Source organism: Brachyistius frenatus, unplaced genomic scaffold, assembly GCF_029030835.1.
Source record: "Brachyistius frenatus isolate BFR_SWC_R1_liver_20210118 unplaced genomic scaffold, ASM2903083v1 Contig_20, whole genome shotgun sequence".
NCBI lineage: Eukaryota > Metazoa > Chordata > Actinopteri > Embiotocidae > Brachyistius > Brachyistius frenatus.
This window is the reverse complement of record NW_027210619.1, coordinates 3,929,685-3,993,458: the sequence shown is the minus strand read 5'-3', so window position 1 is coordinate 3,993,458 and position 63,774 is coordinate 3,929,685. Positions and strand designations below refer to the sequence as shown.

General features: G+C 39.7%; 6 protein-coding genes across 8 annotated transcripts in view; all 6 read right to left on the bottom strand.

Annotated features, from left to right (window-relative positions):
- Nucleotides 1–1,454, bottom strand: part of nacad (NAC alpha domain containing) — a 12,490-nt gene extending 11,036 nt beyond the window's left edge. Inside the window, exon 1 of the mRNA XM_069696077.1 lies at nt 1,115–1,454. Coding sequence (XP_069552178.1) covers nt 1,115–1,199 — 85 coding nt within the window. The 5' untranslated portion in view covers nt 1,200–1,454. The remainder of the gene's footprint in view (nt 1–1,114) is intronic.
- A 3,694-nt stretch (nt 1,455–5,148) lies between these two features.
- On the bottom strand, nt 5,149–10,950 carry tbrg4 (transforming growth factor beta regulator 4). Its single transcript, XM_069696086.1, is given in 11 exon segments — nt 5,149–5,637; nt 6,129–6,243; nt 6,389–6,500; nt 6,640–6,873; nt 7,643–7,787; nt 7,884–7,994; nt 8,222–8,379; nt 8,566–8,740; nt 10,094–10,414; nt 10,520–10,854; nt 10,857–10,950. Coding segments are annotated over 11 exon segments (1,902 nt in total). The 3' UTR covers nt 5,149–5,535.
- Nucleotides 10,951–13,820: 2,870 nt separating this feature from the next.
- On the bottom strand, nt 13,821–29,710 carry LOC138619242 (DENN domain-containing protein 3-like). The gene is made up of 27 exons (XM_069695530.1): nt 29,614–29,710; nt 28,280–28,484; nt 28,104–28,196; nt 27,505–27,620; nt 27,158–27,282; nt 26,797–26,908; nt 26,493–26,612; nt 26,299–26,397; nt 24,532–24,651; nt 24,260–24,375; nt 23,922–24,077; nt 23,734–23,830; nt 23,505–23,608; nt 22,286–22,470; nt 21,990–22,149; nt 21,669–21,864; nt 21,384–21,552; nt 20,088–20,347; nt 19,835–20,005; nt 19,141–19,270; nt 18,482–18,589; nt 17,158–17,297; nt 16,163–16,323; nt 15,891–16,027; nt 15,532–15,650; nt 15,043–15,180; nt 13,821–14,556 (listed from the first exon to the last, which is right to left on the bottom strand). The coding sequence occupies exons 1-27, from the start codon at nt 29,695–29,697 to the stop codon at nt 14,338–14,340; spliced, it is 3,840 nt and encodes a 1,279-aa protein (XP_069551631.1). The 5' UTR covers nt 29,698–29,710; the 3' UTR covers nt 13,821–14,337.
- Nucleotides 29,711–34,386: 4,676 nt separating this feature from the next.
- Nucleotides 34,387–48,219, bottom strand: LOC138619529 (solute carrier family 45 member 4-like). Of its 3 annotated transcripts, none has more exons than XM_069696084.1 (14): nt 48,080–48,219; nt 46,560–47,059; nt 46,163–46,472; nt 42,019–42,207; nt 41,746–41,925; nt 40,191–40,864; nt 39,826–39,954; nt 39,469–39,717; nt 38,678–38,797; nt 38,302–38,401; nt 38,113–38,193; nt 37,830–37,960; nt 37,382–37,450; nt 34,387–37,184 (listed from the first exon to the last, which is right to left on the bottom strand). In XM_069696084.1, the coding sequence occupies exons 3-14, from the start codon at nt 46,419–46,421 to the stop codon at nt 36,972–36,974; spliced, it is 2,394 nt and encodes a 797-aa protein (XP_069552185.1). In that variant the 5' UTR covers nt 46,422–46,472; nt 46,560–47,059; nt 48,080–48,219; the 3' UTR covers nt 34,387–36,971. The 3 variants fall into 3 exon arrangements, with proteins under 3 accessions (XP_069552185.1, XP_069552186.1, XP_069552184.1); XM_069696085.1 differs by having other exon boundaries at nt 46,924–47,059; XM_069696083.1 differs by having other exon boundaries at nt 46,163–47,059.
- A 1,395-nt stretch (nt 48,220–49,614) lies between these two features.
- On the bottom strand, nt 49,615–52,219 carry LOC138619532 (G-protein coupled receptor 20-like). Its single transcript, XM_069696088.1, has 6 exons — nt 51,975–52,219; nt 51,587–51,853; nt 51,205–51,449; nt 50,907–50,991; nt 50,159–50,284; nt 49,615–49,975 (listed from the first exon to the last, which is right to left on the bottom strand). Exons 1-6 carry the CDS (start codon nt 52,170–52,172, stop codon nt 49,823–49,825), a joined length of 1,074 nt encoding a protein of 357 aa, XP_069552189.1. The 5' UTR covers nt 52,173–52,219; the 3' UTR covers nt 49,615–49,822.
- Nucleotides 52,220–60,532: 8,313 nt separating this feature from the next.
- The window catches only part of dgat1b (diacylglycerol O-acyltransferase 1b), a 16,700-nt gene continuing 13,458 nt past the window's right edge, over nt 60,533–63,774 (bottom strand). The window contains exons 11-17 of the mRNA XM_069696069.1: nt 63,766–63,774; nt 63,608–63,652; nt 63,088–63,200; nt 62,621–62,686; nt 62,333–62,420; nt 62,149–62,211; nt 60,533–61,545 (exon numbers count right to left, since the gene is read on the bottom strand). The exon at nt 63,766–63,774 is cut by the window's right edge and continues 33 nt beyond it. Of these exons, the coding sequence (XP_069552170.1) occupies nt 61,396–61,545; nt 62,149–62,211; nt 62,333–62,420; nt 62,621–62,686; nt 63,088–63,200; nt 63,608–63,652; nt 63,766–63,774 (534 nt within the window). The 3' untranslated portion in view covers nt 60,533–61,395. The remainder of the gene's footprint in view (nt 61,546–62,148; nt 62,212–62,332; nt 62,421–62,620; nt 62,687–63,087; nt 63,201–63,607; nt 63,653–63,765) is intronic.

The window sequence follows — 63,774 nt, the reverse complement described above, 5'->3', positions numbered from 1 at the left end:
GCAGACTGGAGCTGCGTCACAGAGGCTGCAGCACTGGACTGCCACCCCCAAGGGGAGCCTCTGTTTCAGCTATTGCTCAGGTTAAGCTATGAACAAGTGAAACCAAACCGGTTTCATATGCTTTTTTGTCGTTCTCCACACTCCCCACCACACAAACACACACATACATTCACTCATTAGTCACATACATACACTATTCTTATATAGCTTTTCATCAACTACATGCACAAACACAAGTTGGAACCACAGTATTTGTCAATTCTATTCTCCTCATCTGACAGATCCATGCCAGGAGAGGCAAAAATAGTTTCAAGACCAAGAACTAAAGCAGGAATAAATACAATATAGCTAACCACTGTAAAATATGTCCAGTGAGGAGAGAGGGAACTTTATAGCCTCTCCCTTTCATCATTTCTGCTCACTTGTTTCATGATTTATCCAGATCAGATACTCAGCAGAACAATGAGCAATAATCTACTAGCTTTTAAAACAGTTGGCAACATGAACACAAGCTCTTGTTCTTGTGAGGTTGTGTTACAGAGTGCTCTGCCATGCTGCTGTGTCATGCTCCTGTTGAGGATGGGGGGAAGGGAGGAGCCACTCCACGCTGCTCGGCTCTTACATCTCACAAAGCTGATGTAGAGGATGCTGTGGATGTGGATGCGGATGTGGCATGAAGATGGGCCAGGCCCGGTTTAGGGTGGGGGAGAGAGATTGTTATTTTGTGATGAGGATTAAAAAGAAGTGAGCCGGTGAGGCTGCTAATAGTTGGGAGCTGGAAGGGGAGCAAACATGCAGTTTAGTGAAAAGGCAAACATGCAGCTGAATCACAGCTTACTCAGACTGTATGTCAACAGATAAAACAGATAAAAATGAACCAGCTCTAAACTGAATATTTTCCATATGGCATTTTTCAGTAGCCCAATATTTCTAAATATCAGTCATGCTTTCTGTCCTGCTAACTCTACCCAATCTCCTGCCTTGCTCCATTTGTTTAACACTACACAATCCTCAACCTCTCTTTTCCATTACGCCCTGGTCTCTGTCTTCGATCGTATCTTTTGGCTTTGCTGCCCCACTCTCTTTTCTCCATCCCCAACCGCAGAGGTCCTACCTGATCCAGGGAGCATCGTTTCCTCAGCTCCCTGCTCTGGATGCTTGTCGGTGGGGACAGATCTGTGAGTGCTCTCCCCTGGCATGATTCTCGCTGGCTCTCTTTGGCTCTGACGCAACAATAAACCATGCAGCCGGAACAGACAAGGTGAACAGGGAGAGGGAGTGAGAGTGAGAGTGAGAGTGAGAGTGAGAGTGCAAGTGAGAGGGAGAAAAAAGGAGGGGAGGGGGATTTTAATGCTCAGCGACCCAGCACTCAGATCTTCCCCTGCAGCACGTGTCTGTCTGTATGTGTGTGAGTTTGACAGAATGAGGCAGACAATGAGCGAAAGAGGGAGGCAGAGATGGGAGTGTAGGCTGGTCTTTCTGTGGTGCAGTACAGTGATGCTGCTGTTGTGGGCGTGTGTTTCAGAGCCTCATGATCCAGTTCATCTGAATATGTGTGTGTGTGTGTGTGTGTGTGTGTGTGTGTGTGTGTGTGTGTGTGTGTGTGTGTGTGTGTGTGTGTGTGTGTGTGTGTGTGTGTGTGTGTGTGTGTGTGTGTGTGTGTGTGTGGAATCTGAGAGGGAGCTGCAGTATTCTCTCTTTATGCCCAGTTCCTGCTTTCCTCCCTCCTCCTCCTCCCTTCATCCCATCCCAACCCCCAACAGCTCAACCCCACCCCACCCCCTTTGCTTCCAGCCAAGCTATGACTGGATCTTAAGAGATGATGTCAGCAGATTTATGCTGCTCTCTCAGTGCTGCCCCCAACCTTGAAGGAAACAGCCAGTACTGCAAAAACAACAGAAAGATGGAGAATTCCAGCAAAGGATGGGGATTCAAGGAAAACAAAACAGTTAGGGGAAAGAGAAACCTGAAACACTGAGAATCAAAAGAGCAGAAATGAAACCTAAAAGTGTACTGCTAATTATACCCTCTGCCTCCTGCTCTAATTACATCCCAAAGGAGTCAGCAGAGACATTTCTCCTGAGGGTAACTAGAGCATCTGTCTTTGCCCTCTGCAGCTCATCTCAAACAGAAAGGCAGTGTTAAGTACTTTACATTTACAAAGAAAAAGCATTAAAATAACATTTAAAAACATAAAAAAGAGTAAATTAAATACATACAAATAAAATAGGGATGAGTTATCATGCCATTGCAGCCTAATGAGTTGCAAAAGAAATGAGGACAAGAAACCAATTAATCAAAGCATAGGAGAACAGCAAAGTTTTTTATTTAGATTTGAAACACTTTCTAGATAAAGTGGCAAAAGTGACCCTGTTTGGTTCGGTCTCAAGGCATAACTATTGACTACTTCCTAAAGATCCAAGAACCCCAGCAATGTATATTCTTTTATTTTTCACTGAGATCAGAAATGCATTTTGTAAATCTGTTAAGATTCATGAACTGCAGTAATGTGCTCAGTTCTCTTGTCACCCTCTTTCTGGGAAGACTAGACAAGATACTGTTACAATAGTCCCAAAAGAATGAATGAGTTTCTCTAAGACTTGTCTGGATATAACACCTTTAAGTCTAGCTATTTGCTTGAGATGATAGATTTCTAACTTGTTTTTTCTGAACTTAGAATTTCTGTTTTGTCTTTATTTAATTAAAGGAAATTTAATAGCATCCAGCTGTACACTGGCTCCAGAGAATTGGCAGGGGGATTCTGAAGGACAATAGTGACCGAATGAAAGACATAGATCTGAGTGTTAGCTGCATAGGTGTAGATAGTATTTGTTCTATAGTTAGTTATGATTTTACTGGGAGGGAGAATGAACAGCTTCAATAATAGTGGCCTTCAATCGAACCCTGGGGGACTCCAGGCGTTGTAGTGACCTTCTCAGATTTCAGGACTGTACCAAATAATCTCATCCACTTTTCCAGTTTACCAAGAAGTATTTTATGCTCCATAGTATAAGGACAAACTAAAAACAAGCAGAACCAAAACTGATGTTTTATATGGATCAGTGTTCAGACAAATGTGAATTAATGCTTTTATCAGTGTAGTCTCAGCACTGTTTTTGTTTGAAGCCAAAAGTTTATTTACATTTAGTTAAATTGATCAAAAAAATAACTATTTGACCATTCAATTCATTGAAAAAGTTTAAAATAACACTGTTAGCATCAAACACACAATCTGCCCTAATTGTTTCCACAGAGTCAGAGTAGTGGTTTGGTTTCATTGTTTGACATTGTTGAGGAATTCATGGCCAGTGTGGTATTTTAGATTTTTCCCTTAAAAACTTAATCTCATTACTCTTACTCAGACATACAAAGTCAGGTAGTAAAACGATGTTGCAGGATTAGTCAGTTTAGTGGTAAGCGAGGCACAATAATTTATTCCCATCTATGTCAGAGTATTGCCTTATTTATGTCACAATTGTAAATACAAAACCTCTCTTTAAAAACAAATAACTAATACACATATTTATATTCCTTTTTGACATAAACTAATATGGTTTAAAGAAAAGGAGAGATTGACATATTACATAGAAAAACTCAAAAGAGGACTACGGCCCTGACAACAGTGCAAGGATTATCAACAGCCTTGCTCTAACCATATCCAGTGTGTGGCCCCTTTTGCATACGGCTTGCAACAGATCAAATGATCACAGAATTGCTTAGCAGTTTTGACTTTTATAGGCACTGCAAATGTTTAAACAGTTAAAGTAAGATACTCAAAATCTGCTGAGATGAGAGAAATCAGATCAGTGAAGTTGTTAAGAAAATTAGGAGGTCTGTAAATCATAATCAGCATCTCAGCCTGTTTTCTTTTACTTTACAGACAACAAGTGAATGAGGGAAAAATAGAAAGAAAGAGAAAGAAGGGGTAGCAGAACCGAGTCACATTATCAGCAATGATAGTTTCCGTGGCAATCTAAAACTTCCCATGAAAGAGTGCCTGCTCAGCAGAAGTGATTGCTGCTTTACTGGATATTAACCTCCGTGCAAGACAGTTGACCTCAACAAATATAGCAGCTGATGAGTTCAAAGCTTAAAAAGAAGAAAACTGTGTTTGTGAGTTTTCAGCTCACTTTATTCTCTCAGGTTGTGAGTTCCATGTGCAGAGTAGCACTTCTCACACTAAAGTACTTTTAATTTGATGTATTGGGTAACAACAGAGCATTATTGTTACTTTATTAAGAACTCGCCATTATCCACATCATCCATCCATGTGCCCGAACGAACACACCACTGACCCCTGCGCACTGCTAACCCATCACAGGAGATACTATGAACAAGGAATTCAATACTGGAAGTTCCAGCTTGGCTCTTTGTCAACAGTCCATCAATCGATCCATTAATCTGACTGGCAATTGAGAAGAATTAGGTAGGCACTGTGCCTGTGAATCACGTGATGGTTTGTCAGAGTAAAACAAAGTTTCCAGTTACATCACTTGGGTTCATGTGGCTTTGTATGACCCTTTGCCCACCTCTTAGTTCAAGTCATTTTCTCTGCTCTGCCCTGGCTTGCGTTTGTCAGTATTCTTCCTTCTGCCTTCGGATGTCCGAGTGCTGCGCCTGCTGCCAATGATGTTGTGTAAGCAGTTTCAGGTCAGCGAAGCATTCACCTCAGACTCTTATCCCAGTTGTTTCTTCTTATCAGTGCTGTTGGTCTTAAAAGTCCACATCAAGAAACATGAATAGATACAATTCAAAAAATATACACGTAGATTTAACAGCGTATTTTAAGAAATTAAACATGAACAACTGTATCAATCACCCTAACTGCCTATAGTGATTTTAATGTCTCATAGTGGATGGAAAGGAATACATTACTTATGTTATTCTTGTTGTTCAAGCTGTGAAAAGAACAGCTCATCAACCCTGCTCTATGTTGATCCAATTATTGTTTTCTAATAATACTAACACTCACACATGTGTATGTGTGAGCTAGCTGTTAGACGTGAAATTAAGCATGTTGTGTCTGAATATCTCACAGGACACAACAGGCCTCCTGACGGTACACACCCACAGAAAAATGTGCACATCATACACGACCCCAGTCCTATGAAGTCTATCTTACTAAAATGATGAACCAAGAGGTAAAAATGGCAATAAAACATTTTATTCCATTAAAAGATGATACACATTCACAGATATAATCAAGTTATTTCCACCTATTCACATGCTGATACGCCTCTGTTTTGACATGTCACTCGCAAATGCTGAAACTACAGAAGGACTCACTGTTGGGTTTATTTCTGTCTCTCTGGCAAAACTCGTACTCGTAATCACCATGGAAACAGGGAAAGCCCCACACGTTGCCAAGGCAACCAGAGTGAAAATATGTTTGTTTTTTTCCTCTGAAAAAGTATGAGAGCTCCTCTGCAGTACTGCTCTGCTCTGAGTGTGAACGTGGGCGTATATGTGCATTCCCTGTGGTCCCATTTGATTGGGAAAGCTCTGATTTAGCTGAGCATGCAAATGTTGCCCAGTTCACTTGGCCATGTCTTCAGCCACAGCTTTCCCCATTTTATCCTTCAGGTAGGCCAATTTCTGCCAGTCTGTCTTCAGTTCCAGCCACTCATAATACGGCACCTGAAAGAGAACAGAAGGAATGGATTTCAAAAGCTCTCTTTGTATATTTGATATGCTATCTCAGGTAGACATATTTGCCCCTGAAACAGTGCAAACCTGGAAGGCAAGTGATGCTACGACTGGCAGAGAAGACTGTCCTAGATGAGAGAGAAACAGAGCTTGGACTGGCCTAGATGAGCTGCTGCTGGAGCTCTATTTATACCACAGACTGCAGCAGGTCCCACCTGACTCTCAGCTCTACCAAAGTATCAGGTCCATTGTTTGCGTGCCCTTAGCCTGTCAGATACAGCAGCAGCATCAGCAACACTGCTTCTCTGTCTCTGTTCATTGAAATACTGCTCAATATCACAGCAAAGCAGAACATGCCTTGATTTTTAGTGTTTAATGAAAAACTGATGCGAACTCATAAAAAAAAAAAAAAATGTTAAACTAAGCCACCATCACAAACGCTGCTACAATGCTGGCTCCTCCCATCTCCAGCCTCTCCCTACCTCCACTGTGATGAAGCCAGCCAACTGAAGATGTCTCTTCATCATGGTAAAACGTCCCAGAAGGTCTTTACTCTTTGAACTAAAGTTGGGAAACTCCCAAGCCAAGAAAGCTAGCCTAAAAAAAAAAAGATGAAGAAGAGTGGAACAGAGGACAAATGAACTTTAGGCACAGAGAGCAACATAAAAACTGCTGCATCATTCAAAAGGCAGAAAAGCAAATTCAAACTTTAACACCCCAAACCTCCCACCCTATGACTTACCGCCGTGCCCCTTTAGGTAAATCCTGATCTCCTCCTCCACTTGGTAGATGAGGGGCTTTTAGCACTGACATGTCAACTGGTTTGTTGTCACAATCCACTATCAGCTCACCAGCTTAATGAGAAGGGCATGTCAGTTGTAAAAAAAATCTGTCAGAGTAAAGTCCTGTAAAACCACAGTAATAAAACTAAATGACAGCGTGACTGTGTTTGTGATCAGGGTGTGTATTTATGGGCTACCTTGGCCCCCTTACCAATAGTCCATCCATACACGGTGTCCACACCAGTGCGAAGGGCCTCTGTCTTCCCACCCACCAAACTCTGTAAAGCTTCTTTTAGACTAGTCTGCAGGAGGGACTGCTGGGAGGCGTTTGCCGGGACACTCAGTGAGGATAAACTATCTGAGGATCCTGGATGCTCTAAGTGGAGAGTAGCAGCAACGTGCAACAGCTTCAGCTTGTAGTTTTCTACTCGAGTTGGACTGCCCGCTGTTGACAGAAAAAACAGGAGAAAAGGGAACAAGTGTTGGCAGCTTACCGGCAGGTGTACTTTTCAAAACTTTTCCAAGAATGTTTTGAATTGTAGCAATTAAAGCAATGTTTCAAATCAGTGAGAAAATGGGATTCATGTGCTTGTCTGACCAGGAATTTATCTGTGCTTTACTGCCATCTACTGAGCCAGAAGGCTATTTTGTCAGTTAGCACACAAAGTCCTGAGAGACACCACAGTTGTTCTGAATGTTAAAAAAAAAATACACCCATTAGCTGCAACATTAAAATCACTGTTGGGTGAAGCATGAAGTATAATACTACACACAAAAACGTTGAGCTGTTATTGAATCTGATCGAGAGAGCTGTTCATTTATTTTAACGGTCATTTTGGAGATTAATGTGTGGTGCTGTTGAACTGTACTGGGTTACACTGGGAGGTGTTGAATTTTCTGGTTGATGTGAACTGATATTGTGTCTCTGGCCTGACTGGGTACACTGGTGTGTGTTTTCGGTCTCAGTGGGCAGAGCATCCTTAACAGGTGCCTGAATCATTTTCACCAGCCTCTCCCAGTTTAGAGGAGCAGCTGCTTCACTCCCTGAACTGCTGACACTTCAAAGAGAACTTGCCATGTATGAAGTAATACAGCACGTATTATTGCTTAGCTGTGCTGATCCAAAGTCTGTATCTGCACATGTATAATTTCACTATTTATCAAAAACAGGAAAGCACAGAAGTAGAATGAATGCAGACAGCTGTGTGTCTTACCGGACAGCTTGGTAATATGAGTTTGTTGTAAAAGCGGGGTGAGATAGTGCTGCTTGGCCTGCTGTAGCACACACAGAGACCAACCCACATCTGTCTGCAGAAAAGGTTCCAGGCCCGAGTAAGACTTCTCCAGAGCAAGGTGAACCTGGATGCAAAAGTGGCACAAAGGGAGAATATATTTAAGGTAGGAAGTAGACCTCCTCATGTAAAGTCAACAGTTAACCTTGATTGTCATTAGTACCTTGCAGTAGAAATCCTCTACTTTGCTGGGCTGGAAGCCCAGTCTGGCAAAAGTCATGAGCAGATTACAGAGCTGCAGAGTGCTATATTTGTGATGGTTTGCTGTGTAGTGCTGGCAAAGAAATGGAAAGAGAGTTACACAGTGACTGACAAACAATTGAAATTATTAGTTAATTAGAGATTTTGTTAGTTCATTGAAAGTGTATTGGACATGTGAAAAAAATAAAGATATAAACAGTAAAGAGAACAGTTATGGATTCATTTATGAATACATTATAGATTATATAGATGACGTGCTTTTCTCAAAATTAATTGAATCAGACAGTGTTTTGTACTGACCTCAGCAAAGGCCTCAAAGAGAAGGATGTGGAGCCACTTGAGGAAGCCCAGTGACTTAGCACAACGTGTGACATCAGCAGAAATAAGGTCGGGGACCCTGGGTAACAACTCTGAGGCCATTCGCTGAAATATCTGAGAATGGTGGAAATTCAACTTTCCTACGGAGGGGCAAAGACAAAGCTGTTACCGTTAGCATTATGCAGCGTGTTACTGAGCATGCAGTTATCTCATTTCATCTGATCCGTCCTCAACATTCAGCTTTACCCATTCTGTTGTAACTAGCCTCATCCATTACTCCATTATTTTAAAAATGTACATAAAAACATATAAAATCATCTTATTACCGTATGCAAAGGCCATGTCCAGTATCAGTGAAGTGGTGAACTCTGACGACGGCTTCTGGAGCAGGTGGTAGGACAGAGCCCGGAGCAGTGGGATAGATCTGCGACTCTGAGCGGCCAAAGACACACAGGCTTTGCGAATCTCTTCAGCTGAAAAGGCATCTGCCAGCTCCAAAGCCTAAAACAGAGATAGACAGAGAGTTATCATTGTGGTTTGGGATTATGGACTGATTGGACCGACATTGACTGAGTTTAGGGTTTGATATATACTCTAATTCCAATACATTCTAGCCTAAACATGGGTGATTACTCTTCTTAGTCTGCCCCTCTGACCTGTGAGATAACTCAAGGGTCCACTTTGGGTCCAATTCTTTTTTTCATTATAGACCACCTTTTTGGTCTATTTATGAACACAGTATTGTCACCTTTATGCCAATGATACCCAGATATACCTACCGCTGAAATTCTTTAATACGTTGCTTTACCAATGTTAAAACTTGGTTGAAGATTCAACAGTTTGCTGCTCATCCCTCTCATCCAACAGCAGTGTCACTTGATAATATATCATCTTATCTCACCCTAGTGTAAACTTAACAGACAAAACCTGGGAATTATTTTTGTTTCTTCCTTTAAATCAAACTTTTAGCTAAACTCAAGCCCTCCCTTTCTTTTAAAGATCACATGTATTTATCGCCTTTCAATTCTTTGTATGTTGGAATGGGCCAGACATTAATATCCCAGTCGCTGCCGCAAGACTCCTGACTGGCACATGTAAGTGTAAGCACAAACATTTCACCTGTTCTGGCATCCTTACATTGGTTACCTACTCATTACAGGACTAATTTCAAAATGTTATTGTTTATCTAGAAGTGCTTAAATGAAGCAACACCAGCGTGTCTGCCTTACCTGCTACACCCTCAAACCCCCTCATCTCCTGATTAGGTCACTGAACAAGCAGTTTTTAGTGGTTCATAGATTCAGACGGGTTCATAGCCGCCGCTCTTAAACCTGAAGAATCCCCCCCCCTCCCAGATTAGGCCGTCAACTCCACTACCAGTATTCAAATTTAGACTAAAAATGATTATAGCTGGTAATCCCTGATTAGGCACAATTTTGAATAAAATAATTTCAGCATTCATTACTGCTCATGTATATCATGTATATCCTCACATGTTTGTTACGTCTTTAATATTTGATTACGTTGTCAATTTATTTTTTATTTCTTTATATAATCGCTTTTAACTGTTTAAGTTTGTTTGTTGTTTAAGTTTTTCCACTTTTGTTGTTTATATATGTGCTATATAAATAAACTTGACCACACAATTGCAAAAATATTGACTTTTTCTACTGTATGCTCAGTTTTTACGACTACACATACGACCTCTCCTTTCACCAATTTAATTGTAGAAAGTGTCAACCTTTCAAAGAAAGCAATTGCCAATCAGTTTGCAACCTACCTGGTCTGGTATACACAGAAATACTGACGTAAAACTAACACGGACTATATGTTAAACAGTGATTGCTGTTTTACCTTGTCTTCAAGTCTGTCCATCAAGGTAGGCGACATGTGTGCTCCTTTGGCTATCAGTGCACTGACAGTTTTAGCATCAGCGATTTCAGTCCAGCGCAGTTCCAGGTGTTTTAACACAGTGTTCACTAGTGCCACGTCCTGTTGTGCTTTCCTGGTTGCTCCCCAGTCTGCCAGGTAGGCCAGCTGCTTGTACGTGAGCCTGCGGACTCGCCACAGGACCTCTGTCTGGACAGAGCTGAGCACCGAATCAGTGGCGGGAACACCCATAACCCAGAGACTCCGCAAGACAGACACGAGAGTGCCGTTCCACACTGAAGACACCTGGAACAAAAACACGCGGAGAAATGACTCAGTCTTCACCGATAAGCAGAAAGGCCTGACGTGATGATAATAATTGTCCACCTCGATCTCATCCGGTTTCCTTACCTGCCGAGACACAGTGTTCATCATGTCCAGCAGCCTTGAATCCGTCGTCAGCTCAGGTTGCTGTTCTCTAAACTTCCCCTTCATCTTCAGCACCAACTGAGTCCACTTCATCAGGGCGTTGGCAGCTTGATTACCATTTCCTCCGTACTCTGACCAAGCTGACAGGATGTCCTCCGGTGCTGCTGCCTTTTCCACCAACTCGTCCAGCGGGGTGCGCGTGGGCACCTCTGGAGGGGTGTGTTCCTTGGTAATAGCTGTTGTTTCACACATTGACCTTTCTGTGACCCATGGCCAACCCTTGGCCCTGCGCACCTCTACGTTCCCAGGTGGAGGTGAGGTGGAGGTAGGCGGGCAGCGGCAGCAGCAGGAGAAGCCTGAGAGGAGGTCCTGCAGAGCAGACGGGCATATCTGCACAAGAGGCGGCTGGCCATTGGGTCTGAGAGACGGGACGATGGCCACAGGTAGGAAAGGAGAGGGCACGTTTCTCACAGTTCAGCAGCCGGTGTCACCCATCCCCCATCAAACCTAAAGTACCAGCAGAGAAATCAGCGTCAAGTGTGGGGAAAAGAAAAGAAAAAAAAAAAAAAAAAAAGGTTGATCGGTTTAAAGAAACGTTTAAACTGTAACCTGGACCTTCAGTTCCACAGTAACAATTTGACGCAGTGAAATGTTTCGTGAAGGGAAGCAGCCACCGGAGAGGTGTCGCTCCTGTCATGTAACGTTAAATCCTGACCTTGTCGTAGAGAAGAAGAGACGCCGACTAGCACCGCTCTGCTCCGTTTCCTCTAATACGACGGAGCTTAATTGGTAAAAGTCTGAACGCAAACAAAAATGCGCACTAACATCGGCTATTATAAGAGCAAACCACGTACCTTTCATTTAGGATAACTTTGACGAAAGCTGTTCACATGGGAGATGTCTGTCAGAGCTGGTCGCAGGAAAATGACGTAGTGTGACGCCGTCACGTGATTCACGGACGTAGCTGTAATTGGCTAAAACTGTTCCAACGCAGCAGGCCTGCGTTCAGTGCGTGTCGTCTCTGGTACAAATCGGTTGTGAGATACTTAATAACTGCCCGAGATTTTTCAGCGAGTGTCTTATTTGCGAGACAACAAACTGTGCGATTCTGTGCTAGGTTATGTTTACAATAATACAACATATATGTATGCCATGTCATATTAATTATATATAGGTCGTATTATCAACTATTAATCCTAAGGGGTAGACGAAAGGCCGTGTCTGTGAATGAATGTGTAGACAAAAGGCTGTGTTTGGGAATGAGAGTGAAAGTACTGTGCCAAACCAAAAGGTCACAGGAGGGGGTCGGCAACCTGTGGGGTCACATACTGTTGTTCTTTGAGGCATAAACAGGAACACAGGACTCCAGGGTGTGAAGGAAGACAACCACCACCTCGACCAACCAACAAAGGACACATCAACACACATGACTTTTTGGTGTCTGTACTATAAGAAGACTGGGTGAGGGAAAGTCAGGAACTCAGACTTCGTGAACTGACACATACTCTGTTGCGGTCAGTGAAACAAAGTCTGGACCCAGAGCTCTGTAAACTGATTATTCTGTTGCTGTTAAATAAATATCTTGAAGCCTGACATCTTCCCCTATTGCCTCATTAAAGAACACGCAGGACTGGGGGCTGACACATATTGGCTTTGAACTAGCAGGAGCCCAAGTCCAACAAAACTCAGTTTACCCGTGACAGCTGGAGTTAAAACCATGATATAATCTCATACATTATAGCGGTCAAATCTAGCGGTGGGTTTTGGGATTGTTTTGAGATAATCTGTCTGGTTTATCCAATTGGTCCAAAAGTTGCCACTGAGTGCTTATTTCGGTGGAATTTACTGTGCCGTAACACATTTGCCTATTTTATTCATAATGTACCAAACTAAAATAAAAGGTTTTAGCACAGGGCTGCTCTCCAAGACCACAAAATAAAACATTAACACAGTACTCAACTATTTAAAAATGACCAAAGAAATTCTGCACTCAACGGAATAGGATTATGATAACAACAATAACAATATCATCACATATGAAAAACCAGGAAGAGTGTCTTTATCCACATGGCATGGAGTTGTCCAGGTATGTGAGGCCCCTATAGTCTGTCACTCCTCCTAGCCCATCTATCTTCGCTTCCTTGCTACAGCCGGCTGGTGAGCTGCATGGGAGCAGCAGCAGGTGTGACAGCTGATGAACTCCAGTAGCATACAGTTTTCTCTCTGAAGTCGTATCCCTTTGTGCTTGGCTTTGTGGCACTGCAGGGCATCACTGGCTGGCTGGTCTGATGGCACAGCTGCGGATTGTGGTCTGACTGTTTTGATGTTCTGTCTTTTGGATGCATTTAACCGTCAGCTCACAATTTCCCCTTGACATGTACAGTTTATGCTGCTATATGTTGTTTAGATTGAATAATAAACTAAACTGAATAATAAACAATATTTCTGTTAAGCATATTAAACTGTGTCTGTGGGCCATCTCATCGTTAACAGCCTAAAGAAATCTGTCACCTTAATGCTAACAAAGATCATTCCAGCTTCCTGCTGATGCAAATTACTTAATTATGGTCATTACACTTGCAATTTGTTATCATAACAGGTGATAGTTGTGTCTAATAATTACTTGCAGGTGATCTGGTGATATAAATAGTATTATTAGCTCCATTATGATTCTCCTCACTCCCATATCTACTTGACAGTGATGTGTTGTTTGTTTATTCCTGTCTCTACTGTCATATTTTTGGCTCATGAGGTAGCAGAAAATGACATCATGCACCTGAAGGCCAGCATACCTCATCAGGATCTCCTGGTAAACTTTTAGCCAGGTGCGATTTTATGTATGTCAACAAAAACATGCATAAATTACGAAAATCTCTCATTTGGAAAACCTGAATTGGGGGACCAGGTTTACCATTTTGTAAATTTGAGTGGCAGAAAATTCTCCAAATGGCCCTCACTGGCATTTGGGTCTACCGGGTTGCCCATTCAAAACAAATGTTAAGAGCCTCGTGTCTCAGACTATTTAGAGTGATCTGATTTGATTTGTATTATTTAAGAAGAAGAGTATTGGTAAACTGATATCCGCACGACATATGTACATGTCAATCTGATACACAAAGGATGGGAAGCTGAAAATGTTCAGTTTTCCACAAATTTCCACAGAAAGCCAACAATAAACTGTTCTTGTATTTCAAGCCTGAACTGAATTGTTTTTTTACTGAACAGTGACCAGAGTCATTACTTTCAAAGAGGTGAAAATAGATGTAAAATACAAAGCTCACACACAAAACGGCACATGACTATGACTTTACTATTAGTGCTTGACAAAAAAAATCATGATAACATATTATTGCATTTAAATATTGTGGATGTCACATCTACATCACGTTTTTAAAGTATATAGACACAGAGAAGGCACAGACTTGACCTTTTTTTTTAATCTTGTGCGAAGGTAGCAGGTCTCTTCCAAATAAATCGCAAAACATTTTTCAAGGCTGCCTTCACCAGTTTGTGTCCTTAGCCGACTTTAGTTTTTGACAGAAGATCTCAATTACCATTGAAATATCACTACAAATGTGGAAAGAACAACTTCTTTATGCACCTCCATTCATTTAAAAATTTTACTCTACCATTTTGTCCTCAAGTTGTCATCATTCGCTCTATTACTGCCAACTCTGGTGCGAAGGGGAAACACTGATCATGTCTTGTGTATGTATTCACAAGTGCTGTTTTTCTTCATGTTCCACTCTTGCTTCACTTGTACCCTCTTTTTATTCTATTAATTTGTCTGTCTCAGTTCCCTACTCTACCTTCCAGATGGCGATCTTGCCATCAAGGCGTGCAGAGCCACTCAGGATGTAGCGATCCTCCGCAGAGCAGAGCGCCTGGATGCTGTCTGAGTGGGCATGCAGCTCCTTTGCCACTGTGTGGTTTTCTGGGTCCACTACCAATAGCTGGCTTCTCAGCTGACCGTCACACTGACCCCCAACACCGGCCCGTCCACAGCAGCCCAACCAGATCTGAGAGGATAAGAGGGCATCAAGGAAAGGTAGCAATTGATAAGACACGATGTGGAAATAAAAGACTAAAAGGTTGTCCACGAGCAACATCGATTCAAAGCGGAAAAACACATTTTGATACACGGTACTTCTTGTTCTTTCCAGGCTCCTCTTTATAACAACAGCATATTACGGCTGCAAATAACGAGTCATTTAATTGTTGATTAATCTGTAGATTAAAAACAGACTAAAATCAACAGACATCAGACAATGAGGGAAATATTGGTTAAACATTCACAATTTCATTATCAAAGAAGTTTGGTGCAATAGTGTTGATTATTTTTCTGTCAAAGTAATTTAATTGATAATCTAATTAAACTATATTTTACACACTATTCGTAAGACATGCCAATTACAACAACAGCAATCATCAATAATAGTACCAATAGATATTCATTGAAATGGTGACAAGATAAATGTGTGACCTGACATATTAAAATAGCCCACCTGGTCTTTGACTCGAATCATACAGGTGACTCCTGAAGTGCCTGGCAGCAAGATTCTTTTGGATGGATGGCTGGGGTTGTTTGTGTGCCAGAGACACAACTCCGCAGAGTCTGCACAGCCTGTCCACAGCTGCTCTCGCTGGAACACACACACAAAACTGTGAAGTCACATGTATACTTTTAGATCATATAAACATTATGATAACGTCAAACGCTGACAAAATGCATTTTATCTTGAGTAAGCAAGTCTTTATGGCAGCCATAATAATTACACTGCATCTCTATCTCTCTATTTAAGGAAATGTCAGTAAATACTTGAGTTCCTCAGTTTCGGTGGTTCCAACTTGTTCCAGCTACAATGTAAATGCCAAACTTGTCTCATTCACTGACTGACAGGTGTGAATTGAACCACAAACTGACTTATTAAACCACTGAATGACTATTGATTTCCGTAATTGATTGACTTATTAGTCGATGATTGCAAAGTCACCTCTGGTATGACGACGAAGCTGCTGAAGCTACTGGGCATGCTCCGTAGGTCATCAGTAAGTGTGATCCTTCTTTGTGGTGTCCCAGTCTTTTTCAGTTCCACAATGCTGTCACCACAACCTGCACAGACATACACACTTCTATTACACAAATCAGTGTCTTTTTTTGTTGGCCAAATGCATTTAGAAGTAATGTGTAGGCACTATTAAAGGAGACAAACTCATTGAAGAAGTGGAGTGCGTACACTTACCTCACTGAGGGTGCAGTAATTATACCAATAAACATACACATGAATGAATGAATTAAATGAGCTCAAACTATTTTAAGATTAGAAATCAAACAAGGAAATTGTGTACTTACAGCACCACAGGATGCCATCATGGATCTGTATAGAGGAGAGATGGTCACAGCTGAGGTGGAACTGTCGCTTCACTTTAAGGCTGGACGAGTCCCACTGCAGGATCATCCCATCACAGCTGCAGGAGTATGTCAACTGACTGGGAAAGAGAGAAACCCCAGATTAAAACACACTTACAGTGCAGCAACGTGTTCATCGAGTATCACCTTCATATAAAATATCTTTACTGTTCATTCAGTTGTTTAATGTCAACTACAAATAATCATGTCTCTACCTGTTGTGTTGATCTCTGGTGTCCACTGAGAGGCTGGTCACCTCATGTCTGTGCTCAGTCAGTTGTTTGTTGCAGGACATGCTGTGAGTGTCGATGATGTAGATCACAGAGTCCTGCGAGCCGATCCACACCTGCTCCTGGACCAGTCCCATCATGCAGTTCTACAAAGAGGATGACATGCCAGGGGATCTCAGTTTCACTGCCCTCAGAAAATTGTAACCTTGCAGACTCCAAAACAGTATAACTGTATATATAGTACATTTGTAAGTAGACAGTTTAAATGTACAGTATGCACAATTATTTATGGGGGTCTCAGGAAATTCAAAAAATATGACAAATATCAGCAGAGATGCAAAACATTTTATGAATGAGAGGAAATTTGGAAATGTACATACATTACTGTATACGTTACTAAGTTTTATCAAAACAGTGTGAACTTGACATATGAGAGTATTAAAGTATAGAATTTAAACATAACTTTGCATCAAAAAACACAAAGTGGCAGATTTCACCTGATGATCTGTAAGATTTGTCATTTGTCCCTCCTTTTCTTTCACAATAATATTAAATATCCTGCATTCACATACCCATTATGCATGTAGTGGCTTGATGTTGTAGTTTGTTAAATATATATCATTTGTTAAATATATGAATTTCATTATGGAGTACTTCACCGAACGAGCATTGCACTCTTAAAATTGACTCACAATGGGCAGTTTATAAGCAAAAGTATCCGTTTTTAATTACACACATCATTGTTCTTTGTAAAAACCTGTGCTGTATACCCACAATGCAACATAACCAACAGTTATACAACTCTTTCCACACACACACACACACACACACACACACACACACACACACACACACACACACACACACACACACACACACACACACACACACACACACACACACACACACACACACACACACACACACACACACACAGATAAATAACTCCTAACAGTTGAGTACAGCTTGTCTGCTCTCACCAGCTGCGACTCTCCAACCTGGATGCAGTCCTCCAGCATGGACCAGCTAGCTGCGTCAAATACGACCACTTTGCCCCCACTGAGAGCCACCCACAGCTTTGGGTTCATCTCGTCCTTGGAGTCATCGCAAGTCAATTGACCTGAGATGAAATGGAAGCAAAGGAAAGGTAAGAGAGCATAGGCTCTAGAGTTAAGCAGGTGGAGATCCACTCTCTTCTCTGTTTTAGACAGACTGGACCAATAGCAATAAATACATATAAAGGAGTCATTTACATTTCTTATTTTTCCAAACAGACTTTTGACATGGTGTTTGATAGAAATAAGTTACACCTTAACACACCTCTGGTGTCATAGCATACTTCAGTTACTGTTTTGGTGTGTTACTCTCAACCTAACCACTTCTTACAATGTTGTTTATCTGCATTACTACTGCTATTACATTTTTCCAACTCTGTTATATTTTCAAACCTGATCGGTAGCTTTTGTTCAATATCCCACTGTAAACAAATAAGAGTAACAAAATATACCGCCGGTTAGTACTCAGACTAATCAGGTTATGTGGATAGGTTTCACTTGAGAAACATTAACAAAGTATACATGTGCACAGAGGCTCACAGTTGCATTTAAATATTAGGTTCTAATGCTGACACATGTAAAACTATAAAATGTAACCAGCTGAGCTGGAAAACAACAGACCAGAGTCTAATTTACAATTCAATGCAGATTTATGCACAGAACGAGACCAATCCCCCACACAGTTACTGAAAACTTTCCCCCTTTTTCCTCTTGCTTTCCTCTTGTCCTTTCTCTGACAGGAATGCTCATTAGGACAACTTGACATATTTTGACAGATGGTGGCTTGTGACTGAAACAATCTGTGCACAGCAGACATACAGCTATGCAGTTTCTTAAAAAGAGAGGATAAAGCGTACAGAAAATGTGAGGCACATGACCATCTCTCCCCTCAGACAACAATTGAGCTTGCCAACACTAATTAACACTAAGCACAGAAACTGATTCTCTCTACATCTGTGCTGCTTTGAACTGTGAAAGACAATTATTATCAATGACAAGACAACTGGAAAATATCCAGCCTGAAACTCTTGGTTTTAAAGATGATATGCCCTTGACAACAACACATAGGGGATGTCTACTTGTTCTCTAGTTTTGTTTCTTTACTGTCATGTATAATCTTTAACACACTGGTCCAGTATTAACAGATTACATACATTTGAATATTTTCAGGATAAATAAAAATCATTCAAGAAATAAAAACTGATATTCATCAGAAAAATAATCAATTACAAAATGCTACAACTGATACCTGGCGTGTATAGCAGCACATGTACAGTCTGAGGTTCAGCAAGGTCCTGGGAGGGGTTGATCTTGTGTTTTAGAGTTTCTGAGGTAGTTTTAGACACCATCATAGGCACTGGTCACAGACAAACACATACGATTACTAAAAACGTACAATGTGGAAGGGTACAGCGAGAAACACAATAGGTAGAGAAGGAGAGGGAAAGAACTTGAGCTGAAACAATTAGTTGATTAATCAAGTTGTTGTTGTTATTAAGCAAGAAGGCAAAATATTCTTAAATTCCAGCTTCTCGACAGCAAGGATTTGATGCTTTTCTTTGTATGACGACAAAGTAAACTGCATATCTTTAGGCTTTGGACTTTTGTTTGCGCAACATCAACTTTGCATTCTCATGAACATTTTCTGCACTGTTTTCTGCCTTTTTGAAGACCAGATTACCATTATCACGTTATAGTGATATTCATAATAGAAACAATCATGAGCCAAATGGTTAGTCCTAGTGAACTGTTAGATTAGTTGCAACTATACAAGGGATAATGACAACTGAGATGTTTAAAATCACAAAGTCTATAAATAAAGGGATATTTATGTTTTCTAAACTGTGTAAAAATCACACTATTTATGAATGAAAATACAGAAGAAGCAGTGCAAGAGTGAGCCCAGACCTTCATTTTTGATTTTGTCAAAGTAAGCCAGCTTTGAAGCAGCAGTGATAGACCTCTGAGTCTGCAGGCAGCCCATGACAGCATCCATTAACAGGACGTTCGTCAGAGCCTGAATCATATACTGAGGGTCCTGGAGAGACGTAAAGTGAGATAGATGTAAATAAAATCTGAGTACATTGATGCTAAGCACAATAACAATCAGTAACTTAATCACTAAGATATATAGACTGTATAGTATAAACAACATACATACATTATACTGTAAGAAGCAGCTGAGCCAGGGAGAGAAGGCACAACGCCCTCTTAATATTCAATGTACCTGTGACAGGTATGACTGACAAATTTAAGACTGATAACAGGACACAGTTTACAATTGTTCAGCTCTGATAGATAAATTTACCAAGTGGGCCAATAGAGTATGGGATACAGTTTGGGTATATAAATGGAGAGGATATGGACGTGGTTGAACACAACCAACAACCCCAGTGAGTCTGTGTACATTACAAGATGACTGCTGCATCACTCGATTCTGCACATTCTACTGTATAGCTGTGCAGTTTGTGAAAGCAGTGCTGAATTTTTTTAGTTTTTTTCGTCAAATCCTTTTGTTATTATACATAATAATATGTATTCCAGTATTACTGAACCTACAAGGGTCAGGACTGTTCACATTTTTTTAGATCCTTTGTTGTACCTTGTGCTGGTCGGCTATCTTGCGTCCAGCACACATCTCTTTGACCACAAGGTTCCAGAGTTCAGTCTCTGTCTTCAGGTTGGCCTCAAAAACCCCAGGCCTGCCGGAGGTCTGAATACGAAGGGAAGGAATACGAAGAAGTAGAAAAGGAGCCGAGGTAATCTTCACTTCCTGCAGAGAGACGAGGGGAATTATTCATTTAAATAAGAGTGCAGAAAGCAACTTGTGAAAAAACGGATTAAAGCCACTTGACCTGTATGTCTCTGAACTTTGTGATATCCAGGAAGCCGGGTTGTCCCTCGGTAAGCAAAAACAGACGTTTCTGCGTCATGGCGATTTTACCAACGCCACGTGAGGTCTTGACACAAGACGATAACTTGTAGACACATTCACTATTGTCAAGGTGGTCGATGACCTCAGAGGGCAGGTTGACGTCTTGGGCTTCATCCTCCATGTCCTTCCAGAAGGTGTAGAAGACTCTAAAGAGTTCAGGGTTCACCAGCTTTGGTTTCCCTGGAACAAAAAAATTAAAGGTGTGTCAGTATATCACTCGGTGCAAACAGTCAAATATAAAAAAGACAAAGACACAAGTTGACACATTAAGGGGAAAAACCATGGAAAAAAGGAACATAAACACACTCACAGGGCCAGATTTAGTTCCACATTCAACCCCAGATATCTCAGAATAGTGTTTATTGTTCTTCATGTGTTTCTAAGTGACCATCTGAGTTCACAAGGATCCACAAAATGTTGTGATAAAAAAACAACAACTAGTAAACAATAAAAAGGCATTCACTTCAGTGTTCAGTACCCTTCCAGTTCCTTGCATGATTGCCTTTAACATCAGACAAAAACCTAAACAAAGGTAAACAGAATGATCAGCATTTAGTGATCAGTGATGTTTCTGGCTTCATAGTAGATGTAAGTCCAATATTTATTCACCTTTCACCTCTGTTTTTATTCACCAGTTAGACATAAACTTGGCCTTTTGGTACCGGGCAAGAAAAGAGAAATACGAATGAACCAAAACAGTAAAAGTACTGGCTGTAAAACCAAAACTATGGGCCTGAAAGATTCAATAATGAAATGCCAATAAAGCCGAGGTGGATAGCAGGTTCTTTGATTTGTTTGTTTGGAAAAGGGAACATGATCTACAGAGTGTAATCTCCTTCTACAGAGTGTTTAAGGAGTGTAACCGATCATCTGACAGCTCCTCCAGTCGACCATGATGGCAGCCACTGTAATCGATTAAGAATTCTTTCCAGTAATGCTGCTGGACAGAATAATTACTGTTAAGTCACTTCTGTGTCCAGCATGTCAGCTCAGAGCTCATCTTACAGAAGGACCTTGAAAAAAGTCTTGAACATTTATCAATCATTGATTTTCATTTGGAACTTGAATCAGTACCACATTTTAGTTCAGCTTATATTGCAGGTTACAGTGCTCAGAAGTTTTAAATTGGAGGGGACTGTGTTACAGGGTTATATACAATTATAAACTCATACAAAATCACTATCCTAAATACATGAGCCTTCCTGTCCTCACTTACCATCAGTGAGAGCATCAAACAAACGGTGTATGGTTGCTACATCCTTAACAATCCCACACTCTTGAACGCAACGCACAAACTCATCCTGATGCAGAGGCTTCCGGGGGAGTTCAAACTTCTTGACGTGGTCATCAGGCTGCACCATCGACTTCTCATTATCTTTCTTTATCTAATGAAGAACGATAAGACAAAATCACACCTTAATCACCAACAGAGACATCAAACATACCTACTGATTTCTAACCACCACTTGTGAAGGAACAATGGATGTGTGAGCTGACTGACTTTGAGGATGAGTCTCTTGAGTTCAGGTCGTCTGTGGGCTTGCTGCCTCTCGTCCTGGTGCAGCGAGTCCACGAGCCATGTAACTAAGTGTGTGGGGAAGATGGCAGTGTCGGTCTTATAGAGGTTCTGGAAATCACTTAGAGCGTCCAGCCGTCGTGAACACAGTGTGTTGATGAAACCGCGCAAGTAGTAGAATCTGCAGAGGGAAAACTATTTCAGTTGTCACTGGAGTTTTGTAGTTGAATACACAACTTAGAACAATGCATAAGACAGAGTTGTTTCTAACAAGTGGAAGATGAGCGTAAAATAAAAACAGAATACCTGGCCAGCTGAGCAGAGCTCTCATTCTGGACAGAGAAAATAGCTTTTCCAAGCTGCTGGATGAGCTCGCTGTAATAACTTTGGACTGAATGAAAAGACAGAGATGCTGGGAAGTCTGGGAGTTTAAACACCTTCACAGCCTTAGGAGATGTTCTCAGTGCTGTGGGAGAGAAAAAGGGAAAGCACAGTGAGAAAGATGAAAGGAGAGTGAGGTCTATATCTTGACAATGTGTCCTTCTATAAATAAATCAGTAAGTTGTCTTTTTAACTAGTTTCATTCTTTTCTTGAGTCTCACCAGGGTCAGACATGACGATCCTATTGAGCAGTGTGTTTCTTTGAAAGCTGATTGTCTGGTCATCTCCCAAGTTGGGGAGGCTCATCCCCAGTCTCTTACTGAGCCGGTTCTCTGTGTCGGAGCTCCTCCGGGCTTGAATCTCCTGCATGGTGGGTCTGCGAGGGACTTCAACCATAGCCTTCATCCTAGAGGACACATTATAAAAGCAATGCAGTGCCGTAGACTGCAGACTTCCAAATGCTGTCCAATGTTATGAAATAAAAATAATTTAAAGTGATCTGGTATGCATCTGCGTTCACTCTACACCAGTGGTTCTCAACTGGTGGGTCGGGACACAAGAGTGGGTTGCAGATGTCTGCATGAAAAAAGGGGGCAACACTGTAATTACAGAACTTTTACTGCTGTGCTTTTATTTTGAAGGGCATGTGTTTCCCAATGATGAGCGTGTGCAGTAGCTGTTTGCTGTCAAGTGTTGTCCTGACAGTAATGAGAAAAACTAATGTTGTCACTTCAGTATATGCTCTAATCTGAGCCTTTGTAAATCTGCCTTTATATTTCATAATTCACAATTAAAATTAGACTTCAAACTTGGTGAGCATCACAAATCTCAACTTGTTTGAAAAGCATACATATGCCTGTAATTCAGGATAACATTTTCCTTTTTTTCATTGGGTTTTCAGTCTAAGTTTTTTTTTTTACTGCACTATTTGTGAAATAAATTTGAGTGACTCAAACATTTCAGTTGCAATCTATTAAGAAACGAACAATGTGGATCCTGTGGCTAGAACAGTTGAGAACCACTACTATAAACATGTGCCTCACTACTTCTGAATCTGAATATATTTGAGCAAACACCTAGTTTTACAGTTTAATAGATACAAGAAGAAAAGACTATTCATCCATTATCTATACCCGCTTTGTCCTGTACAGGGTGATGGAGGAGTTGGAGCCTATCCCAGCTGACTTCGGGAGAAGTGAAGGATACAGCCTGGAGAGGTCACCAGTCGATCGCAGGGCTAGATAATACTAATACGGTCTAATAAAACAGCCCTGCAATAAATCCTACCTTTATGAAGGTTAAAATGTTTAGTTTTCAAATCTACAGGCTGTGGTGGTTCTGCATTGTACTAAATTATACCAAGAGGTGTTTCTAATATTGTGTGGTCAATGTTATGGATATTATCAGTTACTGGCCAATCAGATAGATTTGATTTCATACCTCTGCGTCTCAGAACGAGTGCTGAGTTCCATTCTAGCAAAGTTGTCCATTTTCTTGTTGAGCCGATCCTTGAGGAAGGAATGGAAGATGTGTGTCTCCAACACCTGCAACACAGACATGTTAATTCTTTTCAGATAACCACTCATTCCCGTGCCTTGCAATGCATGTCAGCTAATTTGTTATCCATTCAGGTAAAACATCACTTGTTGTTCCAAGTTAAAGTGCTTACCGTCTTGTAGAAAAGTTGCTCGGCTGGTTCTCTGGTTTTCAGGAACTCTTCACTGTGAAACACTCGATGTTCATAGTTCAGATGAATGCTAACATCCCTGTTTAATACACACACATACTGTATATATTAACAAAATGTCAATATATATTTATGAGAGCCATCCTACTTAATATTAGTCCACACAGCACCTGAATATGTTGACAATCAGCTCCAGCATAATCCTCTGGATGTCGTGGTTGAGGTTTTGTTGCCACGCTCTCCTCTGTGCCCGCTGCTCATTGACATCTGTGCAGCTTACATGATGGCACTGATCCAAGTCAAAATGTATCTGCAATAACTGACACCTGCAAAACATGTTCACATTGTACAAAGCAATACGTCTTCAAACCTCTAGGCTAGTTTAAGAGAATAACCATCAATAAAAATATACAGCTCAGGTCTCCAGTATATTGTATGTATCTGATGGTGGTTTTACATATTAAAGTTTAGTACTTGCTGGGAGAATTCTTGTCATTACAGTAAGTACCTTTGTGTGAAGCAGTCTGCAGCAGCTGGGGGAATGTCAGGTAGGTCAAGAGTATCAGAGGAGGACGTGGAGACGCTCCCGTTATCAAGATTAATTAAGATCAGATCGTCTGTTTCCTGCATAAAAGAGTAAAAAGATTCAAATTAATTTCTCATTTGTTTCTCTGTTCATTTCTTCGGTCTGTAAAAAAAATAAAAATCTGTCAGTGTGTATTAACATGAGCAGATAGATTCCTGTGCTGGACATTTAAATTTGGAAGGTTATGTACTTACAGCAGCAACCTCTGCAAAGTGGTTGAGATTGCAGCCCATAAGAAAGGCAGTGGGAGCCATTAGAAAGTCCAGCATGCTTCTGGCCAGGACAGGAACATATGGATGCTGCCATGAAAGAGGCTGGAAGGAAGACCAGGTTGGCATTGAAACACAAATGTATGGATCAAAAGATGAAGGATTAATAGTTGATGAATAATTATGGAGCATTCAACACCTTCAATGTTGCCTCCATTCAGATGTATTTTTTTTCTATACAAGACTTTTGTTAAAAATGAATCAGGAAAGTAAAAGAAAAATATGTTGAGAATAAAATCAATAATTCATTCATTTATTTTTGTTGTCCTTGTTATATCGTGCTATAACATAGAGAAGGCTTTTATTTTCTTAAAAGTGAATAGAGCGTCCCTATTCTCAGGGGTCCAACTGAAGTCTGCCTTCATCTCACTTCTATGTGACAATGATTGAGTATTATTACCCATTACACAGGAAAGCTGCCTCGGTCCTTCACTGTTCTCACTCTACATGCTGCCACTTGGGAACATCATTAGAGAGCAAAAAGTCTGTTTTCATAGTTATGCAGATGATACACAACTGTACATCACCGCGGACCCAAACGATGATGCAGCTATGCGATCCATCACCGAATGTCTTTTAACAATAAATAAATGGATGAGCAATAATTTCCTAAAATTAAACGAGGATAAAACAGAAATTCTGCTCGTCGCTCCCAAAAACAAAAGTGAAATCGTAGAAAACGATCTGGGGCAACTAACTCCGTGGGTACGATCAGAGGTATCTAGTCTGGGTGTAATCTTAGACTCAGATCTAAGTTTCAAGGCCCACATTAACAAGGTGACCAAAACTTATTTTTTCCACCTGAGAAACATCGCCATGGTGCAACCGTTTATAAATCAGACAGATGCTGAAAAGTTGATTCATGCCTTTATTTCTAGCCGACTGTTATGCACTTTTTACTGGCCTACCAAAGAAAACAACAGAGAGACTTCAGCTCATCCAAAACTCTGCAGCTCGAGTATTAACCAGAACCAAGAGGAGAGAGCACATCAGTCCAGTTCTGGCTGTTCTGCACCAGCTGCCTGTAACACACACGATTGACTTTAAGGTCCTCCTCCTTACATACAAAGCTCTTAATGGGCTCGGACCGAGTTACATCTCTAGCTCTCTAACTGAACTATGAGATTATCTGCTGCTGGTTTATTGGAAGGTTCCCAGCAACAGCCGAAAGAAAATTTGGAATTCAGCTCGTCAGCTACGCTCCAAAGCTGTGGAACGAACTACCTGTAGATATCAGGGAAGCTAGCTCATTTAATACTTTCAAAAGAAAGCTCAAAACATATCTCTTTACATCAGCTTTTAACTAGCTACTCTTGAAGCTCTCTTACACGTGCCATGCACTTGAACTACCGCGCCTTTCAATGCATAATTGCTCAATTTTATATTTTCCACTTGTATTCCCTTATATGCGTTTTATCTGTTTCTTATGCATTTTACCTGTTTTATCTAATTTATTTTCTATATTTTTAATTGTTCCTTTACATCTTTTTGTATGTGAAACACTGTATGTAATTATTTTGCTGTGAAGCACTTTGAGCTGCATTTCTTGTATGAAAGGTCCTATACAAATAATGTTTATTTGTATTATTATTATTATTATTATTATTTTCTGATTCCATTCAATAAAAATAAAGATACAATCTACCACAACTATGCACTTAACCGATCTGCCGATAGCAATTTAGAGCTGACCTGCAGAAAAAGCAACAAGCTCTCTGCCACCAGTGTGAGACGGGCCCAATCAGCAGAAAATAACACCACCTGCTGCTCCTGCAGGAGACAAGACAGCACCTGCAGAGATGGGAACAGATAGAGAAAAAGACATGAGCCTGAATGTGAATCTCTCCTTGTCTGACTAACACAAACACAAAATGTTCATCTGATACCTGCAGAAGCTGCTGAGGCCTCAAGCAAAGGAGAGGCAGATGGAGGTCTAAATCTATAGCTGGGTGGTCTTTATCTTCTCTTGATGGTAATATGATGGTCAGAGGACGTAGTGTGAACATCTGGTAAACACAGCATAAACAAAACAGCAGTATCGTTGGTGTTATTGGTGATCAGTAGAACACAGTGAGACATGTACTGTTCTGTGTTGGCTACATAGGCTTACTATGAGCTACAGATTTGGATCTTCAGTGTAATAAAATAAAAAAGTCTAAGAAAACTCAATTACACACTACACACACACACCAAATGTAGTTGTCCAGGAGGCGGAACAGGCACAAGGGTCAGTTTGGCAGCAAACTCCTTCACTCTCTCTTCCATTTCTGATAACCGACAAATTCTCAGCTGGATTAAAAGACTAGCAAATAAACAGAGACAGCGAGATTGAGATACAGCGAAAGACACAAGAAGAAGGATCTCTTGATACATTAATATGTGCAAACAATTAATTAACCTGTTAGAATTAAGATAAATTAAGATGAAGAAATGTTGCATGTAAAATACTGTATGTATCACACCCAAACTTAAAACAAAACAAAAAAAGAAATACTTTTGCTTTAACCAGCTTAGTTTGTCATGTGCTTTGGTTTAGTACACCGTCTCTCACCAGGACAGACAGTCTTTGATTGCAGTGAAGTAAGGATACTTGGATATGACACAGAAACTATAGGCAGAGAAGAGCTTAGAAAACTTAGAAGGCCCGGCTCCATTCTGATAGAAAGACGTCCCCTCCTGTGAAAACACAGACAATCTCAGTGATGCTTTCCTTCAAGTTTAATGTAACAGTATGATGCAATGCGAGTCATTGGCTCATGCTCCCTGATTAAATTATAACCACTGCAAATATCTTGTTATAGGGCCTGACAGTAGCACATGAGCATCATGGGTTATAGAGCTGGCTGGGATTTAGCTCAACTGTCGTGTGTGTGAAGTATTACATGTAGTACTGTGTACCAGTATGGGACGGTGACACTGCAGTACAACTCCATGGGTCCTGTTGCCGAAGACATCAGTGAAAACCAGGAAGTGGAATTGTTCTTCTTTCTGTTCTCTGGTTACTTGCAGGCCGCCTGGTTAAAAGAATAAAAATAGAAATGTATGCACACGTCGTCATGATATTTGATTACTGCACAATGTTATTTTTACATTAAAACTCTGCAGATGCTAAAAACAGAGGGACATATTACTGATATATAATGATGTTTAAGAGATGACTATTTTTGCTTTTTTGTTTTATGCACAAAACATGGTTGACCATTTATTCCTATAATGTGGACATGACGGCCCATGTTTGTTTGTAATACATTTTCATGTCAATCTACAATAAATGAATTAATTTACTGTAACATAACGATTTTCCAGCTGTACTGTTTTGTTTGTGTCAGTGTAAACAATATAAATGGTTTATCCACTTCAGAGGAGCCATTACCTTCACACACATGGCAGTGGAGGTTCGTCACTCAGACATTTAGTTTGCATTGAACAGTGTGTTCTGTTTGTGTGTCTTTGTGTATATGTGTGTAAGTGTGAGTGTGTTATTAAAAATGCATTACCAGGGAAACAAAGCTGAGGTAGAGCCATGAGATCGATATCTTTTGGTACACTGACATTGTCGCTTTCTCCTCTTTCCTCTGCTGCTCCTCCATCTGCAAAAAGTAGGAAAATTAAATGACATAATTCAACAAGCTAAAACCTTTTATGTACCAGGTGTAGATATGTATGTATAGACCTGTATAAACCAGATCTGGACTGAGTGGTGGTGCAGCTGAAGGAAGTTGTTCCCTCTTCTTCCTGAGAAAGGAGCGCCGCCACTTCCCACGTGACCTCTGAACTTTAGTCTCAGCCTGTGGTCTGCTGACGAAGGGCGGTGCAAGAACATATAGAACCTCCGGCTCCAACCAGACGGGTTCTGGAGTTCCATTATTGTTAATGGCCTGAGCGGGAGAGAAGGAAGAGAAGGATTGGATTGTTTTATCAACTTTGATTCATGTTAAATATTTTTAAATTACACATTTCACATATTTTATGTACAGTTTTGTTGTTTACTCAATGGATGAGAGAAGAAAAACATATTTGATTTTCAAAATCCTGATTATCTGAGTTTAGATTTGGGAAAGAAGAGGCATGGCTTTTTAGCATCATTAGCATCAGGGTATTATAGTTGGCCACTGTGTTTGCTCTGCCTTGCTCATTGCACAATTATTTAATAGGTGAGTCTAAAATGCCTCAGTAGGTAAATGTGATTGAAGTACAATTAAGTACCATGCGGCTCTAAACGAGTAGAGATTGATTCCTTCTGGGTCAAAGCAGCACTAATTCCACAGACCCTCCCTGAATGGTCGGAGAAAGAAGCTGACAGGATATAAAAAGGTTTTGGAAGAGAGCAAACTGGTGAATTTTTTTCTCTGACTCTTCAGGAAAACGGAGGAGGGAAGTGTTTTGTGTACTGAGTTTTGTTGTTTTTGAGCTGATCTGATGAAATCTGATTTCATTCACTTAGACAAAAAAAAACCTAACATCCGCATGCAAGTCCATCTGTCCCAATTACATTACCAACCATATTCGAGCACAGCAAAGAGATTTGGTAAATGGGAATCTGCACAACAAGTTTATTTATATTTTTCTGGTGGTGCATTTTGTCTATAATAGATACAAGATACATTTAGGAAACATGACATTCAGATTATACATGCACCTGGCCACCAGGATGCCCATAAATTTAGCTTTTCTGAATTCAAACATTAATTTAGTTTTGACTTTTGGGGTATTTTGATGTGTCACTGAGATGCAGTTTAAGGTTTGCATTGATTCTGCTTTCTCAGCCAAAGATAACTTTGCAGGAATTCACCAAATTCACAAGAAAAACTTCACCTCAAATAATGACAATACCTATAAAACTAAAATTAACCAAAATGTTTGTTATCTAGAATATTCAGCGGGATGGCAGCCCAACACAATGCAATATGATTGCTAATAACTTTTTCAATCTCTGATGACAAAACTGTTTCAGTTTTCAGTACATCAGTCACACGTGTGTGTCAGGGTGCATTTGAAGGCAAATACCTGGTAGACTTCCTGAAGTTTGTCACTAGCTGCTCCGACAACCACACAGGCTTCCAGCAGACTGGACGGCAGATAGTCCGCCATCACTGAAACCAGTGCAGGACCTGGGTGGACCAGCAGAACCTGGCCAAGGCACGACTCAGACGGGCTGGATCACAACCACTGAAAGTAAAAGCAAAAAAAGAAACGGTGAGGTTGGATGGAGAATTTTTTTTAAATGAGCCAGATATTAAACATATACATAGAGAGGTACAAATAACAGCAAAGAATATATTTTTGTATTTGTTTTATTTATTTGGTTTGTGTGTTAATAAGGCAGACAGTTGCTTAAAGTCTCTCATCTTCATCGTTCTGTATGAAAACAACATCTACATTACCAGGTAAAGAAAGCCACAACACATGACAGAGTGGTTGTTCCATCTTATTCTTAGAGCTGCTATTCTTGTAAACAAGATAAAAACAGCAACTCTGATTAAAACATATAGAAATGTAGAAATGGCCTCTTAGTAATCACCAAGGTTCCAAGAAGTTCCCAGAACCTGAATGAGAGTTTAATCTGATTATGTTAGATCAGCGTAGCGGTGTGTCATATCGTATCATTCACAATAATATCACTATAGTTTTCAACATGAGTAAAAAAAAAATTCATATTGTGATAGTGGCAATATTCTGACTTGTAGACATAATGACATCATACCATTATGCAGCCACAAGCACGGCTGAAAGCAGCTCCACGGTGGATCAGATGTACAACAATATTCATTCTTGAAATCCTTAAAATTCATAATAAAAAATCCTCAGTATTTCTTCATATTGTCTACAATATCATGAATGCAGACAGAAATCAGAGATCACACAGTGCAGTTATAATTTGCTCTACATTTGTTCTTATAAGATTTATTCAACAAAACTACGCTGCACTTTATTTTGCACTTATCTCCATGGCTGATGAGAGATTTTACCCTCAAAGTTAGCTCAAGATCTCCGTTTCACATCTTAAAACATAAAGAAATGAAACCATCATTATCTGCATACATACCAATGAGAATGGTAATATTTATCTTCACAATGTGTTCTTTTTCCAATACTTTTTCTAAACCAGCCATTGAAGAAGCTTCAACATTACCATTCAAGTCTAGCTGTATCTTTCACAATATTTGTCACAAAAAAATGTATCAGGTATGCATCCATTTTTACCATGACCTTGATGAAAAATGAAATTGCTCAGACTGGCTATAATAATAATAATAAATATCTTGGACAGTGCAAAAATTTCACTGCAATATTTGGATTAAAAATTCATTCATCAGCAAAAAACCTAAAAGACTGGAATATGAACTCTTTGACTTGATGCATGCAACTTAAAGGTAATGACAACATTTTGAGAACCATAACAAGATCAGTATTAAAATACTAATAACATCAACAAAGTGCAGTATCAGAGCTACGATCTGAAGGCTACAATATACAGTTACAAAGCACATCCTTAATCAGCCCATGCTTAAGATAATCAATGATCACACATATATACACAATACACAGTGAAATGAAGTGTGGAAAGTCTGGACAGTGCATTGGAATGCACCTTATATCTTTTCTGTAGCACAATGTCTACATTTATCAATTAATGCACTGTGATATTGATAACCGCTATGTCCGCCTGGAACAAAATATTGTTGTAATTTTTGCTTTGTGTCCCCCCATTAAGGGTTCCATATGGACTAGTTAAGCTGCATTTAGCGGTGTGGACAAAACATAGGCATGAAACAGGATGCTGCTCTTCATTTAATTACTATTTTTCGCCACTCGAGACAGTCCAGTCTGTTCTTGGAAAATTAGGCTCATGTGTGCAGAGGAAGACGAGCACATGCGCAGATGAGCGCAGAGAAAATGACTCAGAAAATGGGCCACAATGAATAAGCTGCATGTGAACATCAAATTCACCTTAAAACAGTCAAAACACATGTCAAAAGACCTGTTGCAACAAAACACAGTAAGACTTTCCTATAAAAACGCACTTCAAACTTTTTTACAACACAAAATCACTTCCAAGTGCCCTCTCAGGGATATATGCTTCAATACTTTGTGTTTTTATCGTCTTCTTTAAACACTTCACTAAAACAGAGTGTTAAAAATATAATGAAACTCTGCGCAAGAATGTCCAGAATAATTGTTCAAATACCCCATTATAAAAGCATGCCACTTAATGCAACATACACATGAAAACCGCTTCTGTCCCTCCATTACTGGACCGAGGACGTAATGTTAATCATTATAGTATATAATTCAGTCATATGACCCTGGAAAAATGGGTCAAATTCCACATCAAACCGTAACAACAGTTTTATAATATTTCGGACTGATGTCACATCTATGAGCCTTTAAAACGGAAAACAAGTATGAAGGAAAAGAGCTGATGAGCAGGGCAAACTAACACAGACAAGCATTTACAGAAATATGAGCAGATGAAAAGGGTTCATGTTATTTCTGGACCAGAAAGCACATATAAGACACACAAAAATATTTGACCTTTAGAATCAATTAGATGGACATAAAAAGTACAATCAGAGCTTTAATGTCTCCAACATGTCAACACTTCCTTTGATCTTCATCAATGCTCATCCAGAAAATTGTGTCAAACGGGCTACTTATCGAGTTTTCATGAAGACTGACACACTTCTGTTAAATCTATATCTTAAGCAAAGTAACATGATTCCCTTTAAATTGTTTCACTTCTTTTAACTATTTTGTGCGGCCGATAAATCTAAATCTCACCTGCAGAGCAAATACAGACTGGTATAGGCATCGTTAAAATAGGTCAACAATACAAAAACATGATTTTTCAACATTATGATTAGGCATATTATAAGCTGACTTATCTTTTTAGTCATTATTTTTTTACAGAATACATATCCATTTAAGATTACTATTATACTGTTGTGATCCAAACTGATATTACGAATGTCTCAAAATATCACGTTGTAGTTATATTTATAGAGAACATGAGCATGAAAGTGTTGTAATTTTATTTTATTTTTTTCTTCAACGGAGGTTTGTCATTTAAAACCTCGATGTTTTATTGCAGTTGTGACATGTGATCCCCGGTCACACGCTGCACAGGTGAAGATGCTTCTCGTCAAGCTCTCAAATGGCACTTAAACTCTTACAAACGGATAAACAGGTTAACAGTTGGACTTGTCTCTGAACTTGCTAACCTGCTCACGGACTTGTGCGCGGCTCCTTATTCCTCCCCCTTCGCGTTGATGCCGACAGAGTGACTCCTGCACGACTGAATGAAAAGAGTTCGCCAAAGTCACTTCCCATGTTCACTGTCAGCCTGCTTCCTGTTTCTCTGCGTGGAGGTTCAAACATGCCCGTTGATCATTTGAGGAAGCACAATGTCGTATCATAGAATTAAAAAAAAAAAAAAAAAAATGTCTGAAGGCAGTAAGTCAATTTTATACGTTAAAGTGAGGCTGACTTTTAGAACACACAAATGTAAAAAAAAAAAACAACAAAAAAACTTTCTTAGAGTCATTATGGTGACAATTACTAAATGGCTGTCATTTTTAAATGGTTGCATCTGATATATGTAAGTTAATGTTAAATTGGAGTTCCAGCTTCAGGAGACTCCTGTATGGAAACTTAAGTTTAGAATAAAAAACTGTACAGATTTGACAGAATTTCGGTGTGGAGTCTTTGATGGTGCAATTTCCCTGCACAGCAAGTTTGATGCTGTTGCAATAACTCATCCTGGCCTGAGGATGGTGATGGTGGACTAATTAAAATATCAAACACTAGCCAAACAGAACTCCATTGAAAAACATAAACTGAGAGGGTTTGCTTCAAGTCTTGTCAAATTCAGCTCAGATTTTTGCAAAAATTTTTTTAATCCCTGTTAAAAGAAAGAAGATTTCCATGCAAACTTGAACTAAAACCCCTCCCTAGTTAACATGTTGCTTCTATGTTTCAACATGTGTGGGTTGTGCAAAATGCAATGTTGTACCTTGTAAAAAAAACTTAAAGTACATGTTGTCTAAAGGTCAGCACTATTTTGGCATCATTGTCAGTGTATATGGGGGAATAATAATATATTCTATTTCAAGACTATGACACGTCATGCTAGTTTTTAATTGAGTTTTGCAGACAGATCAAACAGCATTACTTCCTTTTTATTATCTCGTAGTTTATATTCAGTAACATCCACTGACTGACCTGTAGTTGGAGAGGGAGGTTATTTTTGAGGTATTTAGGAATGGTTTCATTAGATTAGCTTTACAGTCTCTCAACAAGTATCTATTTCATGCACAGTTGGCACATTGTTGTACATCTGGACACTTTTGGTAATATGTGGTATTGGAAGATAATGTTGGATTTTATTTTCTTAGTGGACTCTGAGCACCTGAATTCATGTCTCACTGACAGATAAATATGGTCACTCATTAAAATATTAGCCTGAGCATGAACTAGTGACACATACTAGATAATCACAACTTAATTTCTTAATGCAAATACTTCTGTCAGGGGTCAGAAATGTTGCTTGTATCATGACATTTAATGATTACTTCTGATTTTTTTTTTGAAACCATAAGTATTCACACCTCCTGGCTGATCTAAAATCACAAGTCAACTGTGAGGTCGTCTCATGTTTTAGTTTAACGATGCGTGAATTTGTTTTAAACAATAGAAAGAAAAGAGCTCATGATAAACGCAGGCGGAATTACGCATGATGCGTCACGATCAATAAAAACACCGACTCGACTGAATGTGTTTTACCGTCTTTTTTTCCAAATAAATGTTACAAAAATACCTTGTGTTCATTTTTCAAAAAATGGTACAGCAGCAAACAGAACCAAAACTCAGTCTTAGAAAACACACCTGGCACAGACTGGTCTGTAGTCTTTGACACCTTTGTATAAAATCTAAACTTTTCTAAGAAATGATTTTTCAGCACAGTAGTTTGGCACTAAAAAGGGAGCGTTTTGGCCCTGAAAAGCTTCTTTGTGAGATGGGAACATCTCGAAACATGTCGATTAGTTTAAAGTTAAATTGTTCATCAAATTGAACTACAGCAACAAAATTGACTACAGACTCCACACGGGTCATTCTGTTATACTGACTTGATTACTTTCTGTGTTGGTACTTTATATTCGTTGAAAAGCATAATGTTAACAAAAATGAACTTGTAACACTAACAAAACAATGTACTCTAACCGTCTCGTCAAGGGAGCTCTTAAAATACAACACGTCACGCTAGCAGTGTCTCTGCATTATTTACATGGGAATTACCTATAACTCATATCATTTTGGATTGATTCTCTCAACACTTTCCTTTTGATGTCTGACACCAAGTTATACAAAATGAGGATATCACCCTCTCAAGTGCTTGCAAATCAGGTTGTTTAACTCTTAAAGAAGTGCAAACAATGTTATAGAGCCCCAACAAAGGCTGCCGCCATTGTCCAATTAACCATAAACAGTAAAGAAGTCTCTCGAGGGTGCAGATAGAAGTTCTGCCCTCTGTCATAAAAGTAAAACCTTTTCATGTAGTGAAACAAGAAACCTGACCAACGTTTTCATTTATGGCGTTGTCTCCTCTGAGTCTCAGCAGACTGAGAAAGTCCTGTGTGGTTTTTTTCTAGGTTCATTTGGTCACGACACCTCAGTCAAAGGGGTTTCAAGTTTGCATAGATGTGCTGTTGGCCCTGCATAGACGTGTTCCTCAGTACCATTCAATATGCAGCACCGCAGGTTCTTGGAACTGTTTGACATTAACACTCCACATTGAATCCAGTACTTATGAAGGTTGTATTAGTGAGCTGAAGGCTGCTCTGGGAATTTATTCTGCTGCAGATGGGAATTTAGAGAGGAGGGACAAGGCTGTTCAACTAAGGTTATTGTACATGAGTTTGTAGCATATTACACTGTGTGCGCTGCACTGTGTTGGTGACGCTCTCAAACTTGTGTGCTAAAATTCATGTTGCATTCTGCTCAGTGTTCATGATATTTCTCCACTGGCTGGCTGCTCTCTCTCTCCTGTTCTATCACCCTGAGATCAACTGAAATCTGCCAGGAGCTACTCATCTTCCTACTTCTCCACTAAGATTTATAGCTGACAAATGATCACAAAGGCACACTCAACTATATGAACAACCGGGCAAAGGTCATTTTACTTTCAAAATAAAGCACAAACAGAAACTCCAATCCCTGTACCAAGGAGGGAGCATTTCTATTTGCTTAGTTTTTAAAAACTGGATATGACAAATGTGGCATGTTTAATGTGAGCTAATCATAAAAATATCTGCCATGTCAACTGAATGTGAAAATAAAACCCCTACAGAAATCCCAAACCTAAATTAAAGTGGATGGCATCATCTGTGGACTCAACTGTTGTGCCATAAATGTACTGTGCGGGCTGGATTTCTTAACTACGACATTATAAAATATTCTTTGTGCGCCATGAAAGAAGAATAAGGCATTCAGAATTGTAGTGGTTTCGGTGAGGCCACAAAGAAGTCACTTCTGACTGCTGACCAGCTGGCTAAAAGAACATGTTCCAACTTCATAAACGTGAATGAAAGCTGTGCTGTATGTCTGCAAGAAATGCAGAAGGCTTTAGCTGCACTGTCTGATATTTTATGGCTATATAAAATAAAAAAAAAGGCATTCCATCAAGTAATTGGAACTAATATTTACATCTGTATTTAGACAACACTTAACACAGGAGTGCACAAAGTTAACACTTTAACACCATTATGATTGTCTATAAAGCAGTTATTGAGCAGTGTCCACCAAGTAAAATGTCACACGAAATCATTCTGTGGTAGGAATGTAACAGTGCTGTTCAGAAGTGAGACAGAAAGTGCTCTGTGTGCTTGCCAGTTATGTTTTATGTTATATTTGCTTCAGTAGTCAAAACTATTTTAGTTTAAATAGTCTGAACAAATCACTGGCATTTGGCTTTCTGTGTTATCTAACCATCTAAACATTTATTTGTATATGAGTTGAGGTAGCAACAGGGCAAGCAGCAAAGCCCAAACTTGACATTGTTGTCTTCTCCTCAGAAGATAAACTATTCAAATCTACCCCATTCAGATTTCTGTAGATGGGACGTCAACTTTCTGCTACGTTTTCCCTCTTTTGTCATCTTAGTTCCTTTACAAAGGCACAGGTGTTCTAGTTTGTAAATCAGATGCATTTGGTATACTCCTCACATGCTGTGGCTTTGTGCTTGCTGAGGTTATGCCTAAAACAATCCTTTGCACATTAGTGCTCAGGCAACAGAGTGATTCTCCATCTTCTTCAAACTATCCGTCTGTGAGGTTCAACAGAGCCCATCTCTGGTCACCAGTGCTTCCTCAATTCTGGTCTTCCTCTCCAGGTAAACCCACCAAGACCTGGTCCTGCTCTGAGCTGCTGGGCTCCACATTAGGATATATGACGAGGAAAGAGGCAGTGAGGAAGCCGAGGAATGAGCCCACAGAGGCCATCACTGGAATGACACGCACGCTGCCAACTGCCTTTACCAGAGAACTGAGGGCCGACGCAACCAGAATCTGGCTGATATAAACCTGAAAACAGAGCACAACATGGTGACCTCAGTATTTGTGTAAAATATAATGACACTAATGCTTTTCACTGGTTTACATCACCACCATGTTTTCACAGCCCACAGGGTAAACAGTGGCATCTATGAATTCATTCAAAGAAAACAGAACTGTTTTCTACTGTTTGGCTCTAGAAATGGAAAAAAAGAGTGAACACTCACCTGGCAGGATAAGATTGCACAGTCAATGCCAAAACCTCTTCGAGTGTTTGCTGGACTGTGGTTAATGTACTGAGGGAAGGAAAAGGAGAGAAAGGATATAACTTCAATAATGGGTTTTTTTCTCCTTCATATTTCTATATGTTTTTTTATGCTGATTAAACTGACACTCAAGGCAAATAAAAAAATACTAAAGTGAAAACCAAACTGAACAAAACGTAACAAAATAGAACAATAACAAATCATATTGCTGCGGTTTGCTCAAAATGTGGCTGAACAGCGAACTGTTTAAATGTGTTTTGTTAATTGCAAACAAGTTCCACAACAAAATGATACATAAAAACTATATTTCTTTGTTTGTTTGCTTACATATGTGCCTCTGTTTGTATAGCTGAGCACATGCTCCCATTTGAAGTGATGTTGTGCATCGTGTATATGTGTGTGATCATACCTCTTTGATTTCATGGTACTGCCCGAGTAATGCATACGGACAATAGGAGATACTCATGGAGATGACGCCCATGCTACTGATCATCACCATGGCAACATAAACATTAGGGAAGATTGCCATGACTGCCGTTCCTAAGATAAGGGAGAATAAAAGCTGAAAACAATTTTCTGTAAAGAAAGTTTTCCTTCATTTACATACCCATTGAGACTAAATGTAACTGCTCATGAATCCACTGTACTGCGCTCTACTGTTGTCAGATGTCTATTTTACTATGTTAACTGACCTATTGAGAATCCCAGAGTTCCAACGATGTAGATGATCTTAATGCTCAGATCAAAATTATCCAGATACTTCTGAAGAATGGCTGGATGGAGAGAAATGATCAGTTATTAGAGACCTTTTTGAGACATGGGTTTGTTACAGCAGCTGGCTGAATCCTGATCTAAAAATGGAAACGGTGTTTGTGTTTTACCTGAGCAGACAGCAGCAGTAGCAGCATAGACCACTAGTCCCCAGCAGCCCATCTGTACTCCTCTATTATAATTCTGTAGCTCTGTGGAATTGGTTGGAGCCTTAAAAAAAAGCAGAATATTTAATGGAATATTATTGTACACCTGACTTGACAAAAAGACGGAATAATTGACATTTTAGTGTTTATATCCATAAATTAGAGTGTGTAGCATGCTGGGTTTATACTTCTGTATTTGTCTTGTATGTGGTTTCCATGTTATACAGAATGACAAATGATGTCAGCTTGTGTGTCAGCGATAAAACACTAGTGGACAGGAGAGTGTGTGCGTGCGTGTGCGTGTGTGTGTGTGTGTGTGTGTGTGTGTGTGTGCATGTACCGTGGGGTCTCCATTGAAAATGACTTGGCCCATGAAATCGGTATAAAACACGGCTTCAGCTATGATGGAGAACCATGTGAGGAGGTGACACAAACATAATCTCCAGAGCTGCCTTGGCATCTGTGGTGGGGTGAAATAACACAGGAAGTCAGGAAGAATAGAATTGGTTTCCTTTTCTTCAAGCACTTTGTTGACCTGATTAGATTTAAATATTTTAACTTTATTGTGCCAGATGGTTTTATTACACAGAACCATCTGAGAAGTCAGCCCACGAAACTGTTTCTCACCGTTTAAACTCAACCAATCAGATTAATGAACCATATGACGTAGTAAGAGAATGCTGGTAGATGATTCTTGCAGGTCTTTATAAAGAAAATTGTGCATAAAAAGACCTTTTATGAATTCTCAAAAAATATTTGATTCAAAGAAGGTAACACACTGGTTAAGTGTTACTGAACAACTGATAGAACTAGGGGTAATCGCGGTTGCTTCTCACCGTCATGGCTAAATCATGCCCATAGCTGCCAGTAGCTCTTCAGTGGATGCTAACTGGTTTTAACCAAGTGGTTTGGACACAAATTCATAACTTGTAATGTTGTGATCTCACAAATTCCAGCTGCCTCGCAAGGTAAGCACTTTGTAACATTGTTAAGAAAAGTGCTATATGAAGAAAGTTCATTCTTATTATTATCAAAAATAGAAAAGGAGTTCCCCCCAAAAAAGACTGCAACAGCAGAAATTTTCCTTTAAATGTTGAACGCAATCCAATAAAATATTAGAGATTATTTCACCTTCAACATGGACAGCCAGAGCAGCCGCACAGTTGTACCCCTGTCTGGTCCTCCTTCGCTGGTGGAGACCTCAGATGACAGACTGCTGGCTGACAGCTGCAACTCTCGCCTGTCTGGATGCCGCTGAATGTCACTCAGATCATTGAGACTGCGGGAGGTAGTGATTGGCTGAGGGCTTAAAGGTCCGTTACGTCGCAGTCGACGTCGCCGTAATCTCACGTGACCGTAATATGAAAAGGTAAAGGAGGGCTGGAGAGAAAAAAAAAGACATTAAGCTTTTTACTTGTGTGAAATAAACTATGGTGTCAATCAAATGTTCAGAGAAAATAACTTAAAAAATGATGGATGAAATCCTACTTGTCTGTAGAAGGTGTGTGGGTGTGGTCGTGAGGAACCTGAAGTATTGGAAGTGCGGGGCCCCAGCTTGGTGGAGGCATGGCTTTTGATGGCATTGGAGAAGTCAGATACGTTTGCGCCAGCTTTGACCTGAGGGGACAGGAGAGGAGGACAGACGTACGAATTAAAGGCCCAAATGGAAGCTGAAGCCCTGGGACTCCATATCTAAAGGTTTTCTGTCTCTGAAGAGTTTCATTTATCAAAAAACATAGGGAAAATAATCAGATGAAATTACTTGATGATATTTGGCAATATAATATTTAACATTCTTAAAATGATTTCAAGCCAACACAAATGACATCTCTAACTATGGCAGCGGCTTTCACCTGTCTCAGATGTGACATCTCCAAGCCAGAGCTGATCTGAAGTGAAGAACAACCATTTGTTGGATCCTTAAGTTCATGCAAAACTGGATTCTCTGGCTTCAAGACCGCTGTCCCATCAGTAAGGGTGGATGGTCCACCAGGAAGGGTTGGAGACCCAAAACTGTGGTCTGATGGCTTGAAAGCATCGTTGAGCTCTCCCTGTGTTTCTGGTAGAAAGTGCATGTCTGGCAAGAAAAGTTGTGTGTCAGGGTGAAGGTCAGGATCCAACTCAATTGTAGAGTCCAGCATGGCTAAGACTGAATCACTTTTACTCCGCACTCGCTCCACAGCAAGGAAGTCCAATTCCCCTCCTGCAGGATTTGATTCCTTGTCCTTTTGAGATGGCGAAAGAGCAGAGGAATCCTCCTCTGCAATCACATCTAATAAAGATGGTGCGTGGCCGACTGGCCTGAAAGAGAACTGGCTGCTAGACTCCCTGCTTCCCGAGTCTTTAAGCTGTTTGGATGGAGTGAAAGGTTGTTCTGGGATACTGAACATGTGCAGTGTGACAGAGATAATGAAGATGATGCCTGCAAACAGGAAGAGGACCTGTTCCTGTGATTTAAATGCTTGGCCCAGAGCTGTGCCAGTCCAGTCTAGGCCTCCCAGCATGTATCCCACTGCTCCACCGAGCCCTAAAGAAACACATATAAGGGTATTATTATTGTAGCAATATTATGTGTAAATGTATGTGGAGAGTTGTGGAACTGTGTCTCAATCTTATGTGTGTAGTCAGATTTGTGATGGTGTAAAGGGATCTGCAAATGAGTGTTTCAATTTGCAAGTGGTACCGAGATTTGTGAATGTGCAAAAGAAACCATAAATGTATACACAAGTCTTGTATTATGAGTGAAGTATTTCACTTCAAGAGCTGGACAAGTAGATAAACCGTCATTTCCACCTCGGGTATGCTTCTAAAATGACTGTCCTTTTGCAAAGTTGCTACATTCTTGCAATACTTGCTTGCATGCTTCTTCATGATCTCGGTTTATGACAAGGGCCTCCGCTGCCTGCTAGTACTTAAGCTGTGTAGCTACTAAAGCACATCACAAAGTGATGAAGAGCAGCACGTCACATGCAAAGAGGCAACTGACAGAGGCGTAACAAAGGTGGAAATGAAGATGTATCTGATTTTCCAGCTTTCAAAGCTAAATACTTATAGTACACTCATGATAAAAGAACATTTACATTCAGTTTTTGATTACATATTTGCAGATTGTTTTACACATCGGAAGCTCTTATTCACATACAGATTTGGGTACACAATCAACTACTCTTTTACAAATTCTCAAAAAAGACACTCACCACAAACATTTGCAAGAAATCCTGCTACAACAACACCCCAATATACAGTGGGAGACATAGATGTCATTATTCTGCAAAGAAAAGTGATGTGTGAAGTAATTTGTTGGTTTTAAAGATGTTTACATGTGGACAACTTATAGATGTTTTCTTAAATAGCTGAAATTTCTACGTGGACAGCCTGTGTGTGAGGTATTCTCCATGCATGTCCTACCGGCAGAGAATGCATGAATATTCAGGGCCATATCTTGCTCCTCAGTGTCCGCGACATCAAGAAGGTAAGCTCTGATTGGTCCCTCAGAGGCATCAGCGGAGAAGTCCAGCACCACCACACCAACTACAGTAAGTATGATGCCAATTGGCTGATGGTTGGGGGTGTCACCTACGGAAAGGCCTGAAATACCAACGCAAAATGCACTAAGATTGAATTAAACTGTAAAGATTATAATATGTGAAAGGTGATGTCCTTCGAAAACCCGCGACTCACCTATTAATGACCCATTTAAAAACAGTGCCACCCCCAGCAGCACACCTACACAAAGAGCCAGAATGAATGGTCTTCTCTGGCCCCATCGCAGAGTACAGCGGTCACTGGCTGAGCCAATCACAGGTGTGAAGAGGAGACCCAGGATAGGACTCAGAAACCAAGTTAAACTGTAATACTGCTCAGGAAGACCTAGAAAACACACATACGCTAGACTCAATCAGATACATTAAATCAGAAACTGAAGTATATAGGTTGGAGCAGGTGAAACACTATTTTACATTTTAGTTTAGGAAAGACTTGATATGAAACCATGCATCATCTCGCATCGATCACATTGTTAAATTTTAGCCTACATCATTGTAGCAAGACCCTTTATGATAATGCAAAATTGTCTGTTTTCCCAATATTGCAGCTTTAGAGTCTTGTTAGTATTTCTTAAACCGTGGCAGTTAAATTGAATAAAAGACATTAGAGGCCATATGATTGAAGAGCAACGGTTTCATTGGCTGACAGATCCTGTGAACCAGCGAAGAACATCAAGAGCAAATGAGAAAACAGAAGGCAAATGTGTTAAATGAAAAAAAGCTCAAATGCTGCACTATTTGTATTTTTACTCAGGCAGCATTGATCAATTATGCTTTTTATATAGAATGTGTTCAAAAATGGTGCCCTGAATCACTATCTTTTTTGATAACACCAGCATCCTGTTTTCACAGTTAAACAATGCGAAGGATCTAAATGCAAAACACTGAGGCAGATAGCGAAGCAACAGATAATTTAAATTACAAAAAATTGGTGCAATTTTAAAAACCAGGCATGTGGAGAAAATACCAGGGGAAACAAGAGTCCAAAGTCCAAGCAGGATACAAGCAGACACGATGCTTGACATAAAAGCACAAGTGTAAGACAACTAAAACTTAGTTCAAAGGGCCTTAAGATGAAGCCTTTTCAACCACCAGACTGGGAGTAGATATACTGGGTGGACTGATCGAGAGTGGCTGCAGCTGAGGCAGATTAAAGGTAACTGGGAGCAGGTGAGGTGGGCGTGGCAGGCAGGAGATAAACTGAATACCAGGGAGGCACAGACCAAAACCCTCACACATGCTGTCTTTTATACTGGTCTTTGTCTATATGCTGTATTGTATGACACCAACATCTGTCACGTGTTTTCATTGAGTATAATTTGTTTTGTTTTCAACTGTCTTCAACGTGGACTGATGGAAGAACTGACGTTGTGAGCGTTCACGTTTTCTATAATGCATTTCTAGCCTACCAATCTCTGTTTTGAGTAAATTCAGACTACCTACTCATTATTTTGTCATGCAGAAATTTGCAAGAATAAGTACACCAGTGTGAGTCTGGGCAGTTTCTACACAGAAAAGATAAAAGTTCTCCCATGTTCCATTGTTTATAAAAGCATAGCACTTGACTGATCTTGCATACCAATACATAGCTGAAGAACCACTATTGCTGTTTCTCTGCCAATACCTTTTAGGGTGACGGGACTATTTCTGTGTTGCAGGCCAGTTACAACAACACAGACAAAAATAGGCACCAACCAGGCAAGGAAAGTGGTGAAATCACCTCTAGCTGCCCCTGGTGGCAGGACAGAACTGAGCTTCAACATGTACTACATAAAAGGAAGCACTGCTCTTTAGTCCTTTTTAGTCATTTCAAAACCAATGCGGCGTGGCAATTTTCACTGCACTGCTTTGGCTCACAAATATGTACAATTATTGGGAGACATCAGCTGTTAGTTATAATAACAAAACGACTGCAAGAAGATAATACATGATTTTCTATCCCTTATGAAGAGATGCAATTTTACTTCTTACGGGAGCAACATATTACTCTGCTGCTGCTTTCCAGCTCCCTGAAGTCAACAAAACAGAAGATGACTTTCTCACAGCAGCAAAAATATCTGGCTTTCCATCTGCCCTTCCCAGTGGTGCTCAATCTTTCTTAAATGGTGTTGTAACAAGGCTTAAAGGTGCCTGTGGAGGTTTTTCTAAGTGGATCAATTTTTTTTACAAGTGTGTTACTGTTTTTCAGGGGCATGTCCAGTGAGGAAGGAAATGCATTACATGTGCTTTGTTTGAGTTAAAGACTACACACAATGTGGTCTGGTGAGTAACACCATGCGTAAACACAACTATAATTTGTTTAAAAGAGAACGCCGCAGGTTACCCTGAGGCAAAAGACACTCATTGGACAGGTTGCAAAGCTGCTCATGCATTCTGCGTTTTAATGTTGTAAAGCTACTGTGCTTTGCAATAGCTGATAACTTAGTCACACTTATGGTTGTAGTTTTGTTCAAAGTGGAGTACCATCTTTTCCATCAGTCACCTGAGGGTCAGATTTGATTCCAACTTGATGTAACACTCCTCAAGATAAAAATAAATAAATAAAAATAAATAAATAAAAAAACGGCACCATTATTGGTGTTTAAACTGTCTGTGTTAAAATGATTCAAAATATTTTCATAGAAAGTTGAGGTGTTCAGAAAAACAGGACTTCATCAGATTGCATATTTTGTACTAAATAAAGATAAACACAAACTCTTCTCCTGTACAGCCTTGACACCATAATTAGCTCTATTTGAACTGATCTACATTCATGTTTTACTGCATATAGACTCATTGCTAGTGTTAATCTACTTAGAAATCTCACAAACAAGGTGCCTTGGCAATCTAAGTGAAGAAACAAGAACAAATTTGTGTACCTGTAACACTGCTGTACAAATGTATGTTTACAGTGCTCACTCATAATCCAAAAGACGTTGCTATAATAAATGTTTTGCCAAGCTGGAAGGGCTCTGGGAAATTCAACAAACTGTAGACAGATTTATGAGCCAATAGTAAAAGGTAAATAGAAGACTACAATCATTTTCTGACATACAAATGAACTGCATTGCATGTACTGTGTTTTTTATTTTAAAAGGGGTGGCTTTGGCAAAGTCTATCTTCTGCAGAAACGCAGCTAAAGTGTAACATTTTCAAACTAACTAAATTCATTAAGCCTTAACATGCTTAACTTTTTTAAACATAATTTTTCTTACAATATTGTCATCAGAGAGGAGCACCGCAATGTGCTGTGTTAGACATTCTTGTCATACCTAGCCAGGGGAAAATGCCTTTGTTGCATTTCTGCTATTGTGGCAAACTTGACATCTAACTGCATAGCCCCCCGTTGGCTACTGCTAGGGGTTAAATGACACAGAGGTGCAGTCAATGGATTCAGTCTGGCTAGTGCGGGCTCAGGATCTTCAGGATAACAGAAGTGAGCTTCATCGCAAACCAGACCCAACTGTTCTAATACAGAAAGTAAACCAACAACAACAACTAACTCATAGCCACTCTAACCAGGAGAAAACTGACACAAATCACTCTCTGTGAATGTATATGCCACAATGTCATAAACTTTGTCTTCTCTCTCCCTGTGCCTTTTAGCGGGTATCTCCAGAGCTCTGTGTTTCTGATCTGTGCTTACTGGCCCCACCAACTTGTCCATTGTTTATTTTGTGTCATTTCTCTATGCTGTTCCGCTCTCCCTCCACTCTCTTCCTACCCCACACCAAAGTCTGGTTCTATCAGAGGTTTCTTCCCATTAAAGGGAGTTTGTCTTCTCCAGTGTCACTAAATACTTGCTTGAAGAATAGTTGGGTTTCTCACTATAATATTATTATGTTTTGACCATACTATGTAAAGTATCCTGATATGACTTCTGTAATGATTGAATGACTGAAACTTTATCACTAAGATACATGACAAAGGAAACAGAACAGGTTGTCAACAACAGCTTGGAAACATCATAAGGCTATATTGATGATGCTATAACCATACCACTATGTACCGAAAGTGGGAGGGGTCTAACAACTATGAATAAGCTCGGCAAAGTTCTGCATAACTAACCGAGTATGTGTGCTTAGCAGTGGCACTGACAGATTTATTATGTACAAGTTGCTGTAACGGAGCTCCTGCTAATGTCTGTCCTTTACTTAAAACATTTCAAAAAGAGTTCTATCCCAATTCCCCTTGACGAGTTGCAGAGAATGTGCCACTGACAGAGGGTGACATGAGTAGAACAGTGAGAGAAGAACAGGAGTATGTCTGTCTCTGTGTATAACTGTGTTGCGTCTTCTTACCTATCTGCAGCAGCACTGGTGTCACCAGGGCCGTTTCCATGGCATAGCAAAACTCACGTCCAAACATCACTGCCGCGTGCATTACCCAGCGATGCAGAGGGATCCGCACTCCTCTGCCCTCCACCCCCACCTCCACCTCCTTCTCACTCTCACTGTCTTCTGCTTCTTCTTTCGGTTTTCTGTTCTGTGGAAGGCCAGAGCCCTTTTTCCCGTCAGCTTCCTCTCCCATTTCAGTCTGGGTGGACTTCAGGGGAACCATTTGGTATTAGTTGGTATATATAAGTGTGTATGACTAATTGCCAGTACTTTCCTATAAATGCAAGCAAAACATTACTTTATTATAATAAACTAATAGAAACTGCAATGTCCATGTTTTTTTTTTATCTTGGTCACTCACTGGTTATGAAAACTTCAAGTTATCCAGGAAGATGCAGCAAGCAGGGAGTTCAAAGCAAAAATAATTGTAAATAATTGACGAAGAGGCAGAAATTGTCATTATAATGTGATAAATATGTCCAAAACATTTGATGCGTTCAGAATATTTTTTCCTGCAGCCATCATGCTGATGTATGTCAGCACAGCTCACAAGCTCAGCTGGAGAGCAATTGGACTGTTTACATATGCTTGCACACAAGTTTAAAACTCAGGAAGAACAGAAAACTTCAGCTCCAAAGGTATGCAGAGGGGAGGAGCGAGAAAGCGCTTGAATAGGTGTGTGATTATGCTTGATTTGGTGTGTGTTGAAGGGTGTGTGCATTCACCTGGATTGTGTAAGATTGGGATTTAGGTAAGCAGCAGAAGTTTGTGAATGTGCACTTAAGTGTACTTCAAGCAAAGCCAGGTCAAAACATGTGGAAATTCCTTGGTGAAGACTCATGTTCCTTGTCACACAGCAACCTGCAGAAAAACCCACACCAGTTAGAAAATTAACTAGTCATAAAACAGCAAGGTGGGTAGCTTTGCCTCGGGCAGACGGACAGACGAATGAATGGACATTACAAATTGGGAAATTCTTGTCTTATAAGAGCATTAAATATGTATGGCTGTATGGACACACGTGTGGGGGAAGAAAAAAAAAGGCCTAAATAAAGCAATTTCACCTTACATGAATGATCTGAAATTGCTGTGAAACTCTGACATCACCTCTAAACACAACCTTCAAACCGACATCAGAGGCACACAGCTGTCACATGAAGAAATAAACCATTATTACAACACTATAGCTGTTGCATTAGTGTAAACAGTTAAACTAACTCTGGGATGGATACATACAATGTGATGTTGGATATATACAGTGGGTTAAATAAGCAAGTACCATTTCCGTCTAGTTTTTACTTATTCACTTTTTGCCTGTCTTCTCAGAAGGACACTTATCCCAAATAAAGGTCAGGTCACGTATGAGTTAATGTTTAAACGCTTCCAGGCACAGATGTGAAATAGTCTTGTGCAATGCTATTTTTTTTTTTTTTTTTTTTGCAGAGTGTGGCAGAGTAACCTGTTCCTATATGTAACCTGACACCCTGACGATATGCCATACAGTAATATATTTGCGTTTCTCATTTTGTTCCATGATTTTGAACTCCTGGGTAAAGTTGAATGCAGGTTTCTCACAGGAATGTAAAACAAGTGAGAGTCCGGAGGGCTTGTTGAACCAGTTATGGCTTGCCTTTCCCAGGAAAAGCTCTCCCAAACGGTAACGCTGGCTTACCTGAGCTACGGCACAATACCGAGGCGTTAAGAGGCCATTTCAAAACGTGATGAAGGCGCAAACAGCGAAATAAGTTCGTCTGGATGGATGAAAACGTGACTTGACTGAGCGAATTAATGTTAGCAGGCTCGGCAGCGAAAGTTAAGGAGTTAAGATCCGGAGTACCACTTATACAAACAAAACAAAAAAAAAGGAAAGATGTAACATACCCGAAGTTTTATTCCGCTGTGGTTAAGTCCAACCAGTTCCGCATTGTGTGGTATTTCGCTCTCGTGTCAGTAAAAGCTGTCAAATTTGGGCTAGCTATCCAGCTAACCTTCACCAGCTAACTTGACCATCTGGTGTATTGTACTCCACTTATCAATGTCATTGGTTTCCACAGTAACAAAGCGGGGCGTGGTCTTACGGCTACGCGTATGACGTCGGCAAAGTACTTACCTCTGGAAGGGCATTAAAATAGGCTACTTTTGTGTATTATTAATCAATTAATAGGCAAATACCAAAGGTAATAACATGTAATAATGTAATTTCACATTGAGCATATAACGTATTTTATTATTTTGTATTGCCTCATCTCTGAAATACACAGACAGAGGTCTGACTATAATGTTACATATTTTTTGACTCATTCGCTTGAACTTGACCCCATCCACTCGAGGCAACGACATTTTATTTTTATTTTTTTTCCAGAAAAACGAATTGTTTGACTAGCTTGACCACCCCTTTTGTTTTCAACAATATACATTAAATGGGATATTTTTCTCCTGCAAAGCTGGGCAGAGGTTCTGACGATTGGTGATGAAACAAAGACTACCAATGGTTTGCCGAAACAGCACACAATATCATTGTTGTTATTAAAATATATATATATATATATATATTATAACAACCCCTGTCCAAATGTTCAGAAGTTGCCATACCAGTGATAACGTTTCTTGTGTTGCCTCAGTGCTATGGTCTTTGAAATGAGGTGCAATGTTGCCCCCTGCTGCACAAAAGTGGTTATTATTGCCAGATGTTTTATTATAAATGTTATATTTGATAGCAAATACGGGCATAAAACATCCTCATTATCCTGAAACTCTTACAGCTGTAATGGGATTTCCTCTGTTCACATTGCTGTAAGAAGTTGATCCATGTGTATTTAACAGTATGTTTTATGAAAAGGATGCAGTGGTCCCAGACAGGTATCAAGATGGTGATCGTAGGTTTCTGTGATCTTAATGATCTTTTGCAAAACATTAGTGACAGCTATCATTGCTCTTTTAACTATGCTCACGTTCAGTTTAAAGATTACATTCAGTATGAAAGAAACTTGTATGTAGTGCTGTAGCTGTTTAAACAATCTCTGTTATGACCAAAATCAGGTTTTAAAAATTACCTGACCTAAGGAAGTGTATTTAGTTGAGCAAATACACTTTAAAGGAAAATATATTGGGATTAAATTGAAATGTGGATTATAAAGATAGGCTTTCATCAGGTTTAAACATACTATTTAATACAAAATGTTCTTGTGATTCCCAAACCTATAATTCAGTATTCTGTTGTGATGTTGGAATTTGGGAGTAAATTGTACTCTTGACAAGTGACTTCCACAAATGAAAAGTCCCAGGTCCAACTGTTTCTTGGCATATTAATAAAGTAGTTGCAGACAAAATTTGTTTCTTGTCAATGCTGTAGTTTATTGAAGTAAATATGTAAAATATTTTAAGTTGCGGAACCAGCTGTTTTACTTTTTGTGAATTGGTTGGTGCTCATTATTAAAAACTAATGGCAGCAAGAGTGTCAATCCTGAGCTCTTAGCACTGTGCCATTACACAATGATGCTGTTGTGACTGGTCGGCATGTTGTAGAGTCCAGAAATATTGCTATGACATCTCTGTAACTGTTAGTTGTATGCACCCCTTTTAAAAGGGGTTTTACAGTGTGTGGTTCTTCCCCAGATTGTCTCTCTACAATGCGTTGGGAATCTTGGTCATCATGATCACATTATTAGTGATGGCGTTGGCCGTCCCTCCTGAGGCCTTGGAACTGTGCTGCATACTGACAATGTCACCACTGGTCTGCTCAGGCTCGGCACGACGGAAAATATGTCTCACAGTGGCCTAAGGGCAGTAAAGGCAATACATTATTTAGTGAATCGATGAGTGAAAAAGTGAATACATGACTGATGGATAGAATTTTTTGGGCTGGAGGGAGCAATGGATAGGTGACAAAAAGGAAGGATGTCAGACTGGATTGGATAGAGGAAGGTGAGGAACAGAGGGAGGAAATAACTCACGACATACCTGGAAATTATTTGTAACAAAGCAGTAGACGACAGGATCCATACAGCTATTCAAACTGCTGAGAGTGACAGTTAAATGGTATACTATTACATGATGAGGCATATCAGGGTAGAAGTACACCACCACCTACAACACAGAAGATAATGCCAAAGATTGTCATTCGCAGTACCTTTTAACATTACATCGAACAAAAACATTGGAACGGGTAATCGGTCTGCTCATACTGTATCTAACCTTAGTCTTATCAAAAAGTTCCCAACCTTTTGGGCTTGTGACACCGTAAAACAAATAAATACTTCTCACATAGCCTGAGTGTGAACATGAGTTATGTGCCACCTAACCAAAAAGTGGTTTTCTGTCTCAGATTGTTACATCTGATGTGTTTTTGGAGGACCAAAGAGTTGAAAGCATCAAAAGTTTCATATAAATGAAACACAATTTAAAGAATGATCAGAGAAAATAAACAGAAACAGAAGCTTTTGCAGATTTAGGCATTTTAATTTTTTTTTCAAAACAATGCAAAAAAGCAGAGAATGGCATTAGCTTTTATTGCATGGTTCTATATGCAAATAGTGCTTAAAATATACTGATGTATATATGCTGTACTATATACTTTTGGAGCTCACTGTATATTCTTTCATATTTCTTTAATCATCTTTTGACCCCTTGAGTTATCTTGGAGACTTTTGAGTGTTGAAGGGCTTTAAAATATGATGTGGATATTACATCATACTTGTTGCTTACTCACCTGTCTGATATGGAAGGGTGTGAAACACACAGTAAAGATGATCAGCACAGTGGTCAGCAGCTGGACAGCCCTCCTTCTCCTCTCTCTGTGGAAATACAGTCAATACCATCACTGTGATCTTTTAGTCCTTTCACTCTTGCAAGGGATGTTCTTGTAACAATAGATAGATAGAATTTTTAAAACATGTTCAACTTTAGAATTTTTTTCAAAACCGTATACAAGCAAACAAGCAACAACCAGAAATGCCATGTTATTCTTCTTTCTTTGATTTTGTTTGTCACTGTGACACTGGTTATACCTGCTCTGCTGCATCAGACGGCGGTCAGCTAGAGCCCACATAATGCGCAATGTGAAGACCACAATGACGACGAGGGGTAGAAAGAACTCAGTGAGGGTAAGAAATAGGAGCTTTGAGAGGCAGCAGCCTGTATGCTGGAAGGCAGTAGAGAGAAAGGAGTAGGTGACTATGATGGCAAAGAGCCAGACAGAAATGCAGACACATTTGGCCACACTGGAGTTCCTCCAACGACGGGAAGCTTCAACCTGCAAGGACAATACAGAGATTGAGTCCTTTTCCATTTGTTTTTGAAGTCAGGATCAGCAGGTATCCAGCATGTTGTAAAGGACAGTTTCAGAAAACATCAAAACCAAACCAAAATACAGAAGAAAAAAAAACAAACCTGCACAATGGCGAGGTAACGGTCAACACATATGCAGGTTAGAAACAAAATACTGCAGTACATGTTGACAAAGTAGCTGAAGATGTGCAGGTAGGAGCAGGTGAGACAAGCTCCTCCACTGTAGTAGAGCAGAATGCGTGTCGGCAGAGAGAGATTCACCAAGAGGTCAGTCACCGCCAAGTTGATGGTGTAGATCACGGACGTGGTCTTTTGCTTGGTGCGGAAACAAAAAACATAAAGTGCAACTGTGTTGAGCACCATGCCCACCTGAAAAAAAAGAGGGTGATATGAGATACAGGGGTGGAAGATTAGATGAGCATTCTTAACATGAGCTGCAAAAGAGTAGAGGAATCTAAAATGCGAAAGGGGCTTTGTGAAAACTGCCTACCAGGAAAATGAGAGAGTTTATGATCATCAGTGCAATCCAGAAACCATAGAAGTCATTGTAGAGTCCCTCATCTAAATGTGCCAGTCTCTGAAGATATGCTTCCATGCCACTTCTGTTCGTTGGACTGCCTATCACTGGCACGATGGGGAAGGAGGTATTGATGAAGAGCCAGGACTCAGTACCGTTGAAGTTCATCATTACGGTAATGAGAACCGTTAATGATACGGATGAAGGTCGGGAGGATAATGGTGAGTCAATGTTGAAGTTGAAACTGCTGACAAAATAACACAAAGTTTTCAGAATAATTTTCCATATTCAACAATTGGCTGCCAAACTATACTGTATTTATGTAGTTTACATTTCAATGAATTTGAAGTGCAATTTTCCCTGAAAGTCAGTGTTGCTCTAACTTATTTTACTACTTATCTGGTTGAGGAGGCAAATATTTTTATATATCAGCATCTGTCACTCACACACACACACACACACACACACACACACACACACACACACACACACACACACACACACACACACACACACACACACACACACACACACACACACACACACACACACACACAAACTTTCCTCTTCACCTTTTGCCCTGACCTCTTATTGGTTGTTGCTGTTGGCACAGACACACTGACAAAGCCACTTAAAACCAGTATCTGATTCATTTATTCCCGGTATTTATAATGCAACCATATTTATTTATTGCTACAGCACTCTCTCTGAGGGGTTATGGGTTTAATTCCAATACAATTACTGGCAGAGATCTAACCTTCTCACAAAACACAGAAACAACACATCTAATATATTCTGAGCAATATGTGACCTTTTCATTGAATCATAACAAAAAAATGTTCTGTGTGGTTTTGCCACATTTGAGTAGCTCAGGGCAGCTCTGATCTGGACTAAGATGGTCAATTGTGCCTGCATGAATTAGTCCTGATCTCAGAGCTGAACTTTGCATGTTTATTTATCTCAGACAGATGGTGAATTCTTCTTGTAATTGGAATAAACAGAGTGGAATTTGGAAAATAGGATGAAATCTGTTTGTGTGTGGACAGGACATTTACAGCTTCAAGTTTTGTGTCATATCATTTGAATGTCTTGAATGAAGGAATGTTTATACATTGACATTCATTCATTGGGTGCACAGCTGAGACCTTTACAACCTCAGCAATACATTTAAACAAGTCAAATTAACTCATAGCTGCTGTTATTTTATATATGACATCCCACAAACCAAACACGCAATTAAAAATCCACTGATCCTCACTGATATCAAGTAGATAGAAGTGAAATAAATGTCATTGCATCTACACTGGATCATGACTGAAAATGTAAATTACTTTTAAAGAAACAGAAAAAGATCAATGTTGTTGTTGTAATATGTCATCTTCAGGGTGTTTTTCATGTCACACTTGCATAGTTTGGTGATAATGTCTTAAAGTGCACAAACAAAATCCTACTGTTACGAGACTATATAAAATTAGACACGAGCGTAAACGATATGTCCCTTTCAATATGGTGCTTTCAGCCTGAGGAGGAAAATAAATATGCTGAAGAGTCTTTCAGGTGTGAATATTAAACACCAGAGGGCAGCCAGGGACAGTATAATATATATAGCATACAGTATATTGTTATACTGCACTGTTTGAGTATAACAATGGAATATAGACAAACCCAATGATAGATAGATTGATCTGCCAAGTCACATGAGGTTAAACATCACATTTTCTTTTCTTTGTAGCCTCTCAATAAGTGTGATGCCAAAATTAGCTAGAGGCTAACATGCTACCATATTCTTCCATGACAAATGCTGTTTAATTGCTCAAGTGAGTCCCACACTGGAAAAGTTTTAGCAGTCCAGCATATTGTGTTGTGTATGCTCATTGCTCACAACTAATCTCTCAGCAGAATAATCATCCAGTTGATGGAAAATATGGTCCACTCTGGCTAATGATAATAACATGCTCAGCTGAGGGTGAGCCATGAATAATGTGATTCATCATGAACAAGACCAATCCAGCCACAGAACATTAAGGAAATAAATGGAGTTTTTCCACAGCAACATCCCCTGATATTAGTCAGCTTATTGGAGGAAGTTCATAATCATTAACACCGCTAACAAGTGTTATGAGAGTTGCTCTGGGGAAACTGTGTGTTAAACTGCTTCTTCTGTTGACAAAAACAAATGGCAGTGGCATTCTGCCATACATAACAGCACTTTTCAGTGAACGGTTGTGAACCAGTTGTTGGAACATAAATGTTAAGCCCCAACACACCTAATCGATCTATGAATGGCAATGGTGGTCCAGAGAAAACTATCTGAACAACGAGTGATTGGATTAAGATGGAATCAATGTAGGGTCCCCCAAAGGATCAACCCTAAAGCAGTTGACATTAATGGTTTTGAATGAAATGTCATCACAACTATTGGAGGTATTGATCATGAAATTTCATAGACAATTGTGTCCCTTCCACGATGAATTGAATTTGAAAAATTTGATGGCTCCGTAACTTTCCTCTTGTTCTGTTTCAAGGTAAAAATGATCTTATTTGTCTACTTAACAAACGCTGATAGTTCAAGGCATTTCTCATCACCAACTGATACTATGGTAAATCATGGTGGTGGCAGCATCATGCTATGGAGGTGCTTCTGAGCAGCAAGGACAAAAAAACTGGCCACAACAAAGGGAAGAATGAATTTGGCCTAATATAGAGAGGTCCTTGAAGAAAACCTTCTCCAGAGTACAAGTTATCTGAGAACCAAAAGCATACAGCCAGGACAATGTTGGGGTAGCTTCAGGACTTCAGTCTTTGTCTAACCTCAAGTGGCCAGGCCAGTGCCTAAACTCTGGACAGACCTGAAGATGACAGTCCACAGAAGCTTCCTATCCAATCATAAGGAGCTTCAGATGTTCTGCTAGAAAGAATGAGATAAACTACCCAAATTCAGGAATGCAAAGTTTGTAGAGACCAGCTAAAGGATACTTGAAAATATATCTGTTTCCAAAGGTGATTCAACAAAGTGATGATTTAAGGGTCTGAGTGCTTTTGTATGAGAAATGTCATGTTTTCACTTTGTCATTATGGGTTATGGAGTGTAGATTTTTGGAACAAATACAAATTGTATTCATTTGAAATGTAGTATGAATAACATCCTTTATATGTCAAAGTGTGTCTGAATACTTTCTAAAACAGTACATGAAACAATGGAATACAGGTTTACGGCGCCTCTAATTTGAGTCAGCCCAGATATAATCTAATGCATCATTGTTTCTATCCCACTTTTGCTGTTCTTCCTCCAACATCAAAGAGAGAGGTGATGCAATAACTGTAAAGTGATACTGAGAGAAGAACAGAGGGCCCAGAGGCAAATCACAAATAACATTGTCCAAATAAATTCCAGCAGCGTGGGAGTCCTATTTATGTGTGTGTGTGTGTGTGTGTGTGTGTGTGTGTGTGTGTGTGTGTGTGTGTGTGTGTGTGTGTGTGTGTGTGTGTGTGTGTGTGTGCGTGCGTGCGTGTGTGTGTGCGTGTGTGTGTGTGTATGTGTGTGTGCGCTAAGGACCGTCCGAAAGACAAAAATACACAGAAAAGAGAGACAGGGTAGAATAGTGGTGTGCAGATCTCACGCTGTCCCGCATCAAATTATAGCTGTAGAGGACCCCTTGAGGCAAACAACATTTTGTTGCTGCTGTAACTCTAATTTTGGAGATGCTTGTATTTTTTCCTTCAATAAAAGCTTGCAGGGTTCTTTCCATGCTTCCTAACATATCACAAACATGCAACTTCTTCAAAAAAACTCTTCTTAATACGCCAATAACTTGATTAACTTTGGGAAAGGAAAATATCTGTAGATCATTTTGCTTCCTTAATCAGTTTATTGAATGTAAAAATTATGTGTATGTAATGTTTTGGCCTCTGAATGACTTGGTGGGTTTTATGTACTTTTATTATTATTTTGAGGTACTTGAGGCACCACTGTTTTAACAAGTGCTATAAATAAACATTAAATAAATAATTAAGTGATCTGAACCATTTCTGCCCGTTTTAGTGACTTTGACATTACATGTGTACTTGAAAGTTGCAATTAGTCTGGTTTCTTGGATTAAATATAACTGAGACCTGATTTCCACTTCCTCCCTTTTAAAAACAATATCTTACAATAGGTTTAGCCACTTTTGATGACAACTTACCCGTTGAGAAAAAGGAGACCAGTCTGGAATCATCAAATCTGTGCCTGATGAAGCTGGAATGTCCAAATCCTAAAATGATTCATCGATGTCCAAGGGTGCTTCCACTTGCAGTAAACTGTGCACCCCTTTATCATCTGTGAACGGCCACTTTTACGTCAGTCACTCTTCTGTTTTGAGCAGTTCAGCTTTTCAGGTAGAATTTCATTTCTCTTTTCAGTGTGTCAGTCATGTCTCTCTGCTCTGGTTCGCGAGTCATCCCAGCAGGCTGTAAAACCAGCACTCTTCTTCAAATCTGTGCATCAGGAGATATCCTTGTCATTTCTGTCACTATGTCAGCCTGTCTTCTGTTTCTCAGTGTAGTTTTCTGTCTCCATCCATTGTTATGAGTCTCATCCGTTTCGATGTATCTTTCTTATTCTTCTCCTCTTCTCTTTCTCCTCCTTTTAACATTATTTTTTGGTCTTTCTCTTTATTCAATGACGTTCTTTCTACATCCCTCCCTCACACTCGAAATCTCCCCTCATTTTGGTCCACAGACAGGAAGTCTTAGTGTGTGTTTACATTCTGCTAGGACATGCACGTCTGCCCATGTACACTACGCACACACACACATACTAATTTTAGAGCACACATGCACAAATATGTACACAGCCCATACACTCCAGCACACAACATTTCAGATGTTAACTATGTGATATAGTGTATAGGTCCAAAAACTCTTTCTCCAAACCATTAAATACAGCCATGTATAAAGTCTAAAAGGAGCACTGTAAAACACAAATGATGAATATACTGCATGTTCTCTCATGAAATATTGTTATGACATCTTTACAGTGTATCCTTTTTTTTTTCATTCACATTCTTTATAATAACTTGTCTCATTAATGTTTAACCTAAAAGAGACCTTTGAAAAATACTGTGGAAACTAAAGTCAGTTTTATCTATACAGTCCAGCTCGCCCAAAAACTTTGATATGGAAAAAAGGTTAACTTTCAAGAAATATTCATTTTGATTTTTCTGTTAAAATCTCAATATTTTTTCAAACTTGCAAGGGTTTCCTAGGACTTGCTGGGCTTAAAGTTCAGCTTGGGTATTTCATGCACATCTATTGAATGGGATAGATGTGAGGTCAGAGTGACCTTAGACCCCCAATGTTCCCTGATGTACGACATATGACAGACAACCCAAAAATATAATGTCCTCAGCTGTCCCCGGCACGGAGTCATAAAATGGTTTGAGATCAAATATAATGCAACTCGAATGCGCTGTTGTTACGACTCCCATGGTGATTTATTAAAAATACAATCTAAACAAAAAATCTTGATCCTGAACAGACCTTTTCATCTCTCTCTGCTGAGTGCAAACTACAAAACACATTAAGCATAACGAGTGATCTGATGTTCTTTTCATTCTGACACTTGTTTCTCTTAAAGTGGAATAAACAGAGACATCTCAATGGGGGTAATTGTCTCTCAATATGATGAAATTTGTTTTAGCCAGTTACATTAAAACTCCACTGACAGATTTGAATGATGGGAAATCAGAGATTGATCCAGACTATTAAGGACATTGAAAATAATGGAAAATATTATGTTAGCACTGATGCATTTACCTTGTGGATGTTAGAAGGAGGAGGAAGCGTGGATGCTTTCCTTTCTTTCTGTGTTGGCCCTGTGACGGACTGATGACCTATTTACGGTGCACCCCGCCTTTTGCCCTGAATCAGCTGGGATCAGCTACAGGTCCCTGGGAGCCTATGTAGGGTGAAGTGGATATAGCTAAAGGATGGATTTTAGAGGAAGGACACAAATGATTAGACAGAACAGAAATAAATGCAGAAATTTAACTTTTTCATTCTGTCTGTACAGACTTTTTCAGAAAATGTGTGAACAATAATGTTCAGGAAGTGTGTGTGAGTTAGATACATTACATTAAACCAAATTAACATGCTAGCAGCAGGTGTTCATATTATGTGGTTCTAATGACTCTATCGGAGTAAATGTGATGACAGGCAAAACATATCCAACTGTACAAAATGTACAGAAAAAATTCTGGGTATTAATCAAGTGCAATCCTGTAAATCAAACTTGATGAATGCTAACTTATTGGCATACATGTCTCATTTAAACTGCTCTCATAGATTATATTGAAAAGGTTTTGTGCATAACCTAAATATATGAATCTAAATACACACATGCATGACTAAAAGTATTCAAATATGAGGCTCAGACTGTCTCTTTATAACTAGTTCCTGGTCCAGTCCTCCATCTTGCACGATGAGACAGGTTTGTGTCCCATGTTTCCTGTATAGAGGATTATCATCACTCACATCTTGTCAGCGTTCCTTGGAAAGATCCGGAATAACGGATGTCAGAAGACCCATGGATCAACTTGTTACCGAGGACGAGCACAAAGACAAGTTGCGGGATGGGAACAGGAAAAAAAGAAGAGCAGAGAGATGGGGGAGGAGAAAAAGATAGAGTGAGTATTGTATGTGTCTGTATGTGGCAGGTATAGAAGATTGACAATTATGCTGTATGACCTGTGTTTGTGAGTGTGTATTTACAGGTATAGAGAAGGTTCATCAATGTGTGCCTCAGTCCAACCAGGAAAGCTAGAAGGCTTTGTTTATGTCAGTGTGAATATTGATGACAGGCGACAAGGTTTCTGCACTTTTTGCTCCACTCCCCCCGTCCTCTGAGGGTTTGTTTGTCAGGAATGAGAGGGGGATGGATGGAGGGGATTATGGCTGTTTTGCAGCAAAAGCTCACTTTTGGCGCTGACGGCTGGTTTCCTCACTTTGATGGGAATTAGGAGGGGAGATGTGAGAAATTGATTGCCTGGACAAATAACTACATGTACTGTATTCCTCTTGTTAATATGCAAGTGGAAAATGTGACACGCCTCACTCACAACCCTCTTGCAAACCATTACCCACCACTTCAGAGTATTTATGCATAACGGAGTGAGACTAATGACCCCTGGGAAACCCTTACTTTGTATGATTTTTGAGAGAGTGCTCTGTCAGTAGGTCAGCATTTCCGAAATCTGGATAATTAGCGGCCACTTCTGTCCGCTGGTCCCTACGTGAGCACTTTAAGAAGAGTCCCAAACCAGCCTTACACCCTGAACACAAGTAGCAGATCAAGTCCTTTTTTGGAATTTATTTAAAAACGTGAGAAAATTGGGAAAATGAGGTGATTCTCTGTATCACATCGTGTATATGCACCAAAGTCATGTCGCCTGTCACATCTACACTACACAGTAATCCCCAGTGACGATTGTTCAACCAGATGTCACACTCACAGAACACGTACATGCAGAAACTTTGTGATTTGCCTCAGACTTGCTGTTTAATTCTCTGTCAACCTGACAAAATACAGGTTCACAGCCCTGTACTCGCACGTCTGGATGACAAATCTACAAGTGCACACACACATACACAGGCACACACAGAAGCACACATAGATATATTAAGAGAGAGAATGTGACATGGTTTTGAATACGTTGCAAAGTGGTAAAATTATGTTTGTCACTTTCATAAATTTGATATTTAACCCTGTGGGTTGCCTAATCATGATGAATACTACTCAGTAATGATGTCTTTAACTCATTGAACATGGCTCATGGAGAACGTCTATGACTAAATACAGAAGTATATGAGAACTGAGTCTGTTCCTACACTCAGGACATCAAATAAGGCTGTTTTGTCAAAGCCATTGGTGTCAGGGGCATGTGTCTTATGTCCATGAGCAGCCGGATTGAAAAGGGTCATGCGACAAAGAGGAGAAGTCTGTGAAGGCAGGGGGTGGGTGGGGAGACAAGTGTTTGAATCCATGACAAATACGCATGAGTCAAGCACATTTCTTTCAGTATAAAATGATACTTACATGAAAGTAATTATTTTTGACCCAAACCAGGATCTTTCTTAATCCTATTTACGTGTTTTTTTGTTGTAACCCTTAAGGTACCTTGTGCATCTATATGAGTTGCGAACAGCTTTGAGAATACTGCAGTATTTGAAAGCTATGAAAATCTTGCTTTCTCTTTGGCTCTCCGTTTTTCCATTTCAGCACCAAATCCTCTGCTTTACACAGGTCAGAACTTTTGCTTGTAATCTTTATTTACTTTGATCAAATCAAAATTAGAAAGGTCATGTTCACTCCCATTAAAAACACTGAAATACTGGTACAAAACAACCCACATTTTATAACAATACTTAAATTGAAGCCAAAAGAAATCTCTTCACATGTTAATTTCCAGACACACATTGAATATAGACATATCATAAGACATTGTTACTTGTCACTGGTCCACTGAAATAAAAACATGGCAAAAACATAGTAATTCAGGGATTTTGCATACAGTTTATTTGTTTCTGATTCAAAATAACAAATCAATGCATAAAAATTGGATATCATTGCAATGGCAATTGAGGTAAAAAAATAAAATAAAATACGTACACATGCGGTAATGCTGCCCTCATTATAAGTGTTAATCACGCTTAAAAAAAAATACAGCTTTTACATTAATGAAATTGTACCAGCATACATTAATTTCCTCTAGCGATGCTCCTTCTCCCAGTAACAGCTGACAGATTAAGGCCCCTTTGGCTCACAGATGGGAAGGATCATGAATCTCTATCATTACTTCTCACTTGAATCAGATTATCAAATAAACATGATAAAATTCGGCCAAAGTGATCATACTGTCCATGCACTTAGGTAAAGATGAGTTAAACCTCTACGGCGAACAAGAGAGTTCCCAAAATCTTGCATGATATTGTTCTTACAGCACCAAATACAACCATTCATATAAAACTTAAGCCCAAATTGACCATCGGAGGTTTTTACAAGACACTGGAATAAAAAAAATCCCCTGAGTATTAAGCTGCATTACTACTGTATATCATCTTCTCTAAATTACAGTATTGTTTCAAGATTGACATTTTCCGATTTCAGATTTTTCCTATGTAAAGTATTCTTAGCTTTCCCAGCAGAAATACACAATCATCAATGTGTCTGAAGTAAACATGATAATTATAACTCAGCTGATCTCATCCTGACATATAGTGGACGACATCTGTTACTAGCAGACTGGTGCTATTTACGTGTGTGTGTGTGTTTGTTTGTAAAATGAAAGAGTGGAAACACATGCCATAAGTTGTTTGTGTTTGTGCGTGCGTGCGTGCGTGCATGCGTGCGTGTGCATTAGTCAACCTCCTGTCTGTAGTTCAAGACATAATAGTCATGGACGTACATGAGGACAGCGAATGGCTGACCAATGATGAGGGACATCCACACCGCAGCATTGCCGTAGGTACCGTGCAGGAAGCGGCCAACAAACCAGGCTAATGGAAGCTGAATAGTCAATAAAAAATGTAATTAAATAACCGTGGTGGGTGATTGTGTTTTTAATGACTAATTACAATCTCACATTTGGTGTGTATATTTTTTTCTGATTCTTGTTGTCTGTGTTTTATGACTCAGCACATTTTAATGAATATCAAACCTACAAAGACAGCAGACATCAAGAGGCATTTAAATTGTCTATTGTCTGAGCCGATTAGCTATAATACATCAAATACCAAATGCTTTGTTAATAAGGGGACTCGTTAAGTTAATGATACTGGAGCAAAGCCCAAACACTGACAACTCCTTTTAAAATGTCTCACAGAAGTCACAAGGAACATCAACTTGTCTTTGTGTTGACTTGTTGTATTACTGGGCTACACAAATTAGTATACGTCACACTATCGCCATCCAACATACGGTACACACATTTTTTTATTTAACCTTTTAAAACACTAAGAGTGAATTTTCTTTTTTTTTTTTACCAAGATTACAATGCAAATTATACAGTTTTAATGAAAATATACAGTATATGTTCAAAATATCAGCACATTGTACGGTTTGTGTCGACCGCAGCAGTAAGTATCATCAGTGTTATGTGTTAGTTCTTACCTGTGCCATCATGCCCATGAAAGCCCAAAGCCTGAACATCCTGAGAGGAACACTCACTAAGTACTGACGCAGAAACAGACAGGGAAACAAGTTGTTTTAGTTGTGTTTTCATTCAACTATATTTCACCATCTGCATCATACATCACAACAACTAAGTACAGCATGTTCTGGTTTTGCTTCTTACCTCATGAAAGAAAGCTGACAGGAAGAAGACAGCTGATTGGCTGACTATTTTACTGAATCCTTTCCTCAGCAGCGGCTTGTAAAAGTGGCTGCAAGACAGACAGAAGAAGATATGTTAAAATATGGTTATACATGGGTGAACTGTTGGAAAGACACAGAAAAATATTAAAGATTTTTTTTTATTTGGCTTTGTGTGTTTTGACAGACTAGGAATATTTTGTGGCTTCCAGCCGCTCTTAACAGACATTCCAATGCTCCTCTTTAATGTCTTAGTGTGCGAATAATTTACCGTAGACACCACTTGTGCACAGGGATGTTCCAGTTCTGCCAGAAATATGTCACCGTTTCAGAATTCCTGAAAGAAGAGTCAGCGAATACAGCATTGAAGCATTACAGGCTCTAAATAAGGGATTTAATACAGTTTCATCAATATCGATTAACATTGTAAAGGCTGTAAATCGTTATTGCGATGCAGGAAAGGAGGAAATAATAGTATTTATCCCTCGGTACAATGAGTGAAACTGTTTTAGTAATATCAGCAATACACAAATTAATGCATCCACAAAATTTACTTTAACTCTACAAAAGGCAACTTTTACAAATAAACACAATAAAACGAGACTTTCCAAACTCGCAAAGAAAACTTCCCATGCACATGCAAATGCCAATACATTCAATGACTCTGACCTGTACAGACAGTCCACCACACCCTGTAAAATGTATAAACAATACAGACACCAACACACTCAAACTCACCACCAGTCCTTGTAAAACTGTCTGTCTCCAAAACACAGCAGCTCAGCTGTGAAATTCATAGATGAGTGGAAGAAACAGTAGAAAAACATCAGCCACAGCAAGTGATTAGGAACCTGGAGAGACAAATTGAAGACGAATACAAATTCATTGTGGAGACAAAACTTACAACCACCTCTGCTGTTGAAAATAGTGTGCTTCCACAGTCAAATGCAACAAATGCTAATAAAGGTAATTGGGACTTTTATTTGTTGTAATAGTGATTGTGTGCCAGTGTTGCAGTCTTAACATGATCTCCCTTTGTAAATGAACAGTTGCTATACAGTATACTACAAGTCCAAAATACTTGTAATTCGAGTGGAAATCAAACTCATCAACTTTTTTTGCTGTCATTATGAACACTGCAGTTGTCGTTTGTAATGATTTCTTTGTTATGCTGTTTCATGCCATAGTAAAATGTTCATCAACTCCCAGCAAGCATAAAAGCTAGTGAAATAGGTTTCACTGTTAGCTGTTAACTCACAGCTAATTGAAGAAGTCTCTCAGTCATCCTGGACAGATCCATGTCCTAAAGGAGAGAGAGGAGGGGAGAGGAGGGGGAGGGGAGGGGACCCATGAACAAATCCACAATAGCACTTTACAGTTGCAGTATGATCTTCTGTGTCAGTTTGCCTTCCTTACTTCCAGTGG

Excerpts from the sequence above, each read along its gene's own strand:
- LOC138619242 (XM_069695530.1), bottom strand. The coding sequence starts at position 29,697 with ATGGCGGACTATCTGCCGTCCAGTCTGCTGGAAGCCTGTGTGGTTGTC. Across the intron at positions 20,006-20,087 it reads CAAAGTTCAGAGACATACAG|GAAGTGAAGATTACCTCGGC; the intron begins GTCAAGTGGCTT and ends GTCTCTCTGCAG. Across the intron at positions 15,651-15,890 it reads TGATGGCATCCTGTGGTGCT|GTTGTGGTGACAGCATTGTG; the intron begins GTAAGTACACAA and ends ATGTCTGTGCAG.
- LOC138619529 (XM_069696083.1), bottom strand. The coding sequence starts at position 46,421 with ATGGTTCCCCTGAAGTCCACCCAGACTGAAATGGGAGAGGAAGCTGAC. Across the intron at positions 42,208-46,162 it reads ACCAGTGCTGCTGCAGATAG|GTCTTCCTGAGCAGTATTAC; the intron begins GTAAGAAGACGC and ends TGTGTTTTCTAG. Across the intron at positions 41,926-42,018 it reads TTTAAATGGGTCATTAATAG|GCCTTTCCGTAGGTGACACC; the intron begins GTGAGTCGCGGG and ends TTGGTATTTCAG.
- LOC138619532 (XM_069696088.1), bottom strand. The coding sequence starts at position 52,172 with ATGATGAACTTCAACGGTACTGAGTCCTGGCTCTTCATCAATACCTCC. Across the intron at positions 51,854-51,974 it reads TAAACTCTCTCATTTTCCTG|GTGGGCATGGTGCTCAACAC; the intron begins GTAGGCAGTTTT and ends CTTTTTTTTCAG. Across the intron at positions 50,285-50,906 it reads CACCCTTCCATATCAGACAG|GTGGTGGTGTACTTCTACCC; the intron begins GTGAGTAAGCAA and ends TCTGTGTTGTAG.